General features: G+C 41.9%; 1 protein-coding gene and 1 non-coding gene across 2 annotated transcripts; one reads left to right on the top strand and one right to left on the bottom strand.

Annotated features, from left to right (window-relative positions):
* Positions 1-6,327: 6,327 nt before the first annotated feature.
* Positions 6,328-49,734, bottom strand: LOC117537497 (LIM homeobox transcription factor 1-beta-like; the record flags this gene model as incomplete). The annotated part of the gene is given in 8 exon segments (XM_034202733.1): positions 6,328-6,862; positions 7,238-7,387; positions 9,082-9,148; positions 11,747-11,824; positions 14,281-14,450; positions 16,157-16,383; positions 46,546-46,732; positions 49,678-49,734. Coding segments are annotated over 8 exon segments (1,149 nt in total). The 3' UTR covers positions 6,328-6,647.
* A 1,897-nt stretch (positions 49,735-51,631) lies between these two features.
* trnaf-gaa lies at positions 51,632-51,704 on the top strand. The gene has a single exon. It is a non-coding gene; the product is annotated as a tRNA-Phe (tRNA).
* The last annotated feature ends 28 nt before the right edge of the window (positions 51,705-51,732 follow it).

Raw genomic sequence — 51,732 nt, 5'->3', positions numbered from 1 at the left:
AGTGTAGGAATACTCAGTTTCAGTAAAAGTCCTGCATTCAAAATGTTCCTTAAGTGAAAGTAGAAAAGTATTATCATAAAAATATAGTTAAAGGGATAGTGGAAATGGAACCTTAAATAGTTTCGTTTTAACTTATATACAAGCATAATTACGTACCAAAACAATCACACCTGATTAAAAAAATATAATAATTGCCTTACGCATGTTAGAAGCACTTTATTGCAGCTTCCCCGAAGTTTTTTAGAAACGAAATGTTCGACTCAGCCAAACCGGAAGTGACGAAAACTTAGGAAGACGATACGATAACAAACCATGGCGTCTATGCAGAATGAACGTGGAAGGGCAAATATACCAGACAAAGAAGAAGGATTGTACGAGGTATCCAGTGATGATAGCGAGTCAGAAACATCCTCTCGGCTTTCCTACGAAAATGTCGTTTTAGGAACTGAATCTGAATCCGGTTCAGTAAGCGACGATGGTGAGAATATTGAGCCAGACGATGGACCATTACGTCCTTATTTGTTCGAGCCCGAGCCCGAGGTGATGGTTCACGGCATGGGCAATGGCGAGGATGACCAGGACCAGGCGCCAGATGATGCACCCCTACGCACAAATAATCTTGACTGGTAGGTCCCTAAGCATAGCTCACGCATCTTAAGATCACCTGTAGCCTTTACAAATATTAATCATTGTTAACCAGTTAATCCCGAAGGTCCCCCCAGTGGACCCCTCCCACAGTTTTTTTTCTCTCACATGTCTCAGGGCTTCTTAACATTTATGAAACTATTAATGTTTCATACCCTTTTAAAGGTAAGAAACTCCGCTAACTGACAATAAGAACAATTGTTAGCTAGAAAAAACACAAGAGTAATACCAAGCCTTTGAATTAGCATTGAGCGAAACAATGCTAACTAATGCTAACGCTTTTTTACACACAACACACGGTAGAAATGCCCTTATTACTATCTTAACTGCACAAACAAGATATACGATTTAAAGCTGAGACTCCACAGATTCCACACATGTAATGTCATCACTGTAAGACCTCGAATTCCTGGAGCTATCAGCCAGAAAAGAGAAAGTAAACAACATCCGGTTCCAAAAATATTACAATAATTACGTCTTACCTTTTTTGATTTGTGATCAAAAGTTGTGTTCAACGGAATAAAAACGCATCTCAAGGTTAATCCAATGTCGTTGTGTCACGTAGAATTTTTTACTGATAATCAATCATCATATTTATGGAAATATACTCGGTACCATAATAAAGGTCGGCTATTCACATGCAAATGCTATTGAATGTCCGCCATTGTTTGTGCCCGTCTTCCTCTGCTCTCGTCATCACCCGAAGATTCCCGACGATTCCCGAAGTATTTCGTTTCATTGAGAGAGCGCAGTAAAATTGAAAATAAAATGAAACTAGGCGCATGAAATTAAAAAAAATTGTTTATTATGCTTATTTTTAAAAAAAAATACACAAGTTAAACCCAAAATTCGCGGATTTCCACTATCCCTTTAAAGTAGCGACAGTAAAAGTAGTCGTTGTGCAGATTGGTCCATTTCAGAATAATATAAATGATATGTTTTATAATGATTGATCATGAAAGTGTTCTCAAAGCTGGTAAAGGTGCAGCTAGTTTGAATGACTTTGTATACTGCAGGGTAGCTGGTGGATTTACTCCAGGTGGAACTAAAGTCTGATTTAACACTTGGTTAGATTTCACATCATTCATCCAGATCTGTAAAGTAACTAAAGGTATTAAATACATGTAATGGAGTAAAAGTATACCATTTACCTCTGAACTGTAGTGGAGTAGAAGTACACAGTAGCATAACATGGTAATACTCAAGTAAAGTGCAGGTACCTCAAGATTGTACTTACGTACATGTACTTAATGTACTTAGTTATTTTACACCACTGCAACTCATAAATTCAATCTTTAAAATAATGTATTATCAAATGATGCCATTTTTGAAAAACAGACATGTTTAAAGTGTTTGCAGTCTCATAGCAGTATTTATTCAATCATGACACGCTAGCATTGATAATAACCTGGCTTTACGCTCGTAGAGTTTTTTGTTTGTTCCATGCAGCCTCTCCTGGATCTGGTGAAGGTTTGGGGGGTAAATGGTTAGATTAAGATTCCTATAGGTTCCTGGCTTCCTGTAGGTATCGTTAGGGTCAGCATGACAATATATCTGTTGCTCTTGGGGACAAAAGAGGAAGGGACCGATGAGTAATGGCTCCTCCTTCAGGGTGTCTGTGCAGTAGATGAGAGGGGGGATATAAGAAGAAAGAAAACGACGACATCTGAGGGAAGAAGCTGCTCATCAAGACAGATCTCAGTGAAGGATTGGGAGCACGAGGAGCTGTCAGGAAGATGGAGGAGCTGGTCTGGTGTTGCCTAACATCTCAGAGGATTACACACCTCAGGCCAAACTCTCACCTCCTGGTTCCTGGGAATTCCCCTCCTGTTCTCCTCCTCAATCTTTTCACTCTCCCTCTCTTCACTTGCCTCCTTGTTTATCTCTGCTATCCCTGCCTATATCTTCTCCGCTCTCCTCTGTCTGCTTATTCTTTAATTACATCGAGGCTGCTGGGATGCTCCTCCATATTTGAAACATTAGGATTTTGGGATTTGAGTATTCTGTTGTTGGTCAGGTCTCTACTGACACACTGCGTCGTACATACTCAATTATTCATTAAGTGTAGCCTACTGCACATAAAGTACGTCTGACAGTCCAGGAACATTGTTGACATGAAAGTGTTTATTATAAATATGTATAAACTAATATGAATGCATTTTTATATATAAAATAATCCTACTTCACGAGAGTGATGACATAGGTGTGTTCATCACATAGTTCTCCCTGGCAGACAGGCAGTCTGCCAGGGAGAACTATGTGATGAACACACCTATGCTAATGCTAGCTTAGATTTGCTAGTAAGGCGGTTGCCGTGACTTGTAATTTGGCTTTAAACATAGCAACAGATAGGGACTCAAAGCTCTCGATCTTTTGTATTCTTTAGACGGTTGTGTGTAAACAAAAGGACCGATCACATATTCTTTACAGCGCTCCACCAACAAGGGCACACACTCATACACACTCCCTTTATCAACAACTATGGATTGGCTCTACATTTTGCAAAGACCTTCATGACCCACTCAGGATAAATTGTGATTACTTTGGTGATCCTGTGACTTTTCATCGACTACCATCATCAGGTCGAAACTAATAACTTAATGGTAAACATCTGAATGTCAGCATCGTCACTGTGAGCATGAAATTAAAGGTCCCATGCATAGACTGTATATAGGTCCCATGTCACGGCCATTTCTACTGATCATAATTCCATTGTTGAGGTCTACTAAAATAAATGTATATTGTGCAATTTTCCAAACTCACATTGGTTTCTCATACAGCATCTAAAGGAAAGTAAAACTATACTTACCTTCAAAACCTCTCTTAAAGAGCACCTTCGGGGGAGAGCATTGCAAAACTGGCCCCGGTAATGGTACAAATCTCAACCTGTCGTTCAATGGACAGCTTCCCCCCCCCCCCATCTATGTATATACTCCCATTTTAGACTCTTACTAACTGTATATCTGTAGACTTGGTATGTCTTAAATGTCCGGTTAGGATGTATTAGAACGAAATCTAAAATGAAAATTGTAAACAAGCCATCTGTATGTCAAATATGTCTTATATGTCTTAAATGACATGATGAATTGGAAATGGGGGACCCTGATGTAAACAAGACGAAAGTCTTTCTCTGGTCTGCATCCCCTTAACAATTGTATGTTTTGAGCTGTACTGTACTGTACCCAATATACAAGCTGTTAATAAACTTTTCAATCAATCAATCAATCTCTGTATAGTACGTGTATTCACTCTCTGTCCTACACGGCTTGTTGGAGCTCCTGCCCCCCCCTCCCTGTGAGCCCAGTGGCCGTCTGCGAAACCCAGCCCCCCCCCAACAACAGTGCATTACATCTGTAAAACTTATCATAACTGTGCACATCTTATACTTATTTGATAACTACTATATCCCTTGGTTACTTGAACACGCTACAATATTATTAACCAGTGTCCTACTTAGTGCAGAAGTAGATGCCTTAAACGTCCCAGAAATTGGACGTTTTAAAAATCGCCGCATATCTTATTGTAATACAATAGCTGAATCACTTGTATGTAAAAAAAAAGCGAGGAAACTTGTGTCCTTAACCTCATATGTCTCACACACACACACACACACACACACACACACACACACACACACACACACACACACACACACCCACACACACACACACACACACACACACACACACACACACACACACACACACACACACACACACACTGGCTGGGAGTTTGTGTGTGTGCCCAGGCTGAGTTCCACGGTGTCTCGCTGACCCCACACCACTGAGCCAGCTCACAGTGTCCCGCTCCTCGCAGCAGCGAGCCTTGCAACCTCCCGCCGAGTGTGTGTGTGTGTGTGTCAGGTGTGTGTGAGGAAGTCCGCGGATTGGTCCAAACGTAACGGCTCCGGACGTAACGGCTCCGCGGATTGGTTCTTTTGGACCAATCTGCGGGGCCGTTACGTTATGTCACTATACCCAGGAAGTAAACAATGGAAAAAGAGAAATCTCCAACGAGGCGTTCTGGGGCAGCACAGACAGGTCTTCTCTGTGTTAGAGTTTTACTCGCTACAGGGTGTACTTTGAGGGTTTGTGACTCTGCAGACCGTTTACATGCAGAAAAAGCTACATAACACAAGGGGACGGGTAATAACCAGGAAAGCATGACATGGGACCTTTAAAGTATTTTTTCCTTTAAACGTATTGTAGGCTATGTATAAACAATCAGTGCAGTGAACATTTCCATGCAAGATTCACAGTTTCTATTCAACAAATAAATGCAAGAATTCAAGTGAAAGATTTGTTTTATTTTAAATTTTTCAACACTTTTGGTAAGTCTGCAAATGTAAAAGTCACTCTGTCCAGATGATCTCAATTTAAAAATAAATAGCAAAGCATCAGTCATTCACACACTCATTAAGCAACGCAAATACCATGATAAATAGCATAAATCAAATACTCAACTAATTACATACATGTTCGTTTTTCGGACTTTACAATTGGATCATATTGTCTTTTTAAATATAGTCTTTTTATGTTATGTATACCAGCATGTTTGTGAGAAATAAATAAATCGCTGTCCATCCCAACATGCAAAACTGGATGCTTCTTCAGAACCGTAACTACATTTAAAACATTATTTACATCCAGGAACAGAAAGCAATCACTTTTTGCAGCAATACAGTTTGGCGTTTGGCTTAAATAACATATTACCAAAACTATATTTACTTTATCGTTGCATTAAAAACAACATTATTAATGCACCTGTTGAACTGTGTTACGCACTCAGAAGCCTGAAGCGCAGTGTTCCTGTCACAGAAACTTGAACTTTTGTCCCACTTTTCATACGACTAATAAACACTTTCACTGTGATATCAGTACAAATATTGGCAGCTAGATCTCCAACAGTTTAAAAAGCTGAATGTACCACTTCAAACCATGTGCAGAGTGGAAAAAACAAGATATGATGTTGGATGCAGGGCCCTTTTTATTCCTATCAAAGTTGCTCAGTGGCGCATTAAACCAAAATGTCAAAACATTGCCATTAAACCATTGGCCTATAAAGCATGCACACTTCAGTCTGTTGGTCTCGGCTCAATCAAACAAATGAAAGGGAAGATAACTCTGAATTCAGCATTTAGCGCATTCTACAATCTTAAGGACCCCCTTTAAATAAGAGCTATTGAAGTGTTCATACTGGGTAGTTGATTTAGCTAAGAAATAAATAAAACGCTGGTTTACAGACGTCTCTTTCCCAATGTAAGTCAATGGAAAATAGTCTTTTTGGTCCAAATAGCCGCTTTCACACCAAGTACTTTGCCGTACTTAGTTCCCAGCACTTAGTACCCCCATGGAACTAAGTACAGATCGCGTTCACACCGGAATAAGTTCCCTGAGGGAAGATTACGCAAATGAAGCCGCTGACGTCACTTCTTCTTCTTCTGCTTTGGGTTTACTGGCAGGCCGCAAACAACTTCACGGCGTATACTGCCAACCGAAGTTGCCATAAGTTATTCTCTCTCCGTTGGTGCGCGGGGCTAATGCTAATAATGCTAATGCCAGCAAATACAATGGCGGCTTCACACAACTTGTCAGAGTTTTACGGGGCGTGGTTTGCAATTCGCCCAGCCAATCGAAATTGGTACTTTTTTCTCCCCAGGATAATCCCACCTCTCTAGCAGGCACTAAAAATGGGGGTAAAAGTACCCCGAACTAAATTCTCTTTTTGGTGTGAACGCAAAATTCCAGCCACTAACGGAACTAAACGGGAAAAGTACGGGTAAAAGTACTCCGGTGTGAAAGCGCCTCTTGACGTCACGGACTGACATGGAAGTTGTAGTACCACCGATTGGCCACAACACAATTAAACTCTCTTCCTGGGGGTTTGATGCAAGTCAAATTTCTCCTTTTCCCTTTTGCTGGTGGAGGTCCTTCAGGTATATTTGGTGGATTCTGGCCTGTAGTCATATTTCCTTGCACCTTGCACCATTATATGCTCACTCTTCATGACCTGGGATGTGTCGTTGTGGGTTGGGTGGTACCAGCGGTGATGTTGGGGCCACATGAGGCAAAGTAGGAGTTCTGCATGGAGTACAGACGGTCGATGGGGTTTCCCGCCCGACTCTGCAAGGAGCCGACATCTGGAGCGGCCATGAAACAGTCGCTTAGACTCGTGAGAGAAGTGTCACTGTCAAAGTCATGGAAGATGGAGTCAGTGCCTGGGAAGAGCAGAGGAGACAAAGAGAAGTCAAAGAGATGGATATGAATGTTTTTAATACACTTAGGTTAGGGTTTACTCCATTACTGAGGGAATCTGTAACGAGCAGACAGAAGTTAACACAGCTATACAGTATATTTACATGTATGTGACATGTGCAGATGCAAGTAAAGGTCAGAGTCATTTGTACAAACAGTGCAGCTTTTATACAGTATGGGTCACTTTGAATGGATGACATGATGATCCCTTGATTGTGCAGCCTGATGGCTACAGGCACAAATCATTGTCTGAGGTGCTTAGTGCTGCATTGAGGAAGGAAAGAGAATTCATAGTACATGCAAAAATAAAACGACACACACTCATGCGCAGTCATTACCGTAGGGGTTCATGTGGTCACCAGGCATCTGAGGCGGCGTGAGGCCCTGCTGGAAGGGTTCAGAGTATCTGCTGGGATCCATCCCCAGCTGCTGGGTGAGAGGAAGATGGCCTGAGTACGAGCTAAGCAGACCCTCCATCGACATCCCATCTGTAACACAGGGAGCAGGGTTATAACTCTCAGACGCAGGGGCCACACTACAAAAACTCCAAATCTTGCCAAGTATATTTGTCTAATATCTAGTCAGAATATGTCTTCACACTTGCTATAAGACATAATAACTTCAGAAGTAACAACGCTGTGAGATATAGGGTCTTGTTTATAGACAATGCATCATCTTGTCAAGTCCAAAAATCTTATTTTGAGTCGTATCATATTTATTGGAAAATCACCAACTAACATCAGAACACTTTTGAGCTTTTGAGGCTTATATTGTAACACAACATCTCCTGATTCTGGTCAAATATAGTTCAAAATGAGTTCTCCCAGCTAATTACAAGATGTGATTCGTCTAAATATCCCTTCTTTTTTCAAGAAATCTTACCAAGCTAATTTTCACTTGTTCTATTGGCAGATGTTTTTACTTATTTCAAGTGATTCAACTTGTTTTTGGACCAGCATTTTTTCCAGTGCACATACAGTAGGACATGAACACATCAAGGTTAGTTTATTTGTATAGCACATTTTAAGACACAAAGGCAATTCAAAGTGCTGCACATAATCATTAAAACAAACTAAAACAAACACACAAACAAAAACCTCGTCTTCCTATACTTGTGAGCAGATCAGATCGTGTACTTGAGTCAAAGTAGAAGTACTCAGATCGTGTGTTTGAGTTAAAGTAGAAGTACTCAGATCGTGTACTTGAGTCAAAGTAGAAGTACTCAGATCGTGTGTTTGATTTAAAGTAGAAGTACTCAGATCGTGTACTTGAGTCAAAGTAGAAGTACTCAGATCTTGTACTTGAGTCAAAGTAGAGGTACTCAGATTTTGTACTTGAGTTAAAGTAGAAGTACTCAGATCTTGTACTTGAGTTAAAGTAGAAGTACCAGAGTGTAGGAATATTCTGTTACAAGTAAAAATCCTGCAATCAAAATGTTACTGAAGAAAAAGTACAAAAGTATTAGCGACGCAACGTAACTATAGTTCTGAACACAGACACTAAAACCATGCATTTATGTTCATACTGCTGTACAACAAACGGGTTTTCTTATGAAAGCATATATTGTAAATGGATTGTCTAAACTGACTGACTGGTCTTGGTGATTTTGAAGATGTCATCCAGGAGGTTTCCTCTCAAGCTAACATCAATCTCAAACAACCCCCATGTGCTGGTTTGCTCAGCTCATTTGTTTAACAACAGCAGCTTCCACTGTAATAAAGCCCGCTGCTCTGCCAATATTGACATGCTGGAAGTCCCTGAACAGATAGAGGCAGCGCCTGCCAAAACACTGGGACACTTATCTAAACTGTGTGCAGCTCATATAGCTGAGAGACCACAGTGGCAATAAGCCTCCAGCCATGAGGGTCTGAGCTGCAGAAGGACTCATGTCTGCAGAACTCTTTATAGCATGGGACTCATCGTGAAGCTTGATAAACTGAGCGACTCTACTCCCATAATACATTTAATATTTCAAGCTGCTTCTCCAAATAATGTATTAATTACAGAGTTCTCACTAATCGCTATCATCACAATTATAATGGAAAGATTACATGTTGCAGAGAGACATCACGAGTGCTTTTCACTTTAATAACATCAGAGAAGCAGCTCACACACACACACACACACACACACACACACACACACACACACACACACACACACACACACGATAGTTCCTCACCTTGGCCTACCCTCTGGCTGTTGTGTTGCTCGTTTTGCTGCTGTTGTCTGCGAGCTAACTTCTTCATCTGTGAATACGTAAACACAGAACAAAGCTTGCATTAAGGAGAAACTGACTGAACACATGTGGATGAACTTATTAGTCTCCAACCACTAAATAACATATTCAAAAAGTCGTATTCTGAACAAAAGTCTTAGGTTTGAAAAAAATGGATCCCAATTCGTTGACTGTTTGGAATATAATGGTTATGGCAGTGGTTCCCAACCTATGAGGCCAAATATCATATTTAGACTTTTTTTTACATATAATTGTAAAGCAATACATGATTGTCGCTAAAAGCCTTGTCTCTACATTTCATTAAAATGTAAAAAATAATTGATTAATTCATTTGAATAAAAATTCAAGTTAGTATTAAAGGCATAAAAAGACAGAAATGTATAATTCTTTCTATAGAAATGTTTCTTCTGCTCGTAAAGTGTCCAAACCAGGCTTGTCTGGATAAGCGCATTTTTAAAGCATAGTTATTGTCCATGCCGGTTTCAGTTGGATTATTCGTCACAGTTGCTCCGATCAGATCGGTCTCCTCCATTTTGTAGATTATTTACGACTTTTGAATCCACAAAAACACATCGGCACAATCCGGCTTACTTTGAGCGTGTGTTTTAAACAGTTTAACAGGAGTAATTTGAAATATCATCAAGTGACAAAATTCACATTGAAGCCAAATGTGCACCTGAGATCATTACCGTATACATTATATATAATTTAATGTATACTGTTCGCCGTTTCTCAAACTGGGCCAACTCTCTACTCTTAGGCCCGAGCCACACGAGGACGATAACGGTCATATCCGCTACAGTTCTCTATCATATAGACGGTTCGGCCACACGAGGCCGACATGGAAACGCAGAAAACGTTAACGATAACGGGTCCCTAGGTGGGTAGATCTGCGGACGAAACGCTCTGGGGGGGAAAACGGCTCCGTGTTTACGCCTATACGATCATGTCCTGATAACGTTGAAGCAATAGCCCCGCCTCTCCTGCTCAGAGATCAGCTGCTGGGCTCTCAGAAGAGGGGGAGGAAAAGAGAGGCTCCGGTTTTATTCTTATATTATCATATAGAGTTTTTTATCAATTTGTTTTAAAGCTCAATAAATAACAAAGAAGACCTTTGACCGGCACTTTTCAAATTGTGTCCGGAACATTTAAACGTTAACGGACATGTTGACCGGCGAAAAAAAATCTAACTGAAACTCTGCCGCACGGTCCCCTCGTTCCTTGGAAGAGGCGGAGAGGTGGGTGTTTGTCATCTGCTGGTGGACTACCGGAGAGATCTACAGCAGGAGCAAACGCTTGCCTCAGGGAGGGAGAAAAGACAGAAGGGCAACCATGGCAAACATGCGCGGGAAGTCTTCTTCGCTGCTTTTGTGGCAGGCCCGGCATATGTACTACAGCGTCTGCCTATTGCGTGTGGACGGAAGACTTTTTTGATATCAATTTTGATCCGTTTGTGTTATCGTCCTCGTGTGGCTCCAGCCTTAGAGCTAATGTCTATGTTACTTGTTATTGCCTGGACCTGTATTACAGAGGGTCGTGTTGTCGATTCTTGTTCCGTTTTCTGTGACTATCTGCCTCACCCTCTCAGACTTTGAGTTGCGTGCGCTGCCAAAGAGACGCGCTACCATGGAAACCAAACAATGGTGTAGCTGTATTAAAGTCCGAGTGGAAACAGTCCTGAGTAAATCTGATTTTGTCAGAAATCGGGAGAAATGCGGGAGAAATATGACCCCGGGAGGAAACCGGGAGAGGGCAATGAAATCGGGAGGGTTGGCAAGTATGGTGTACACAGGACAACTCACAAATATCCGATTTCAGTATTTTCTGAGTATTTTGCTGAGTGCAGTTTTTAATCAATGGAGCTTTATGGCAAAGAGGAAGAAGATATACGTTGGTTTAAGTCTGCACATGGTAACTGTGAATAATAAGAAAATATCAAATTGTCCAAGGGTTCAGAGTTTCAAGCAGCTGTGTCATTTCTTATTGCAAGTAAGCAGAAATGGGGCAATGTATATTTTCAGCTGACAGAAGAGACGCTGGAATAGTAAGTTTAACTTTTGATCTGCTTATATGTTGAGCTGTTTCTTTCCTTGCTTAAAATAAATTCCCCTGGCTCTGGGTGGTTGACTTTTTGTGTTAATTATAATAATTGTAAAGCAATGATCATTACAACACAAACCATCTGTATCGAACATTTCAGCAATGATTTTGGGTATATTGGATATATTTTGACTTGAGTAAACAAGCCATGTAATGCTTATAGATTGCTAATGGACTGCAGTGAAAAGCCTGATGGATATTCACACTTAGAGGAGCTTATTCTCCCAAATGCCACCAAGCCGAGCAAATAGCAGATTATGCAAGTTTGATCCACTGAAGCTTAACTGATGTAGAAGTGGTTTAGACAATTAAGCACTTTTGGCCAAAGAAAGGAGAGTGACACTCCATTTTCACATGTGATCTGAATTATGACATCACTTCTGCCTGCTGTGTGAAAGTGTCCGGTATTAAGGAGGCCATGTTGGTGCTTCTCAGGGAAACGATGTGGGAGACCAGGAAATGTTTGCTAGGATCACAATGTGAGAGTTGACGTCTTGTTGTTACTGACCTTTGCTCTCTGGTTCTGGAACCAGACCTGGACCACGCGGACGGTGAGTCCTGTCTCTGCAGCCAGGGTCTCTCTCACCTGAAAGCCCAGCACAGACACACTCATCAGCTTCGTATTCACACTGACAGCATTTCTAGTGTACGGCATATGTCCTAAATGTCTGAAAGGCCTTAATTTGATATAAAGAGGACATATTATGCCCACTTTCAGGTGGGCATAATATGTAAAGAGTCCTCTCCTGCTGATGTTCAGGTGTATATCAGTATGTAGTGTCTCTACTTTAAAGAGTCCTCTCCTGCTGATGTTCAGGTGTATATCAGTATGTATTGTCTCTACTTTAAAGAGTCCTCTCCTGCTGATGTTCAGGTGTATATCAGTATGTAGTGTCTCTACTTTAAAGAGTCCTCTCCTGCTGATGTTCAGGTGTATATCAGTATGTAGTGTCTCTACTTTAAAGAGTCCTCTCCTGCTGATGTTCAGGTGTCTATCAGTATGTAGTGTCTCTACTTTAAAGAGTCCTCTCCTGCTGATGTTCAGGTGTATATCAGTATGTCGTGTCTCTACTTTAAAGAGTCCTCTCCTGCTGATGTTCAGGTGTATATCAGTATGTAGTGTCTCTACTTTAAAGAGTCCTCTCCTGCTGATGTTCAGGTGTATATCAGTATGTATTGTCTCTACTTTAAAGAGTCCTCTCCTGCTGATGTTCAGGTGTATATCAGTATGTAGTGTCTCTACTTTAAAGAGTCCTCTCCTGCTGATGTTCAGGTGTATATCAGTATGTCGTGTCTCTACTTTAAAGAGTCCTCTCCTGCTGATGTTCAGGTGTATATCAGTATGTAGTGTCTTTACTTTAAAGAGTCCTCTCCTGCTGATGTTCAGGTGTATATCAGTATGTAGTGTCTCTACTTTAAAGAGTCCTCTCCAGCTGATGTTCAGGTGTATATCAGTATGTAGTGTCTCTACTTTAAAGAGTCCTCTCCTGCTGATGTTCAGGTGTATATCAGTATTTAGCGTCTCTACTTTAAAGAGTCGTCTCCTGCTGATGTTCAGGTGTATATCAGTATGTAGTGTCTCTACTTTTAAAGAGTCCTCTCCTGCTGATGTTCAGGTGTATATCAGTATGTAGTGTCTCTACTTTAAAGAGTCCTCTCCTGCTGATGTTCAGGTGTATATCAGTATGTAGTGTCTCTACTTTAAAGAGTCCTCTCCTGCTGATGTTCAGGTGTATATCAGTATGTAGCGTCTCTACTTTAAAGAGTCCTCTCCTGCTGATGTTCAGGTGTATATCAGTATGTAGTGTCTCTACTTTAAAGAGTCCTCTCCAGCTGATGTTCAGGTGTATATCAGTATTTAGCGTCTCTACTTTAAAGAGTCGTCTCCTGCTGATGTTCAGGTGTATATCAGTATGTAGTGTCTCTACTTTAAAGAGTCCTCTCCTGCTGATGTTCAGGTGTATATCAGTATTTAGCGTCTCTACTTTAAAGAGTCGTCTCCTGCTGATGTTCAGGTGTATATCAGTATGTAGCGTCTCTACTTTAAAGAGTCCTCTCCTGCTGATGTTCAGGTGTATATCAGTATGTAGTGTCTCTACTTTAAAGAGTCCTCTCCTGCTGATGTTCAGGTGTATATCAGTATGTAGTGTCTCTACTTTAAAGAGTTCTCTCCTGCTGATGTTCAGGTGTATATCAGTATGTAGTGTCTCTACTTTAAAGAGTCGTCTCCTGCTGATGTTCAGGTGTATATCAGTATGTAGTGTCTCTACTTTAAAGAGTCCTCTCCTGCTGATGTTCAGGTGTATATCAGTATGTAGTGTCTCTACTTTAAAGAGTCCTCTCCTGCTGATGTTCAGGTGTATATCAGTATGTAGTGTCTCTACATGTCTCCATTATTTAATGTTCAAAAAGCTCTTTATTTTTCTCATACTGTCTGTGCTACAGCACCTCTTTTCACCCTCTGTCTGAAACCAGAGCCCAGTCTGCTCTGATTGGTTAGCTGGTCGGCTCTGTTGTGATTGGTCAACAGCTTAGAGATGTACCGCCCCTTAGTCTATCACGTACAGTGTGTTGGAACACGAGCGTATAGAGGCGCCGCGTTTGCTATATAGTGATGTCATTATGTTACTGAAGTAAACCAAGTCCAATGGAGGCATTTCGGGCAGGAGTGTGTGGGAGAGAAAAGGGATTGTAGTCTTTACAGACCATTTACATGCACTAAAACCAATATAACACACTCCAGGAATGGGAAATAGCCCCCAAAAAAACATAAAAGGGTCCTTTTTTTCTGCTTGAATTTAGAAAAGTTACTGATTAAGGGGAATAAGTAATCATTCATTCATTAAACTAGCATTTGTTTTGTCAGAAATTACCCAGATATGATGGGTTATAGTACGGCTTGTTATGACAGGAATGATTTGTCAAGATTACATAATGACACTCCTTTCCTTTATAGGTCTATTTAATGTATGAAAAAACACCTATTATAGTTTAAGGATGCTGTTCTTTACCTCAGTAAAATATCTCACTCTGTGTGCTCACCTTCCTGCAGGGTTTGGAGGACACATCGAAGGAGGCTTTGAACGCTCTCCTCTGCACGGTGTTGAGGACGGTGCGTGGACGTTTGGGCCGACGAGGGTCTTTGTCATCTCTGCGTTTCCCTGCTGAACGACACTCTGAGGGTACATTCAGATCCTCATCCTCACTCTTATCTGTCACAGAGATAAGATAAGAAGTACTTTATTGATCATTGAGCATTAAAAGACAAGGCATTGTCCAATACAAATTAAAAGACGAGAAATAAACAAGAAAGTAGAAAATATACATGTTGAGTTACAAATGTACGGTAACAAAATGTAAAGCAAGTTATTATTATTATACATAAGTATGTGAGGCATGGAATATTACATATTAAATTGAATATAAATGTAAAAAAATATAAAAGGAACACAAGAAAATACACAATCACATCTGGTTTCTGCAGATTGTGTCTAAGTTTCACAAAGTAATTCATATGATCTTGGTGTTGCATTGGTTTGTAACCGCCTACGATGTTTCCCCATATGCAGAGATGGCAAAAGTACACACATCCTTTACTCAAGTAGAAGTACAGATACTCGTGTTTAAAAATACTCTGGTAGAAGTACTGACTAAACTTCTTTACTCAAGTCAAAGTAAAGAGGCTTTGAAATGTACTTCAGTAAAAAGTACCCATAACTAGCAGCTGCTTTAAAGAGTACCTGACCTCCCTTTATATTAATAGAACAATAATGTCATTGTTAGCTAATGAATGTTTCCATGCTGAACAACGGCAACATGACAACGTTTCCATTGGTCCCTCTTCTTTAGAGAAGACCAGGAAATGATGGATACATGGATCGTGTTCAAATCAATAGGCACGCAATGACTCTAAAGAATAATGATCACGCATCAAACACACATTCAGACTAAAGGAACCAGCTGTTTGGAAAATGAGAGAAGTAGAAAGTACAAGTATTTGAGTTCAACATGTAAGAAGTAGAAAGTACAGGTATTTGGGTTCAACATTTAAGAAGTAGAAAGTACAGGTATTTGAGTTCAACATGTGAGAAGTAGAAAGTACAGGTATTTGAGTTCAACATGTAAGAAGTAGAAAGTACAGGTATTTGAGTTCAACATGTAAGAAGTAGAAAGTACAGGTATTTGAGTTCAACATGTAAGAAGTAGAAAGTACAGGTATTTGAGTTCAACATGTAAGAAGTAGAAAGTACAGGTATTTGTGTTCAACATGTAAGAAGTAGAAAGTACAGGTATTTGTGTTCAACATGTAAGAAGTAGAAAGTACAGGTATTTGAGTTCAACATGTAAGAAGTAGAAAGTACAGGTATTTGTGTTTAACATGTAAGAAGTAGAAAGTACAGGTATTTGTGTTCAACATGTAAGAAGTAGAAAGTACAGGTATTTGTGTTCAACATGTAAGAAGTAGAAAGTACAGGTATTTGTGTTCAACATGTAAGAAGTAGAAAGTACAGGTATTTGTGTTTAACATGTAAGAAGTAGAAAGTACAGGTATTTGTGTTCAACATGTAAGAAGTAGAAAGTACAGGTATTTGTGTTCAACATGTAAGAAGTAGAAAGTACAGGTATTTGGGTTCAACATGTAAGAAGTAGAAAGTACAGGTATTTGTGTTCAACATGTAAGAAGTAGAAAGTACAGGTATTTGAGTTCAACATGTAAGAAGTAGAAAGTACAGGTATTTGGGTTCAAAATGTAAGAAGTAGAAAGTACAGGTATTTGTGGTAAAAATGTAAGAAGTCAAAGTAAAAAGTCGTCAGAAAAATAAGTAGTGGAGTAAAGTACTGAAACCAGAAAAATGTACTTAAGTTCAGTAACAAAGTATTCGTACCACACTACTTCCCACCTCTGCCCATATGTTACCTGAGTCCGAGGTGTGTGGACTGACTGTAATGAGACGCTCTCTCTCGTAGTCATCTTTGCACAGCAGCTGATTGTCTCTCAGGACAAACTCGTCTCCTTTGCTCAGCTGACGCTCACAGACGCAGCAGCAGAAGCAGCTGAGGTGGAAAACGCTGTCCAGAGCTCGCATCACGAACGCTGAGGGAGAAATGCTCTCCAGACAACCGCTGCACTTACTGGAAAACAATCTGAGGACACACAGGGGAGAGAGGAGGGGGAACAGTCAGAATCAGAAGTCCTTTATATGTCCCACAGCGGGGACATTTACAGTGTTACAGCAAACGTTGAATTAAGTTTTAAAGGTCCCCTATTATACTGTTTTTCATCAATATATAATAGGTCTCTGATATACAAAACATGTCTCTGAAGTGTTTGGCTCCAAACACCAAACAGGTCATTGCAGCATTACCCATAATCCCCTCTGTTTCCAAAATGCTGATTCTCTGTCTGTTACTTTAGATGAAAATAAGGAGCCCCTCTGAGAGAGATTTGGTTACAAAGAACTCAATGGTGCTCTAGGAGGAGATTCAGGTGATAAGGTGGGGGGGGGGGGGGGTTACCTTGGTTGCTGATTGGCTAATGGTTACACAAGACAAAACATCGTTATGACATCATAAAGTGGCCAAAATCTGATCAGCTCATTTTCAGACAGGTTTTTATAGAAATGGATCAGGACAAAAAGAGAGAGAATCTTTGTTCCTGAAACTTTCAGGGTCTCTTTACACAGAGGGGACACATGTTGATGTAGAAGAGACATTGAGAAGAGGGGACACATGTTGATGTAGAAGAGACATGAAGAAGAGGGGACACATGTTGATGTAGAAGAGACATTGAGAAGAGGGGACACATGTTGATGTAGAAGAGACATGAAGAAGAGGGGACACATGTTGATGTAGAAGAGACATGAAGAAGAGGGGACACATGTTGATGAAGAAGAGACATGAAGAAGAGGGGACACATGTTGATGTTGAAAATACATGAAGAAGAGGATTTTGCATAATAGGTGACCTTTAAGACATTTATATCGTGACCATAGCATCGTACAACTGCAGATAATGTTTGTATTGCACATTGCAGCAACAAGAGATGTGTCCCGAAAAGTGTTCAAGAACAACATCATATCATTTCAACTGAACGTGATTGAGTGTGTCACTTACAGTACAACCCTCTTTGCAGACTTACAGGGACCTTAATTAAACAGCAATAACAAATGCAAGTTTAGTCTACGTAACATGCTAAATGCTAACGTGCTCATATCGCATTTTCTGGGGTAGATTCTGCATTCACTGAGGAATGTTACCTACAGAAGGGTGGGTGACAATAATCCCTAATGAGACTGGAGACTGGTTGGAGTGGGACAGACAGGCTGATGGATGGTTTTATTAAGGCTTTACCCCAAGCCTGCATTAATTACATTCATACATTCTTCATTCATAATAGGCTGAGGTTACTGCTGTGTGATTGCCACAGTCTTTTCCCATTAACGCGCCTTGGAACTTCAATACTGGAGGTATAATTTAACATCCAGGAATGATTACCTTGAGATATCAGTGGATTGGTCTTCATCAGAAATGAAACACTTGCAGTGCTGTTTAGGACTTGCAGGAGGTCCTCTGACAGACATTGTATGCATGAATTTGTGTAAATGCTGTAATCTTCACACATCTCAAGCACAAAACAAGACGCCAGGGGAAAGGACGCTAATTTGTACCCTTTTTGAGCTGTCTTTGTGTGTGAAAGACCTTTTAAGCATTGTGATGTGCCTCAAAGATAGACCGCTCCGAACAGCTTCATAAAGAGGCAACGTGTACTCTTTCAAAAGCAGGTGGATGCTGTGAGACTAGGGAATATGACCAAACTAATATCTGTTCCGCTTCCACCATATTCAAGATGCCTTACTTATTTCCCCATTTACCAAAGAAGCCATCAAATGAGTCTCAGCGTGGTCGTAAAAATCTGCTGCATTAAAGCACAATTAGGAGCGCATGGCTATAAGAGCTTATTAAAATTTCACTGGCTCCACAGGTTGAAATCTTGGCAGAGAACAAACCGTCACCACTGCTGTTTTATCCTCTCATTATTCAGTAAGCAGCGCGGTCACACTGAGGGTTGAATCTGGGGAAAGCTAAAGGATGGAGGGAGGAAGGAGGTAGCTTTAAGGCAGGTAGCCTACAGAGGAGGAGGAGGAGGAGGAGGAGGAGGAGGAGGAGGAGGAGGAGGAGGAGGAGGAGGAGGAGGAGGAGGAGGAGGAGGAGGAGGGGTGCAGCTGTCCAAACACTGAATGGGACGACCCTCCTCCATTCAGCTTTTTCTCCTTGCTGCAACTCCCTCTTTTTCATTTACACAATAACACTATAGGCCAGCATTGCAGACAGAGACGTTGTTGTACTGTATAGTTGCTGTTGATGACATTAGAGCATCTGCTTGGACCATGTTAGTGCTAAAAACTGGTCAATGCCGCTGCTGTCATTAGTGTTGCTGCGGCCTGTTCTTCCTCAGATCATAGACTAAGCTAACTGGCACCTTACACTTTGGTTCTGTTGCGCCTTGTCCCAATTTGACAGCTTTTCCCAGTGGAAGAGTTGGCTTTCTTCCTGAAAACCTAGCCTCAGTCCTCCTAGGCGTCACTCCGCCAAAAACCAAGTTAAATGTGAACGATGGGGAAATCAAACAAGGCTCATGCTGATAATAATCCCTCAAGAAGAAGATCAATGTGATCAGAAATGAAGCATCCATCAGCTGTTCTTCTGAAAGCTCTCAAGTTCTTTCCTCTGCTTATAGTTTAATGCCCCGGCCACACGAGGACGAAAACGGTCGTTTGCGTTACTGTTTAGTGTCATATAGACCGTTAGGCCACACGAGGACGACCGAATACGGCACTAAACGACTGCGTAAACGATAACGGGTCCCAAGGTGGATAGAACGGCATACGCAACGCTCTGGGGGCTCCAACGGCTCCGTGTGCGCCCTATACGATCATTTTCTGATAATGATGAGGCAATAGCCCCGCCTCTCCCCACCTCTGCTGCTCACCCCCGCGTCAAAGTAAACTGCACACTGAATTCAGATTATTTATCTTTCTCTCGATATGGACCTAAACGCGAGTGAAGTCTAATCTGACAGGACGGAGACACGCAGCTCTGCTTACCTGCAGCTCCTCCCGCTGTGATGCGGTGGTGAACGGAGTAAAACACACATTTCAAGTCAGATCATCACCCCTAGCTATTTTAATTACCTCTCAAACTACCTTACTAGATATAAATATGTTTATTTTTACTGTTGGCCGGGTCACTTATTACTGGATCAGCTGCTGCATGAAACAGACACTGGCGCTGTCCGAAGAGAGGGAGGAAAAAGAGAGGCTCCGTGTATTTTATTATTATAATATATAGAGTCGTTATTCATTTGTTTTAAAGCTCAATAAATAACAAAGAAGACCTTTGACCGGCACTTTTATAATTTTGTCGGAAGATTTAAACTTTAATACACGTTGACTGGCGAAAAACTCTGCCCGGTTCCCTCGGCCCCCACCGCGGAGAATAAACAGAAGGGTAACCATGACAACCATGCTTCTTCGCTGCTTTTGTGGAGGAAGTTACAGCGCCACGTACAGGCTCCTGCGCTATGTACTGCAGCTTCTCCAGCGGTTGGAGCTAAACGGAGCGGTCTCGTGTGGGCAGACACTATCCGGATGACTATTGCGTGTGGACGGAAGCTTTTTTGCGATTGCGTTTGCGTTAATCCTATGCGTTTAGCCGTTATCGTCCTCGTGTGGCCGGGGCATAAAGTGGACCTATCATGCTAAAAGAAGAGGAGGCGGAGCTAATGCCTGATCAGAATTCTACCGGAGATAAAGTTAAATTCTGCTGTGATAAAACGCCATCCTGTTCTAAACCACATCAAGGATTATTTCTGAAACAGTATGGAGCTCAAATGCTTTTTCTCTTGCAGGTTTATCACAAGGTGAGTTCTTTTTTTTATTTCCTGCTTTTTAAAACACATGTGCTCTCCAGTACAGGTTAGCTCTGAGTGTTAGCGAGGCTTGCTAATGTAAACAAAAACGAGATTACGTCCAAAACACGTCAGGCATTGTTTCTGATAGCAACTTTCTGTGGGTCCGCCGCCAATTATTCCGGGCTGACGTCAGCTCGGATGGAATCTGTATCCGCTCGTTGTACACCCGTTTTTAAAAGATTTGGGTACGGAGGAAAAGAGAGAGGGTTTTATTTTCTGAAAGGTTAGCAACTCCAGATTGTAAACACATGTGCTTTGGATACATTTGAAGTGCTTTAGAGACAGGACAGTATCTGTGAAGTATTTGCAAAGAAACACCTTCAGAATACCAAACAATGTGTTGAAGTCGCCTCAGCACAGCATGAACACCATGCAACGACTGAACCACAGTCCTCTTTATCATTCCGTTCTGATATACGGATACAAAAGCTGGAAAATTAATCAATATTTTAATAGATGTAATATAATGATTGTTACAATACAAATCTGAATAATATCATATTTTGTTAAAAATAATTTCATTTTTGAGCAGTCGCATGTTGTGACGTGTGTGTGTGTGTGTGTGTGTGTGTGACGTATGAGGTTAAGGACACAAGTTTCCTCGCTTTTTTTTTTACATACAAGTGATTCAGCTATTGTATTACAATAAGATATGCGGCGATTTTTAAAACGTCCAATTTCTGGGACGTTTAAGGCGTCTACTTCTGCACTAAGTAGGACACTGGTTAATAATATTGTATCGTGTTCAAGTAACCAAGGGATATAGTAGTTATCAAATAAGTATAAGATGTGCACAGTTATGATAAGTTTTACAGATGTAATGCACTGTTGTTGGGGGAGAGACGGCGCACCTTCCATATAAGTGTGTGTGTACGGCGGGCATAAGGCGTGCATGACGGGACGAGTTGTGTTCGTATGTGGAAAAGTCATACTCAGTGCGATGAACGCTGGTTTTATTGATACTGTATCCGTAGCACCCCACGCAATAGTTGGGACTGTGTACTGACGTCAGTAAAAAAGGTTTGCCCCCCCCCCAAGTGCACATGTCAAACTCCGCCTATGGTCTCTGGGTTGTGCATTTGGGTTCATCAGTTTGTGTCGAGGTCCTGACAGATAAAATGAGATAAGATAAAATGAGATATTATTAATCCCTGTTGGGAAATTCAGTAGTTTAACAGCAACAGGGTGAGATTGAAAAACAGGACATCACAGATACACACAGATTAGAGATGAATACAATTCAAGATAAAATCAAAGATACAAATACAATTATATAGCTACAGTTAAAGAGCAACTTGCATTTTTTTTAATTACTAGATTTATGGTTAACCTTGCCTGAAAATTACAATTAAAAAAAGTTAATGCAGGATTATATATGTTTCACGAGACATAAGGGCAGGAATTCAGAGGGAAAGGAGCCGTTTTGAGCTCTGCTACTAAAAACTGCTTTTTTTTTTAACGTCAAACGCGGCATATGACATTATTATGGCGTTGTGCGAGGTGCATCCACCTCCCTGCAGCACACACTCTCCACAGCTGAGGCCTATTAAACAAAACGTTTATCAGGAAACCGTATTACATCTCTCTCCCCCCCTTCGCTCCTCTCTCTCCCCTCCGGTACACAGCACCGTAAGACGTAGTGTGGAGTTGCATTAGGTAACGCGAGATACGGCTGATACTTTACTTTTGTAACTTTAAAATAAGAAATGAATTAAAATGAACATATATACATATTTGGGTCACAAGAAGTTAACTGTATTGGACACCAGAAGGCAGGTGTAAGAGGTGAAGACTCAAGGACACCTGGCCCTGAGGCAGACCTGAAGGAAGAGGGACATACAAAGGTTCTCTCCAAACATAAAGGAGTGGAGGTCCTTTGTTTCCGTCCTGCATGCCAGTAGACTTTAAGTGCATTTGCAAAGGAGCATCTTGACACTTAAAGTCCACATTTGAGTGTTTTCAGTGTAGAGTTGTGCAGCCTTCAATGTGAGCGAAGGTTTGTTCCAGCAGACGATTCTTAGAGTCCTTCGCACTTCATTTCACGAGGACCTGGACCACCAGTGCTATAGAGGAGGCCCCCTTTCTGGAGGAGCCTCCTTGACCCCCTGGCCCTGTGCCCTATGATTTCACTCTGCTCCAGAGGCTTAACACGCATAAAGAGGTGCAGGATTACAGAGGATAAGAGGAGTGGAGAAAGGATGAAGCCGTCAAAACAGACTGTGTGTGTTCCTTCACTGTTCCCTTGTTTGCTCCCCCTCCTCAGGGAGCGGGGTGACCTAAAGGAGGAGGCTGGTGGGTGGCGGGAGGCTTCGGGTGGCAGCTTGTTGGAGTTTTAATTAGTAGGCGGTATCAAAAGATGATTGTGAATGAGGCAGGGGGAAATAAAAGCAGGATTCAAAGAGTGGGGATGTGATGTTTGCACAGCCAAAGCTCAAGAAGTCAGAGCAAGGCCTCGGGTTCTCTGGAGACTCACATCAACATGTTTGTTAGCGGGGGAATCGTCTCAGAAATCAATGAGACGCAGTCTTTCATTCTGGAGGTTCACTATACACTCAGGCAGAGAGGGAAGTACTCAGATCCTGTACTCAAGTAAAAGTACTCAGATCCTGTACTCAAGTAAAAGTAGAAGTACTCAGATCTTGTACTTGAGTAAAAGTAGAAGTACTCAGATCCTGTACTTGAGTAAAAGTAGAAGTACTCAGATCCTGTACTTGAGTAAAAGTAGAAGTACTCAGATCTTGTACTTGAGTAAAAGTAGAAGTACTCAGGTCTTGTACTTGAGTAAAAGTAGAAGTACTCAGGTCTTGTACTTGAGTAGAAGTACTAAGATCCTATACTTGAGTAAAAGTATAAGTACTCAGGTCTTGTACTTGAGTAAAGTATAAGTACTCAGATCTTGTACTTGAGTAAAAGTAGAAGTACTCAGATCTTGTACTTGAGTAAAAGTAGAAGTACTCAGATCTTGTACTTGAGTAAAAGTAGAAGTACTCAGATCGTGTACTTGAGTAAAAGTACAAGTACTCAGATCTTGTACTTGAGTAAAAGTAGAAGTACTCAGATCGTGTACTTGAGTAAAAGTACAAGTACTCAGATCGTGTACTTGAGTAAAAGTAGAAGTACTCAGATCTTGTACTCGAGTAAAAGTAGAAGTACTCAGATCCTGTACTCAAGTAAAAGTAGAAGTACTCAGATCCTGTACTCAAGTAAAAGTATAAGTACTCAGATCTTGTACTCAAGTAAAAGTATAAGTACTCAGATTGTGTACTCAAGTCAAAGTAGAAGTACTCAGATCTTGTACTTGAGTAAAAGTATAAGTACTCAGATCTTGTACTTGAGTAAAAGTAGAAGTACCAGAGTGTAGGAGTACTCTGTTACAGTAAAAGTAGAAAAGAATTCTCATCAAAATATAGTGAAAGTAGCGACAGTGAAAGTAGTCATTGTGCAGATTGGTCCATTTCAGAATAATATATATGATATGTTTTATAATGATTGATCATGAAAGTGTTCTCAAAGCTGGTGAAGGTGCAGCTAGTTTGAATGGCTTTGTAAACTGCAGGGTATAACACACTACAGTATAGTAACTCTAAAAAGCACAATAGGGCCCCTTTACAAATGTAAACCACTTTATACACTGGAAAAACTGAAGTATTGACTTTAATTAAATGTATTAAGTCAACAGATTTTACATAACTGTATTAGATTAGTTGAAAGTAATAATCTTGCATTTAAATAGGCTCAACTTAAAGGTGGGGTCATTTTGGAGAAACCAGCTCGAGTGCGCTAGAATTTGAAAATACACAACCGGAAAAAATCTGCCACTTCCTCACAGAGCCCCTCCTCCAACACACACGAACGCGCACATGACCAATGAGGGCACGAGGTAAGTTTGTGCCCAGATGGAAGGCTGACAGGCAGGTAGGCCATCCAGTTACTTTAGCCGGGCCGAAGCAGATGATTGGTCGTGCTTTTCACAGCGCCACGGCTTCCACAGATGACATTTTTTTTAATGGATTTATTGTCAAAGCACTTCAGATATTCATTGCTATCGGGATGTTAAGAGCATTCCATGGAATATAACAAAAAGTGTTTCTCGAGCCGGTTTCTCAAACTTACCTACCCCACCTTTAACAGTATTGCTTTCAACTAACCTACATAAGGGATTTGAAATGTGTTGACATAATACATTTAATTAAAGTGTACTGCTGTCGTATAGCCAGTTTGTTGACCCCATCTACCTGTGGCTAAGACACTGACTAAGGACTACCTCATACAACAACACTTCAAAACATGCAAAAAACGCTTTGATAGCGACATGTTAGGAAGATTCATGACTTTCATTAAGACACAAATCCATAGCTAAAGATTAGAACACACACTATATAACCCTGTGAGGTAATCCTCTAATCCATCAGACCAGTAACACGACATTAAACCCAACTGTATAGAGGCTAATTCTGGACTGATGGGGACAAAGGACAGTCTGTACATTAGTGCTCAGGGACGGTGGGAAAAATGCATTGTGGGAGAGGGCTGGTTGCCATGAGAGCTGTTGGCAGGTTATGTGTTATTACATTTTGGCTGTGATGGAGTGGCGGTGGACACTCAGAGGTTAACCCTCACTCTCTTCTCCTCAGGATTGTGTGTGTGTTTTACATTCCCATGCGTATAATAAGTGTGTGTGTGTATCCAGAACATGTGTGTATTCTGAGAGATGTGCATGCTCCAGAGGTGCATTGTCTTTCCACCATTACAGAAGGGCTGGATGCTGTTGAAGAGAACAGCGAGGGAGCTGAAGCTGGAATTGTCTTCTCTTGGCAACAAAGCAGAACTAAATCTGATGCCAACTCCCACACAGAGACGGAGGAAGACACAGTGAACGGCCAAGACGTCCTCAGGAGATCCTCAGGTCCATTTGGTGACAGGGAAAGATGCAAATTGGATGACACTGACATGCAGTAAGTCAAAGAAAGGACCGCTTTCAACCAGCTGGTTACCCTGCTTTCAGTCAGTGTGCTCAGCAAGGACAACGATATTCAGTCTTATTCAAATCAGAGAAAGACTGTAGACAAAGATATTTCCATACATCTTAACTGTTGTCATAAAAAGCATCAATATGTTCGCTTGGGTCACCTGGACACGCAGTGCTATCACATATAAACAACAACGCACAAAGCTAAAGAACATTGCACTTTTGTGAGGTTGGAGGGTTTCTCAAGAGACAGATGTGAAATAAACGAGAGCAGCTTTCTGAAGAACTGCATGGCTTCTCGTCGCAGTGACCTGAGGTGTTTTGTTTAATTATAATCTCTTAATGACTGACTGCTAGGGAACATTGTTAGCATAACTGTCTGTCCATTATAGCGTTAGAGAAGCAGAGAAACCAGCAGAAAGGAAAGTGAGACAATAGTCTTTGAGTTTAGTTCTGAAGACAATAGGCTGCACGATAGATACATTCCTCAGTGCTCATAACCCTTTTTGACTGTGTGTGTGTGTGTGTGTGTGTGTGTGTGTGTGTGTGTGTGTGTGTGTGTGTGTGTGTGTGTGTGTGTGTGTGTGTGTGTGTGTGTGTGTGTGTGTGTGTGTGTGTGTGTGTGTGTGTGTGTGTGTGTGTGTGTGTGTGTGTGTGTGTGTGTGTGTGTGTGTGTGTGTGTGTGTGTGTGTGTGTGTGTGTGTGTGTGTGTGTGTGTGTGTGTGTGTGTGTGTGTGTGTGTGTGTGTGTGTGTGTGTGTGTGTGTGTGTGTGTGGGTGTGTGTGTAAAAGAAACCGAAGACTTGCTTTTGTTGCTTCAGCTTTTGTGCTTTTGTTAGCATTGTACAGAAGAAATTATTTAATGAGCCTCGTCACTGCTGATGATTGACTGAGGACACACACACACACACAGAGAGAGAGACACACACACACACAGAGAGAGATACACACACACACACACACAAGTTTATGTTCCTCCGGGTGCAAATGAAAGAAATGCGCTACAACTATTATTTGGTTTTGTTTTGATACATATTTCTTATTGTATCTTATTTTAATCCACTGCTTTCAGTTATGATGCTTCCTGTGTGGCTTCCCTGACCCCTGCAGTCATCATGTCAAAGGTGTGTGAGTGTGTGTTAATGTTGATGAGCAGGTGGCACCTTGTATGCATGAATGAAAGCTGACTTTGATTGGTTGCGAGGAAAATAGCTATGTAATTGTCGTCTATTTACCGCTCCTAATGTGGGGACAGCCTCAGGGTGCTGCAGCTGGCTGTCACAGATCATTGTTTCCTGACACACTGCTGTCACCACACAATGCCTCCAATATGCTGCCTTCAGTACGCTGCCTTCAGTACGCTGCCTTCAGTACGCTGCCTTCAGTACGCTGCCTCCAGTACGCTGCCTTCAGTACGCTGCCTCCAGTACGCTGCCTTCAGTACGCTGCCTCCAGTACGCTGCCTTCAGTACGCTGCCTCCAGTACGCTGCCTCCAGTACGCTGCCTTCAGTACGCTGCCTCCAATACGCTGCTTCCAATACGCTGCCTCCAGTACGCTGCCTTCAGTACGCTGCCTCCAGTACGCTGCCTTCAGTACGCTGCCTCCAGTACGCTGCCTTCAGTACGCTGCCTCCAGTACGCTGCCTTCAGTACGCTGCCTCCAGTACGCTGCCTCCAGTACGCTGCCTCCAGTACGCTGCCTTCAGTACGCTGCCTTCAGTACACTGCCTCCAGTACACTGCCTTCAATACGCTGACTTTTATACGCTGCCTTCAATACACTGCCTCCAGTACGCTGCCTCCAGTACACTGCCTCCAGTACGCTGCCTCCAGTACGCTGCCTCCAATACGCTGCCTCCAGTACGCTGCCTCCAGTACGCTGCCTTCAGTACACTGCCTCCAGTACACTGCCTTCAATACGCTGACTTTTATACGCTGCCTTCAATACACTGCCTCCAGTACGCTGCCTCCAGTACGCTGCCTCCAGTACGCTGCCTCAGTACACTGCCTCCAGTACACTGCCTTCAATACGCTGCCTCCAGTATGCTGCCTTCAGTACGCTGCCTCCAGTACACTGCCTTCAGTACGCTGCCTCCAGTACGCTGCCTCCAGTACGCTGCCTCAGTACACTGCCTTCAGTACACTGCCCTCAGTACACTGCCTTCAGTACACTGCCTTCAGTACGCTGCCTCCAGTACGCTGCCTCAGTACACTGCCTTCAGTACACTGCCTTCAGTACACTGCCTTCAGTACACTGCCTTCAGTACACTGCCTTCAGTACACTGCCTTCAATACGCTGACTTTTATACGCTGCCTTCAATACGCTGCCTCCAGTACGCTGCCTCCAGTACGCTGCCTTCAGTACGCTGCCTCCAGTACGCTGCCTCCAGTACGCTGCCTCCAGTACGCTGCCTCCAGTACGCTGCCTTCAGTACGCTGACTCCAGTACACTGCCTTCAGTACACTGCCTTCAGTACACTGCCTTCAGTACGCTGCCTCCAGTACACTGCCTTCAGTACACTGCCTTCAGTACACTACCTTCAGTACGCTGCCTCCAGTACACTGCCTCCAATACGCTGACTTTTATACGCTGCCTTCAATACGCTGCCTCCAGTACGCTGCCTCCAGTACGCTGCCTCCAGTACGCTGCCTTCAGTACACTGCCTTCAGTACACTGCCTTCAGTACGCTGCCTCCAGTACACTGCCTCCAATACGCTGACTTTTATACGCTGCCTTCAGTACGCTGCCTCCAGTACGCTGCCTCCAGTACGCTGACTCCAGTACGCTGACTCCAGTACGCTGCCTCCAGTACGCTGCCTCCAGTACGCTGCCTCCAGTACGCTGACTCCAATACGCTGCCTCCAGTACGCTGACTCCAGTACGCTGCCTCCAGTACGCTGACTCCAGTAGGCTGACTTTTATACGCTGCCTTCAGTACGCTGCCTCCAGTACGCTGCCTCCAGTACGCTGCCTTCAGTACACTGCCTTCAGTACGCTGCCTTCAGTACGCTGACTTTTATACGCTGCCTTCAGTACGCTGCCTCCAGTACGCTGCCTCCAGTACGCTGCCTTCAGTACGCTGACTCCAGTACGCTGCCTCCAGTAGGCTGCCTTCAGTACGCTGACTCCAGTACGCTGCCTCCAGTACGCTGCCTCCAGTACGCTGCCTCCAGTAGGCTGCCTTCAGTACGCTGCCTCCAGTACGCTGACTCCAGTACGCTGCCTCCAGTACGCTGACTCCAGTACGCTGACTCCAGTACGCTGACTCCAGTACGCTGACTCCAGTACGCTGCCTCCAGTACGCTGACTCCAGTACGCTGCCTCCAGTACGCTGCCTCCAGTACGCTGCCTCCAGTACGCTGACTCCAGTACGCTGACTCCAGTACGCTGACTCCAGTACGCTGCCTTCAGTACGCTGCCTTCAGTACGCTGCCTTCAGTACGCTGACTCCAGTACGCTGACTCCAGTACGCTGCCTCCAGTAGGCTGCCTCCAGTACGCTGCCTCCAGTACGCTGACTCCAGTACGCTGCCTCCAGTACGCTGCCTCCAGTACGCTGCCTCCAGTACGCTGACTCCAGTACGCTGACTCCAGTACGCTGACTCCAGTACGCTGCCTCCAGTACGCTGCCTCCAGTACGCTGCCTCCAGTACGCTGCCTCCAGTACGCTGCCTCCAGTACGCTGCCTCCAGTACGCTGCCTCCAGTAGGCTGCCTCCAGTACGCTGCCTCCAGTACGCTGCCTCCAGTAGGCTGACTCCAGTAGGCTGCCTCCAGTAGGCTGCCTCCAGTACGCTGACTCCAGTAGGCTGCCTCCAGTAGGCTGCCTCCAGTACGCTGCCTCCAGTACGCTGCCTCCAGTATGCTGCCTCCAGTAGGCTGACTCCAGTAGGCTGCCTCCAGTAGGCTGCCTCCAGTACGCTGCCTCCAGTACGCTTACTTTTATACGCTGCCTCCAGTACGCTGCCTCCAGTAGGCTGCCTCCAGTACGCTGCCTCCAGTACGCTGCCTCCAGTAGGCTGACTCCAGTAGGCTGCCTCCAGTAGGCTGCCTCCAGTACGCTGACTCCAGTACGCTTACTTTTATACGCTGCCTCCAGTAGGCTTACTTTTATACGCTGACTCCAGTAGGCTTACTTTTATACGCTGCCTCCAGTACGCTTACTTTTATACGCTGCCTCCAGTAGGCTTACTTTTATACGCTGACTCCAGTAGGCTTACTTTTATACGCTGCCTCCAGTAAGCTGACTCCAGTACGCTTACTTTTATACGCTGCCTCCAGTAGGCTTACTTTTATACGCTGACTCCAGTAGGCTTACTTTTATACGCTGCCTCCAGTACGCTTACTTTTATACGCTGCCTCCAGTAGGCTTACTTTTATACGCTGCCTTCAGTACGCTTACTTTTATACGCTGCCTCCAGTACGCTTACTTTTATACGCTGCCTCCAGTAGGCTTACTTTTATACGCTGACTCCAGTACGCTGCCTTCAGTAAGCTGACTCCAGTACGCTGCCTTCAGTACGCTTACTTTTATACACTGCCTTCAGTACGCTGCCTTCAGTACACTGCCTTCAGTACGCTGACTCCAGTACGCTGCCTTCAGTATGCTTACTTTTATACGCTGCCTCCAGTATGCTGCCTCCAGTACGCTGCATTCAGTACGCTTACTTTTATACACTGCCTTCAGTACGCTGCCTTCAGTACACTGCCTTCAGTACGCTGACTCCAGTACGCTGCCTCCAGTACGCTTACTTTTATACGCTGCCTCCAGTAGGCTTACTTTTATACGCTGACTCCAGTATGCTGCCTCCAGTACGCTGCATTCAGTACGCTGCCTCCAGTACGCTGCCTCCAGTACGCTGCATTCAGTACGCTGCCTCCAGTACGCTGCCTCCAGTACGCTGCCTTCAGTACGCTGCCTCCAGTACGCTGCCTCCAGTACGCTGCCTCCAGTACGCTGCCTCCAGTACGCTTACTTTTATACGCTGCCTCCAGTAAGCTGACTCCAGTACGCTTACTTTTATACGCTGCCTCCAGTAGGCTTACTTTTATACGCTGACTCCAGTATGCTGCCTCCAGTACGCTGCATTCAGTACGCTGCCTCCAGTACGCTGCCTCCAGTACGCTGCCTCCAGTACGCTGACTCCAGTACGCTGCCTCCAGTACGCTGCCTCCAGTACGCTGCCTCCAGTACGCTGCCTCCAGTACGCTGCCTCCAGTACGCTGCCTCCAGTACGCTGACTCCAGTACGCTGCCTCCAGTACGCTGCCTCCAGTACGCTGACTCCAGTACGCTGACTCCAGTAGGCTGACTCCAGTAGGCTGCCTCCAGTACGCTGCATTCAGTACGCTGCCTCCAGTAGGCTGCCTCCAGTACGCTGCCTCCAGTACGCTGCCTCCAGTACGCTGCCTCCAGTACGCTGCCTCCAGTACGCTGCCTCCAGTACGCTGACTCCAGTACGCTGCCTCCAATACGCTGCCTCCAGTACGCTGACTCCAGTAGGCTGACTCCAGTACGCTGACTCCAGTACGCTGCCTCCAGTAGGCTGCCTCCAGTACGCTGCCTTCAGTACGCTGCCTCCAGTAGGCTGCCTCCAGTACGCTGCCTCCAGTACGCTGACTCCAGTACGCTTACTTTTATACGCTGCCTCCAGTAAGCTGACTCCAGTACGCTTACTTTTATACGCTGCCTCCAGTAGGCTTACTTTTATACGCTGCCTCCAGTACGCTTACTTTTATACGCTGCCTCCAGTAAGCTGACTCCAGTACGCTTACTTTTATACGCTGCCTCCAGTAGGCTTACTTTTATACGCTGCCTCCAGTAGGCTTACTTTTATACGCTGCCTTCAGTACGCTTACTTTTATACGCTGACTCCAGTACGCTGCCTCCAGTACGCTGCCTTCAGTAAGCTGACTCCAGTACGCTTACTTTTATACGCTGCCTCCAGTAAGCTGACTCCAGTACGCTTACTTTTATACGCTGCCTCCAGTAGGCTTACTTTTATACGCTGCCTCCAGTAGGCTTACTTTTATACGCTGACTCCAGTACGCTGCCTCCAGTACGCTGCCTTCAGTAAGCTGCCTTCAGTACGCTGCCTTCAGTACACTGCCTTCAGTACGCTGACTCCAGTACGCTTACTCCAGTACGCTGCCTCCAGTAGGCTTACTTTTATACGCTGCCTCCAGTACGCTTACTTTTATACGCTGCCTCCAGTAGGCTTACTTTTATACGCTGCCTCCAGTACGCTTACTTTTATACGCTGCCTCCAGTAGGCTTACTTTTATACGCTGACTCCAGTACGCTGCCTCCAGTACGCTGCCTTCAGTAAGCTGACTCCAGTACGCTGCCTTCAGTACGCTTACTTTTATACACTGCCTCCAGTACGCTGCCTCCAGTACGCTGCCTCCAGTACGCTGCCTCCAGTACGCTGTGTTGGAGCCATAATGTATTTTGTTTGTTTGTATTTTATCTGCACAGAGTATATATGCATGTTCCTCATCCTCAGTGGTACTGCAGGATAAATGCCTACAGAATGAGGAGATGTAGAAGACAGATGACACTCAGTTTTCCACTGATCTCATGTTTGTGCATCCTTATACACATATGTTGTGTGGCAGTACCTCCACTAAGGAAATGTTGAATTAACATTCTGACATTGTACACAGGATGGAGCATTCACTTGTGCAGGTAATCCCCGGTTGATCAGATTCAGGTGTGTGGGACGGGAAGCAAAACCTTTCTGACAGTGTCGAGATGAGCTGTGCTTGTATTCATCATGACTAGCAGGCATATATAGTTCGTCTGAATGGAAACAGAAGAAGCAATGTGGATAAACTCATCATGGTGAATATATTGAACACAAAATAAATGATATATTCAAAGATACGACTCATATGGACATTGTTTAGTCTGGAACACGCGTCCGAAGAAGTTCTCCCGTTCACATCCCTCAGTGGTTTAAGTATAGACTAGGTTTAAAAGTCACTACACGCTTCCTTCAGGATGCTAACCTGTGCTCCTCACCGATAAACTCATCAACCTTCACGTTGTTTTTCACACACGATAAGAGGAGGAAGCCCTTCTCTTTTCTCCGACATGCTGTCCACGTGAAACCTGGAGTATTTAATGGATGAAGCCATTTAGAGTTGGCTAAACAAACCTCTTCAGTTTTAGCCATGTTTGGGTCCTTGAGACATTAGAGATGGGTCATTTGTGTGTAACAATAATGTCATATATGTCCTGATGTATACAATTTGTAGAAAACAAGCAACAATTAGTATGAAAGCATCTAATGTGAGATATGCATTCGATGTATTATAGAGGATAGTGTTTTTATATGTAATATTGTGTTTTCATGCAACTATAGTTAGTTAGCTTTTTGATTTAAGCACAGTCAAGTTTAAAGTGAAACTACATTCTTTAGTAGAATAAATAAACCAGGCGGAGATGATCAGTGTTGAAATATAACTATTTTCGGAGTGTGCCACCTGTCATTAGCCTTTTGTGTGTGAGAGGATAAAGGACCCCCCCCAAAAAAGAGGACTGAGGCCCAGCTGCACACTGAGAGGTGGTGACAGGTCTGTGTCCAGCACCACACACACACACACACACACACACACACACACACACACACACACACACACACACACACACACACACACACGGTCATCACAGGTCTTCCTTTTGTTCATCATGTGGACATTTAAACACAAAGGACAGGTGTGAGCTGCAGAAGTAATAGACAGAAAAATTAGGTGTCCACACCTGAGGGAAAATAAACCCTTAGTTAAAGTTAAAGGAAACATGGTGGTGATGTATTAACTGAGTACTCTGTGACGCTGAAGCAGCTGAGTTTTAATATTAGCAATACTGCAGTGTATTATAGTAGTTGACTTGGGATTTTGAGATCACAAATCTCTGTTCAATTCTTTAAAAATAAATTGCAAAACTGATGGCTCAACCATTGTTTGAGTGAGTTTTCATAACGCTTAACTTCTATATTTTCTTCCATACAATTGCTGTCCAATTTGACATTTTTTGCACAGTTGTTGTTTCGGAGTAATGGGCCGTCTGAACGAGGGGCGGTCCCTTATGTTGCACTGAAGAGTAATGATTTAAAACACACTTTCCAGCAGTGCCACCTTCTCTCTTCCAGCTCAAAAACCTCAGTGTGATCATATCGTAAACAACGATGCCAAACCTTAACAATATGTTATAATTGATTTGAGCTAAACGCTACCCACAGCATGCTAACCAAAACAAAGCTGATATTATGATGAACAAAACCACTGTTGAGGCTAATGGGGGTGTCAATAGTCAAGAAGATAATTGAGTATGGACCAAATAATTGACCTTATTATTTAAATTGTATGTAAATCCATCCAATAGTTGTTGAGATCTTGCACTCTGGACCAAAGAGGTTGACTCAACATCAGAAAACGGTGTATTGTGTACGTTCAAGTAGAAAAAATAGATCCCAAAACCGTATAGAATATTTTTAGAGATGAGGTGACTTCCACTACGTTGCAAAAGGAAAAAAACACATTCTGTATTTTACTATTTACCAAAGATCCACGTCCAGGGTTGAAAATACAGACTGATAAAGCTGTGAATATCGTATCCCATGTAACAAAGACTTTTTTAATAAATGCCTTCAGACGAATAAATCAATGTGTCTTGGAGGAGGGACGTCATCTCCATTCAGCCTGTCAGTCAGTCAGAGCTGCTACTAATAAACATCCTGGAGGCACGGGGACTTAACACCACTTATTACCTCATAAACAGACATGGCTTTGGGCAGATAGGGAGGAGGGGAGGGGGGGGTTAGGAGGCAGACTTTATTTCCCTTGGGATCCCCTCCCCCTCTCCTCCTCATCCCCTTTCCCGATATTTGTTTGAAGAAGAATTCACCACTGCTGGTTGTCTCCCCCAGCCTCCACACACACACACACACACACACACACACACACACACACACACACACACACACACACACACACACACACACGCTGACACCTGCATGGCTCTGTGATGCAGACCAGAGGAGGGGTGACCTCCACTCTCATGCTCTCTGTGGGGAAATGAATGTCAGCAATGTGATTGTCAAAACTTGCAATTTTGATTTTACCATTTTTAATTAAAGACAGGATTGTATGAGTCCACTGATCGTTATATCGGCCCTGCAGTCCACATGTCAAAGTGTCATTAAATGCTCACAAAGAGTGTGTATGAATGAGTATTAGATTTGATATCGAGCAAAACTAATTATATTATTTTTCTTCTTCTTTAAATAGTGACATAGGATAGCCTTAATGTCGACTAGAGATTATCTGTCAAAATCTACAGTATCAGCATCCTGCGTCCCTGTCTGATCTTAAGAAGCGTTATGCTAATCACAATCAGGTTATTATTATCAGTATAAATGTTATATAAAGCTGTGAACCATTTAAAAAATGGTTCATTTTAATATGTTTGCATGCATGGGTCCCTAAACAGTCTTGGATTTGCAAAAATTGAGTAGGACAAGAAAGCGGGGACCCCAATTAGTCCAAGTCTGTGTGGAGAGGATAGTCCCCATACTTAACGTTTGAATAGGCGCCTAACCAAAACACACTTTTAAAACAGATTTATGAATATCTTGACACATATTTCTGATGTACATAACCCCGTTGACGTGCCATTTCCCCCTGAAGACAAAACAGGGTTGTAGGAGTAGCTTGCTTGAACATTAAGTCCTTATGAAGTTGCAAGCTGCTGCATATAATGAACTCATTTATTGTAAGCCTTTCTTTGTCATCAAGTCGCTCTGTACATGTTTCAGCTGTCAGCCTGCACTTCAGTACAGAGCGGGACAAATGAACCAGAGACCAAAGGTTTCCATCGGGGGGATTACAGATGTATATTTGTGTAAGGTGGTGTTCATCCCAGACGAAAACACCCACACCTACACACACACACGGTCCAAAAGGAGTCCAGTAAACTAAGCACAACTTATCATTCATCACAACCGTGTTCAGCAAAGATTCTTATGATGAAGAACAAAGCACATTTCATAAAAGAAGGTGAAACTCCTTCTGTTATTGGTTGTGTCCCTTACAGCTGCGAAGTTATTAAAGATCTCCCTGGAGCTTTAACCAGCTTAACAAAACAGAACTGTGTCTAAAAAAACGCAACAAAAACAGGCATTGTATCGCCAAGTGAAATCTGCTGCAGGTACATAAAGCCGTATCTCAGCCAAACAGACACTAATACTAAAGATTGAACATTGCACCGATTTGTAATTCAACAGATTGACACTGATGTGGAAATGTGTTGTAAAAAACACCTTCAACAAATAAAATAAAAACCTTTGTAAATTATGATCGAAAAGGCATTTATGTGTCAATGTTTTGCATTGTACACACACGGAGAGTTTTGAGACCGTCCGAAGAAAAATCGACTTGGATTACTTGAGCATTTATGAATATAGCGTGATGGCGTATTACATTACATGTTAGACGCTTTTATCCGAAGCGACTTACATACTCAATACTGTGGGCAATCCCCACAGGAGCACTTTGGGGTGAAGTGTCTCAGGCAGGGACACAACGACATGCTGACTGCAGTGGGGTTTGAACCTGTGCCCGCCTGATCCGAACACCAACGCACAACCCACTGTGCCACAGCCTCCCATCATATCGTATCATTCGGTGTCTGCCTTTCAGAGTAAGAGCATGCAGTCTGGTTACCATATACAGTATGGCCTCTACGGTAACTATGTTCATCTTATGTATCCACATTTACACAAGGATTTCCAATCTGTTCAAGCAGATAATATTGAGACAAATATACCTCCATCAAAATGTACAAGAATTACAATATGTGTTACCTACTGTATGCTTTCTGTATTATAAGAAAAATAGTAATTTAGAAACATTCCACACCTAGACATTTATACATACAAAATAAATCATGAGTAACTGGATTACTCAATTTGGACCTTGATTAATAAATAGAGAGTATACAGATACACGGAGGGTTTCCGTTAGCCGGTAATTACCTGTTTTTAGCCGGTAAAATGTATTAAAAACCAGTAAATTCAAAACTTGCCGGTCAAAATGTCCGGTAGTTTGTTTGAATGTAATAATTATGTTGTTTGTGGAATCATTTATTGAAAAATGAATCTGAACTTTTCGATCTGTTACGATTATAAACTGAAGCAATATAAAAATGACTCCCATTAACTGAGTTTTAAACATCAGCATATCCGGTCATAGTCTGGTAATTACCTGCTAACGGAAACTCTGCTACACAATTATTATTATTATTATTATTGAAACATGACCGGTAAGTTTCAAATTTGTCCGGTAAAATAAATTCTGTCCGGACATTTGACCGGAAAGAAAAAATCCTAGCGGAAACCCTGCGAGGGAGGTATACAAAGTCTTTAGCACTGTTCTGAGTCACATCAGTTATCTCACACACACACACACACACACACACACACACACACACACACACACACACACACACACACACACACACACACACACACACACACACACACACACACACACACACACACACACACACACACACACACACACACACACACACACACACACACACACACACACACACACACACACACACACACCACTGCAAAAAGCACTGTGCTGCCTCACCATTTCCACCCTCAGCGATGAGGTCATTATACGAGGCCTGCTAATAAATGAGGACAGGGTGAAGGTGAAACTGCAGCAGGAGAGGTGGTTTTCTTTTTACTGTTGATGTGTATATATTCACTGTTTGTATATTTTATCTAATTGTTATGTCATGTGGAAGGCCTTGTTTTACTGCAGTGACAAAAAACACAGCGACCCTAACCCTAACTCCAAATTAGGATCGATAAAATATATCTAATCTAAAAAACACATATATATACAGCAGCAAGCTTCGGGACAAACTCCTCTCTTCGGCAGAAACGGGAAGTCATAATTTTCCTTAACCGAGGTTTAAAACCAGCAACTCTGACAAAAAAGAATAAATAATACTCCAAAACTCTTGTTTCTATTTTTTGCAACGCTCTTTTTCACAAAATCTGATGTTTCTGAGCTGCTTGGTTATGGCGACAGTCCCTGTAAATATACAACACTTTACAATCAAAAGATATCCCTGCATGTCTCTATCACTTCCTGTCCGTGCCAGCTGACACACGAGGCTGTTGACAATCACTGGTGGGCTCCAGATTGTCAGAAGTGATGCAGCATCGGAAAACAAAGTATATTTGAATAGCTAGGCACTTCAAGTAGCACCAAATGGCCTGAAATGGTAAGTGTTCCTCTCAGAAATTAGGAATGTTCCCAAATCTGAATGGTGTGTTCTGGAAAGCACCAATAATGTGATGGAAAGAAATGTCTTTTTTTAAGATGCTCACCATGATTGCAGTTGTGTTTCAACAAATCTATTCATATCATTATGGATGATGGACACAAGATTAAAAAAACACCCGTTCTGTTTGCTATAAAGCACTAGTTATTATGCAGACTGACATAAAACCTTAATAATAAAGCTTAAAACCTGTCTGTTAATGTCACATCGTGTAATCCAGTGGTGTAACATGCTGTATGAATCTGCCAGGTTTCATGGAAAATGCCATTTCTAATCAGTCAATATGGGGGGTTTCCATAAAGATATTATATATGTTCCAAAGACTTGCCGAAACCATGCCCTCTTCCCGTCTTGTATCTGAATACAGAGACAGATCATTGTGTTAGTCATTGATCTCAAGAACCACTTGTTTACGCTGTTGCCACATTTGCCGTAATTGTTGCCCTGCCTCATAAGCCATTGTTGATTGGGCTGTGATTTGAGTTTGAACTGCGTTGCGTTTAAAATAAGTGTGTTGTCCCGAGGTCACACACCCTCATAGTGTTGTATAAAGAGAGAGCCCAGAGGAAAACATAATGTATGAATAATACAGACATCTGTTTGTCCTCATTATTAAAAAACGAAAAGAAAACATGTATGCAAATGGTCCCCAGCAGGGTCATTAGGCAGGGAATATGAATGGAGTAATTACTGTTACACTGCTTACAGAGGCTGAACACAAGAGAAACAGGGTGTGTGTGCACAGAGTGTGTGTGCCTGGTGTGTGTGAATGGCTGAAGGTCTCCTTTGAGAGCAGGAAGCTAATAACGTGGACAGCTTGGAGCAGGCAGTTTTTGGACGAGCCCTCGGGGGTCTTGAGTTGTCTCAGCCTGCTAAATGCCAGCCCGAGTCCCAGGAGAGCCTAGCAGTGCTGATATTACGATTAAACAGTGCATAAGAAGAGGGAGGGGAGAGACAACACAGACTGTCAGAGAGCGGCTGTCCTCTGAGCTCAGGCACGGATAGATTTGAGAAGAAAGAAAGAAGACGGGCTCAGTCAAACATCAATTATCTGACAGGCGGGGAAACAGACACCTCAGGATAGTCAAACTTATTAAGACGGGAAAACAAATGTGAATTAAACCCAGCTAACGTCCATCACAGATAGAGACCACCTTGCTCCCCCTTTGACTTCAAGATAATGTGCAATATTTCATTTGAATTTAATCGGTGGAAATGTGCTTTAAGGATGCTACTGTTAGAGCACAAAAACAACAGGTTTTTTTTTGTTGTGGGATGTGAAGCTTGATCAATAAAACTCTGAACCCTTCCCCCATAGGGGTTAGTGTAAGTATTAGGGGTTACAAAATACACACTGATGTCTGGTAAACTATTTTTGAGAGGGTGCTTATTTTTAGTGTTGTAGGTACACTCAAATGAAGACCTTTTTACAAAGTTGTTTCGAGACAAGAGCAGTCAAATTGACTATGTATCTTCCACATTGGTCTTGGTACACTCCGGGTCTTGGTCATGACTTGGTCTCGACCTCTTAAAGTCTAGGTCTTGGTCTTGGTCTTGGTCTTGACTTGGTCTCGACCCTCTTAAAGTCTAGGTCTTGGTCTTGGTCATGGCCTGGTCTTGGTCTTGACTTGGTCTTGATCTCTTAAAGTCTTGGTCTTGGTACACTCCAGTCTTGGTCATGACTTGGTCTCTACCTCTTAAGACTTGGTCTCGACCTCTTTAAGTCTTGGTCTTGACTTGGTCTCGACCTCTTAAAGTCTTGGTCTTTGTCTCGATCTCTTTTCTTAAAGTCTTGGTCTTGTCTTGACACTCCGGGTCTTGGTACATGACTTGGCCTCGACCTCTTAAAGTCTTGGTCTTGGTGTTGGTCGTGACTTGGTTGTTGACCTCTGTAAAGTCTGGTTTTGGTCGTGACCTGTGTTAAAGTCTTGTGTTCTTGGTGTTGATCTTTGACTTGGTCTCGACCTCTTAAGTCTTGGTCTTGACTGGGTCTCGACCTCTTGGTCTTGATTTGGTCCCGCCCGACCTCTTCTTGTGTCTTGACTTGGTACCGACCTCTTAAAGTCTTTGATTCTTGGTCTCTTGACTGGGTCTCGACCTCTGTGGTCTTGGTCTTGACATGGTCCCGACTCTTGGTCTTGGTCTTTCCGGTCTTGACTTGGATCCAGACCTCTTGGTCTTGGTCTTGGTCTTGGTCTTGGTCTTGACTGGTCCCGACCTCTTGGTCTTGGTCTTGGTTTTGACTTGGTACCGACCTCTTAAAGTCTTGGTCTGGTCTTGACTGGGTCTCGACCTCTTGGTCCTGATTTGGTCCCGACCTCTTGGTCTTGACTTGGTACCGACCTCTTAAAGTCTTGATCTTGGTCTTGACTGGGTCTCGACCTCTTGGTCTTGGTCTTGACTTGGTCCCGACCTCTTGGTCTTGGTCTTGACTTGGTCCCGACCTCTTGGTCTTGGTCTTGGTTTTGACTTGGTACCGACCTCTTAAAGTCTTGGTCTTGGTACTCTCTGGTCTTGATCTTGACTTGGTATGGGTTAAGGTGGTCTTGACTACAACACTACTTGTCTTCTTCATGGCTTGTCACTAGTATGACCCTGTGCCAGCCAGTTTATGTATGTCAGGTTATATTAAAGTATATTACCATATAAGCAGAGTTTAGCACCGACCACCTCTCAGAGAACCCATTTCTCCAAAAAAAAGAAAGGACTTCTCTGGATGATGTTCTAACTTTCTTTCCCTTGGCACTGTTTGTGGACCGGGGCTCAGTTCCAACAGTGATGCTGTGGTATGAAGCCGTGATTGATGGGGGGAAATAAATGTTCAGATGTAGATTCATCATCGTCCTCAGAGTGACGAACATTCATCAGAAGCTGCCCGAGGCCCCTCTGTGATTTGTGGCTCTCTCGAATTTTAGAGTGTGTCCCAGTGTGCTGGAGGAATGCCACGCTGCTCTGAGGTCAGTGAAACACAGATAATTTCCTCAAGGAGCAGCAAATTGTGGGATAAAACCAAAGGATGCTGACTTTGTAAAGGGAGTGTTATCTGTCCAATGTCCTCGCTATTCTAAATTACCCAATTTATACCAGATTTACAGTTAAAAAAGTCATAGTGGTCTCACTTTTCTCATTATTACATTTAACGAATGTTCATATATTTAATTTCTGATTTAGTCTTCTGATTTTTAAACGTTTTATTGTACATATTGTTATTTCCTATTAACCCTTTCCTCTCTTTTTCCTGTTTCCTTATCTTCCTCTATTTCGTGGGTGTGTTACCTTATGTAATGGATTTATATATATCCACATCAAAACATTACTCACTTCTTGCGTTGTTTACTTCTGTATGTGAGCTAATGAAAATATCGATTTCATCTGTTCATTTTCTTCAATGGATCTTAAGTTTATTAATTAAAATCATACAAAGTCTAACTTGTATTTCCCACTGCTAAATCACATTTTTAGACTGTCTATTTTTAAAGTGTGGTTGATATAAAAGTATGTATTTATTTATAGAAGAACCATGCGTAGAAAAACATTCATCTCAGCAAAGAGATTATAGCTATTTCCATCTGTGGTCCTCAGGCAGGTTCATAACAATCAATAAACAAATAATAACATTGCATGATCTCTATCAGTCAAACAATTTTAAAACCTGATTTAAGTACAGCTCAATAAATGAATACATAGTACACATGAAATACGCTTACATGATCTTCGGTCACTCAAATAATTATAAAGCCTGATTTAAATACAGGTTACGAACATAATACTAGTACACTTCAAATACACTTAAATAAAATATCTAATATATAGTATGACAATACAGTTCAAATTTAAAAAACTCAGATTACAGTGTAATTAATGTAATGTAATTAGTGACATGTTTCTAACCCTAACCCTTGTATGATAAAACCAAAGGGAGCTGACTTTGTAAAGAGCAGAGGGTCGGGGTAAGTTATAACGCTTCTTTCCAACAGAGACGCACCAAATACAGATATTTCAAGATAAAAACATACAGTTCATCCTAAAATGACACCCTCTGTATACCTCTGTACACCTCACATTCATCTCAACAGCCAAGCAATATGCAGTGGCTTTGTTTTGTAGTTCTTAAAATCTATATCCCTCTTTCTTTACTCAACTCCTCCTTCATGATAACAGAAAGAGGTTAACTTCTGTGTTCCTCAGACAGTAGCTGTATCCCTCCGCTGCGCCATGCACTGTTTCATGTTGCCTCTGTGTGAAGTCAAGGTGGGGGTCACAATAAATCCCAGTTTCTGATGAAACCCAATCTGCAGAGTCTTCAGGCGGCTTGTTTTCATCAGCTGTGGTTTCCAATCACAGCGAGGCTTTACGGAGCTCCTGCTGCTTCCTCTGTTGTTTTTTGGAGGTTGACATGAACCCCCCCCCTTCTCTTGTCTTTGCCCCCTGCTCCCGGGGGGGACGCAGTGTATTTAGACTGGAGGACAACCTGCTGGGTCTGGCTGCAGGATTTACTCACCTGAAGGGGCTCTGCGTTGATAAACACAGCAGCTCCTTCTGCTTTCTAATCAAATAAACCTGCTGCCCTGCAGTGACATCTCCCACATACCTCTGTGTTTCACAGAGAGCAATGGAGGCCTTACAGCAGGGCAAGGAGGGGAACAATGACAAAGACCAAAACGTACCAAACAAAGACAAAGCACATGAGCATCAGGACTCCTCTAAACTAAATAAATATTATTTAAGTCCTTAATATCCAAAACTGTACATGAAGGCCATACATTACTATATTGTTGACCAAAAGAGAGGGCCGTACTGCAGGCATGATGCTCTTATAATAACATTTGTACTGTTATAATGCACAAGCTAAGCTGCGCTAAAGTCAGGAGGCGGCCCCAGAAGTCACCTCAGAATCTTGTACTTGAGTAAAAGTAGGAAGTACCTCAGATCTTGTACTTCGAGTAAAGTAGAAGTACTCAGATCTTCTGTACTTGAGGTAAAAGTAGAAGTACTCAGGTCTTGTAACTGAGTAAAAGTAGAAGTACTCAGATCTTGTACTTGAGTTTAAAGTTAGAGAAACTCAGATTCTTGCGACTTGAGTAAAAGTAGAATTACTCCGATCTTTGTACTTGAGTAAAAGTAGAAGTACTCAGATCTTGTACTTGAGTAAAAGTAGAAGTACTCAGATCGTGTACTTGAGTAAAAGTAGAAGTACTCAGGATCTTGTACTTGAGTAAAAGTAGAAGTACTCAGATCTTGTACTTGAGTAAAGTAGAAGTACTCAGATCTTGTACTTGAGTAAAAGTAGAAGTACTCAGATCTTGTACTTGAGTAAAAGTAGAAGTACTCAGATCTTGTACTTGAGTAAAAGTAGAAGTACTCAGATCTTGTACTTGAGTAAAAGTAGAAGTACTCAGATCTTGTACTTGAGTAAAAGTAGAAGTACTCAGATATTGTACTTGAGTAAAAGTAGAAGTACTCAGTATTGTACTTGAGTAAAAGTAGAAGTACTCAGATCTTGTACTTGAGTAAAAGTAGAAGTACTCAGAGTCTTGTACTTGGAGGTAAAAGTAGAAGTACTCAGATCTTGTACTTGAGTGAAAAGTAGAAGTACTCAGATCTTGTACTTGAGTAAAAGTAGAGTACTCAGATCTTGTACTTGGAGTAAAAGTAGAAGTACTCAGGTCTTGTAGCTGAGTAAAGTAGAAGTACTCAGATCTTGTACTTGAGTAAAGAGTAGAAGTACTCAGATCTTGTACTTGAGTAAAAGTGAAGTACTCAGATCTTGTACTTGAGTAAAAGTAGAAGTACTCAGATCTTGTACTTGAGGTAAAAGTAGCGAAGTGACTCAGATCTTGCTACTTGAGTAAAAGTAGAAGAGTACTCAGATCTTGTACTTGAGTAAGAGTAGAAGTACTCAGATCTTGTACTTGAGTAAAGTAGAAGTACTCAGATCTTGTACTTGAGTAAAAGTAGAAGTACTCAGGTCTTGTACTTGAGTAAAAGTAGAAGTACTCAGATCTTGTACGTTGAGTAAAAGTAGAAGTACTCAGATCTTGTACTTGAGTAAAAGTAGTTCATTTGAAGAAGTAGAAGTCTCAGATCTTGTACTTGAGTAAAATTAGAAGTACTCAGGTTTGTACTGAGTAAAAGTAGAAAGTACTCAGATCTGTACTTGAGTAAAAGTAAGAAGTACTCAGATATTGTACTTGAGTTAAAAGTAGAAGTACTCAGATCTTGTACTTGAGTAAAAGTAGAAGTACTCAGATCTTTGTACTTGAGTAAAAGTAGACGTACTCAGATCTTGTACTTGAGTAAAAGTAGAAGTACCAGAGTGTAGGAATACTCTGTTACAGTAAAAGTCCTGCATTCAAAATGTTCCTCAAATAAAAGTAGAAAAGTATTCTCATCTAAATATAGTGAAAGTATCGACTAGTAAACGTAGTCGTTGTGCAGATTGGTCCATTTCAGAATAATAATATGATATGTTTTATAATGATTGATCATGAAAGTGTTCTCAAAGCTGGTAAAGGTGCAGCTAGTTTGAATGACTTTGTATACTGCAGGGTAGCTGGTGGATTTACTCCAGGTGGAACTAAAGTCTGATTTAAACTCTTGATTATATTTCACATCATTCATCCACATCTGTGAAGTAACTAAAGGTATTAAATACATGTAGTGGAGTAAAAAGTACACCATCTACCTCTGAACTGTAGTGGAGTAAAAGTACAAAGTAGCATAACATTGAAATATTCAAAGTACAGGTACCTCAAATGGTACTTAAGTGCAGTACTACAAGTAGATGTACTTAGTTACTTCCCACCTCTGCTAAAGAAAAGTCCCCTATAGGGAGAAATAATGCCTGGTGATAAAATGGTCAAATCATCTTTTAGGTTTGTTTTTATGAGTTGATATAAATGTGAGTGATTATATGGAGGATGTGCTCATGTGGGTCAGAGGCCATTGAATTGAGAAAGGCAGACTTTGTGATATCAGGAGATATTGTGGTGTTGTTGTTGGATGAATTTAATATTGTATCGTGATGAAGCATGTGATTTACAGCCGTAAAGACAGAGCCCGCTCGGACTGAAGAGCTCTGATTAAACCCTCCATGTCTCTTTTTATTGCTGCTTTAGCAACGTCTCTCTCCCTGCAACAATTAAAGCCTCAGTATCAAACATAGAGGAGGTAACCTGTGTCAGCCTGTTCAGATTTGGAGTGCATTTCTTTGTCTATTTTCATTGTTAAAATGCGTGCAATTCTGTGTGTTGTATTTAAATGTATTGCATCTGGTGCTTTTCATTAAAGAAATGGAAACGGTTTAGAGACAGAATACTGACTGAACATATACCAGTCTGTGATAATCCATCATAATATGTTTCTATATGGTTTCCTATAGTCAAAATGTTCCTGTTTTTAACAAAGAAATAAGGTTTAATTTGGTTGCAAATGAGGTCTATTGACCATAAATGGATAAAAGATCATTAAAACGTGTGGTTATGAGTGAAACAAGCTGGTTTAAAAGGTGTCACCCCAGATTTGAGGTATGATTTATGCTTTATAAACAGATACAACCAGGACAACAATTGCACAGTAAGACAACACAAAGGTTACATTTGTGCATCTGTTTGTTTTTGCTGAAAGTCTGAGCCATGGATGTGTCTGCGGTGCCATGTTTTGAGATGCATGTGGCCCATTGTAGTGAGAAAGACCCCCAGCATGCAGCAGTGAGTGTGTGAAGATCTGGTGCCGGACAAAGGCTGCTGAAGAGAAGCAGACAGACGCCCAGCAGAGAGAGGATCTGACTGTCTGCAAAACCCTGCAGACAACAGGACCACCCAGCTCTGAGCACACTGTAACACTGGTGAGCAAATCAAACACACCCCCACGGTCTCTCATGTTCTCTTCGCACCCTATCACTTGACTTATTCCTGAGACATGCGCCGTGTCGTACAGCAGCAGGGAAATGCTTTAAGGTGCCATCAAAACCTCCTGTCGTCTTCAAGTGAAATCAGACCGATTTAGTGCTTTGATCAATCAGTGTTTTACATCTGATTGATCAAGGCCTTATGATATCCTCCACAGTAAGCATTTGAACAATTACTGATCAAATCAAATCAAAATGTATTATAGCCCCAAATCACAAGAAATGCTCGAAGGGCTGTCCAAGCAAAGACAAAAAGGAAATACAAACGTCATAGCATAACCACATTATACATTATTACAAGTATTATATGATAAAAGCATGTGTGACCAGAAGTGATGCTAATAGATGGAAACTAGTTGATGGAAATTAGTTGACAGAAAGACAGATGCGAAGAGATGGGTTTTTGCCTTTTAAGGAATCAATTAATCACACGCACATTGGAAATTAATGGGTAACCCTATATGTACAGATAGTACACACACAAATCAACAACCATGTTAATTTGGTCTTCAGTGTCTATTCTTTCTATATCCGCTGCAGTTTATTCATGTAACCAGTAGTCATAGACCAGGGTGTTCAAACTCAAATTCATCACGGGCTACATTAGCATTAAGGTTGCACTCAAAGGGCCGGTTGTAACTTTAAGACTATATAAATATATAATATTTAAATATATAATATAGATAAAATAATGTATTATATTACACTATTGCCTCTGCATTGGATTATTATCAGATAGGGTAATAACTTAATAATTAACTACGTCTGAAAGCAGAAGTCTAGGGCAAATAATTGCAAGGTTCTTCAGTGCGTATGTCACAAAATGAGATGCATTGTGGGACATGTAGTTTATGGGCAACGTGCTTCTGTAAAGCGGCACGTAACCTCACAATAAACATATTATATTCTTTCCAAGCTCTTGCGGGCCACAAAAGATGAAGGCTTTGAGTTTGACACCCCTGTCATAGACATTGTTTGCGGCTTAAAATGGAGTTAAATTAAATGTGCTGATGATTAATGTTTTTTGTGTTAATGTAAGAGCAGTTAAAACATCACCATCCCCGAATCCCCCCCCCCCCCCCCCCCCTTACTGCTGGTAGTCGGCCCTGCAGTACAGCCTCGTGTCTCTGGAGTAGCAGGTGTTGGTGAGCGGCTGCTGGCACGCGGCGCACTGCAGGCAGCGCTCGTGCCAGGACGTGTCGTTGACCCGCATCAGGAAGCGGTCTGAGATGATCCGCGAGCAGCCCTCACACACGGCCTGCTGTCGGGGAAGCCCGCCTGCGAAATATATGTGTTTGATGACATTAAAACACGAGGAAATGCACCAACAACTGTGGTCAGGAATGATCGAGATACGTTACTGAATCAGCAGGGGCGATGCTAGAAATCTGGCAACTGGAAATCTTACAGTATAGATTTATATCAGATTCCAAAGAATCACCATATAAAATATACATTAGAGCTCCACCTGGAAAATATGTTGTATGTCATTAAAACATGTGGAAATACTAAAAACTGTGTCAGGAATGTAGCCCTACTGATCAGTAGGGGCGGATGCTAGTATTTAGCAACATAAGGGGCCTGGAAATCTTACAGTATAGATTTAGATCAGATATCCAAAGAATACTCAATATAAATAATTACAATAGAGCTCCACCTTGATCCATTTTCTTCTTATATAAAGACACATTTTTCCAGCATTTTGGACCGTATACGTATTATCTTTTAATTCAACAGACACGAGTCGACATCATTATTGCAACCGTCTATCCGTTCTCTGTTGCTCTCCTCGAGGTTTCCTAACATTCCTTTCCCGTTAACTTTGGGGTTTCCTTGTCCAATGTGAGGGTCTGAAGACAGAGCGTCATGTATAATGTACAAACTGTAAAGTCCCCATAGACAAATGTACAATGTGTGATATTGGGCTACATAAATAACCTTTGATTGATTGATTGGTAACAGACGAATCTACTACCAAAATAGAAACATTACGACATGGGTTGTATACTTTAAAAAGTGTGCACATGCATTTAGTATCCCTATCCATGTGAACATGTGATAATTGGGGGGGTCCCAGGGGCATGTTCCCATTTTTAAACATAATGCATCAGATTGTGTGGAACCACCTGCCTGTTATTTGATATTCTTTACGTTATCGTATCAAAGTCAACTTTATTGTCAATTCCTCTATTTGTGTTACAGCTTAGTTTCTCACCATCCCAGAGAATACACATATATACAATAATATAAACACAAGTATATATTTACATACGCCCTTATCACTTATACATATATATACAACACATAACATCGACACAAATATTCATATATCTTATCTTGAGATGATGGTCATGTTTATACTGAGTATTTTTAGCTTCTATATTTTATTGCATTTAATGGTTTCTTGGTTGCTATCTGCAAGTTGCTTTCATTTGTTTGTGTTTTCAGAACAGCAATAGGGATCAAATCTACCTTTTCCACCCAAAAAGCTGCTATCAGGGAGGAGTCCTTGTTTTATTTGAGGCTTTTGTTCTGCCTCACAGTTAGAAACCACACTTGTGACGCTCGCTCGGTCCTCACTGTTCTTTTTCATATCGTAAATCCTGCACATTTGCACATTTCTGCTCCATGCTACCTACCTCGTTCTTTAAACCTGCACAGCTCTCCACTTAGTGTATAGTATTGTCATGTTTGTATGACTGGCACTCCTACATAACTAGTGTAAATATTGCCTTTATTTTCCCTTTGTTGCACTAGCTTTTAGAATTGGGTTACGTGATGTTCTTCTGTGTCTCTGTGTGCATCTGAAAGCCAATTCCTCGTATGTGTAAACCTCGTTCATGTGTAGGAGAGCAAAAGAGGACAAGTCCCCTCTATGTGGCCATAGTATAAAAACAGATCAGCATGACACCAGGCAGCGCTGTTTGTATTTTCACAAGCGAAAGCATTCATTAAGTATACACTCAGAAAAACTCAGAGTGTAAACTCCCTTTCCCTCTGTTTGCAGCGGTAGAGGAAGCAGGTCCGCTCGTATACTTAATCAGAATATAAATTGTAAAAAGGTACTGCTTGTAAAATCTCATTCTAGTTAAAGTGACAAGCGTTAAAATACATCCTACTTCAGTGGGCAAAAGTGAATGTACCTCTTAAGCATGTAGGCCTTTTAAACATCATACATATTGGATTATGATATGATGATATTTTAACTTCTAATTGCCAATATGTATTCATCAGTTGATTGATATTGTATAAAAGCTAGAATTAAATTGGCTTCCAGCAGAGTAAGTATAAGGTAGCATACAAAATGAATGAATTGTTATTTATTTAATACAATAACCCCACTTCTCTATAACACAGGAGTGAGGAGTGGCTCGATAAAAGATTGAACATAAAAGTCCTGTTTTTAATTAATAATTTAATATTAATGAACAATCTCTGTGGTTTTTAATCACAATCTCATCCGATTGATGATTTTGCTTGTCTCAAAGGCACACACATTAATAATAATAATACTTATAATCATCATCATTAAGACAACAATAGCAAACGTATAACTGATATAGGCACCTAATAATAATAAGAATACCTTTATCCGTCCCACAAAGGACACATTTTCAAAAGTGAAGAGCCAAAAACTGCTAAATATTAATTAATGCATGCTTTTACATATAAAAGTAGACATTACAAAAATTACAATTTACATTAATAAAACATACAGGTGCTTGTGTATTTAAAAAAATCATAACATTAAATCTATCCATTAAAAACGTATGCAAAATGCAAATAATCATCATGAACAGCAGAACAGAATCAGAGTACATTCGTCCCACCGAGGGGAAATGTGCATTTGTTACTGCAAGAAAAGAGCCAAAGACAGCTTAATGTTAACCAAGAAGCATGCATACAATTACAAAATACACATCCTGTAACAGTTCTGAGAGATATAGCAGCCAGGTATATATTGCACAGTTATTAACGGCATATATATTGTACATAATTTGTATTTCACAAGTGTTCATAAGTGTTTATAACACCTGAGCCAGAGTTTCCCTCCTGCCCTTCTCTCGGTTTTTACATAAAAGGCTATTTTCGCGTCACCTGAGAGAAAATGTAGGAGCTGCCACTTCTCCTTGTTAATGTTATTGTAGCAGCCCCCCATGATAAATAAGAGCATGGGTGGGAACATGGATAAAGGGATAAGGTCAGGATGAAGAGGAACTCACCGGTCAGGAGGTCCAGGGATCCCGGGTCAGCTTCCACTTTAATGTCGTGCAGCATCTCTGAATTCAAGCTCCAGACTTTTCTACAAACCGAAAGGCCCGTCTGTAAAAAATCCTCAAATCTGCACAGAGACCTGGAGCTGCTGTAAATCCAGAGGTGTGAGTGAAACTGGTCCACCAGTCCTCAGTGAGAAAGAGAGAGAGAGAGGGGGACAGCCGAGAGAGAAGCCCTCCCCCCGGCCTCCTCACAGCCTCTCCCCGCAGTCCTGGAGCCTGGATCCGCCTCTCAGGACCGTGGAGTCCTATCAGAAATCAAATCAAATATCCGACCCTCATAAAGCCTTCACTTCAACACCACGGCGGAGTGATTTAAATCTGCCAATTAGGCCTACAATAAAAATCAACTTATTTAACCATCCGCACTTCCAACCTTCTGTCTGCAGACTTCTTTTAGACGGTTTGGAAATGAAGCATTGATTTATTATTTATAACACTTCACAAAAGACAATATATATATTACAATATCATACGTAAAGGGAGGCCAAACATATAACATATGAGAGGTCTGTCTTCCCATTGTAGGAGGAAGACGAAGATAAAGATACATCTAATTAAAGAAATAGTCCCAAAAATGTAAATCATGATCGTGTCTAAAAAAAAAATACTATTTAACGGCTGAAAAATAATAAACCTTAAATTCTAAATCTAGGATAATATATTAAATATATAGCTGAATGCAGAGGAACAGCAGGCCTGAGCGGTCCAGTTTGTCAGAGTAAATAAAAGCAATTTATCTTGACGAGTTTCAGGTAAATACACCATTTTAATTTGAAATATAACAACAACAAATACGTGAATTATAAGAAATGTTCGATTTCTCATAGTGTTAATATAACAGCCTTTTATATTTAATTCTGTAAGTCTGTGCTTGTGAAGAAATGTTGTTGCTGAATTATTCAGGGTGCAATATATTGTGTTACATGATGGCATTGAAATATTCTGGTGGTTGGTATTTGACGATGTTTTCATTTCATATGGACCTCAAATCAAATCAGTGCATCCCGATTTAAAATGAGAATTATAAGCCGCTCTGTTAAAGGCAGCTTTATTCCAGTCTCACAATACAGATTCACGGATCGAAATGAAATATATCCCACAGATAACACCACGTTATTCTAAACTGATATGAAACGATATCAGGCCCGAGATCAGCTGTGAGGAAAGCAATAAAGTAATATATATTTATATCAGCTGCTCTTTTGTTCTGCTGCATTCACACAACCCGCAGTGATATATGAGGGTTTATTATTAACGGGAAATTAAAAATTAGGGTCAGATCCAATTAACGAGAGGCTCCCCTCCGCCCCCTCGAAAAAACACAGAGGCTTCATTCCTGGGTTTATTGCATTATGATGATCAGCCTGTGTGATTGGCATTAATTGGAAGAATGCAATAGAAAATGATTCAGAATCCATTTCAGAAAACATCTTGGAGTTTATGATTTCAGAGTGTCAGGTGGTGATGGATGTAGAAATTAAAAGGCCATTGCCATGATGGAAAACAAAAAACTACAGTAGCATTGTTGTCCTTTTAAATAAAGTAGGTAGTTGTTTAAATTATTGTGGGTGGAGCTGATAATGAAGGCAATTTTAATACAAGGTTTAAATGTGTGTTGATAAGACGTTTAAATAATTATATTCTATATTTCACGGAACGATCTCCGACTGAAGGTAGGATTGAAGGCCAATGCTGCCCCCCTGCGGTCACCACAGGAAGTGCAGGTGGCAGAAACAGGCGAGTTAAATAGTTTCTAACAAGAAAGAAAAGCAATAAATTGAAACATTTGAGAAGATTTTATCCTTTTTTTTAAAACGTTGGACAATCTGTATATGATGTCCTTTTCATAATATGTTATATTAAATGTTTCATTGACCGCCATTGTGCTGCTACGCTCTGTGCCGAAATAGCTCAGTTGGGAGAGCGTTAGACTGAAGATCTAAAGGTCCCTGGTTCGATCCCTGGTTTCGGCAGCCGAAAGGTGACTTTTGGGCACAAATT

Source organism: Gymnodraco acuticeps, unplaced genomic scaffold (genome assembly GCF_902827175.1).
Source record: "Gymnodraco acuticeps unplaced genomic scaffold, fGymAcu1.1, whole genome shotgun sequence".
Classification (NCBI taxonomy): domain Eukaryota; kingdom Metazoa; phylum Chordata; class Actinopteri; order Perciformes; family Bathydraconidae; genus Gymnodraco; species Gymnodraco acuticeps.
Note: the sequence above shows the minus strand (reverse complement) of the source record. Positions and strands in the feature narration are given on the sequence as shown.